Source organism: Leptopilina boulardi, unplaced genomic scaffold (assembly GCF_019393585.1).
Source record: "Leptopilina boulardi isolate dan_hultmark-lab unplaced genomic scaffold, ZJU_Lbou_2.1 LbouV2_362, whole genome shotgun sequence".
Lineage (NCBI taxonomy): Eukaryota > Metazoa > Arthropoda > Insecta > Hymenoptera > Figitidae > Leptopilina > Leptopilina boulardi.
The window spans coordinates 4,207,879-4,263,906 of NW_026137932.1; the positions used below are offsets into that span (position 1 = coordinate 4,207,879).

The 56,028-nt window shown below is 22.2% G+C and overlaps 8 protein-coding genes across 8 annotated transcripts; 5 read left to right on the top strand and 3 right to left on the bottom strand.

Moving 5' to 3' along the window:
* Nucleotides 1-447: 447 nt before the first annotated feature.
* On the top strand, nucleotides 448-29,709 carry LOC127286750 (N-acetylneuraminate lyase-like). The gene is made up of 8 exons (XM_051313327.1): nucleotides 448-606; nucleotides 4,367-4,431; nucleotides 4,766-4,842; nucleotides 25,501-25,646; nucleotides 26,157-26,325; nucleotides 27,267-27,412; nucleotides 28,168-28,339; nucleotides 29,374-29,709. Exons 1-8 carry the CDS (start codon nucleotides 601-603, stop codon nucleotides 29,538-29,540), a joined length of 948 nt encoding a protein of 315 aa, XP_051169284.1. The 5' UTR covers nucleotides 448-600; the 3' UTR covers nucleotides 29,541-29,709.
* Nucleotides 6,118-24,290, top strand: LOC127286748 (probable cytochrome P450 6a13). Its single transcript, XM_051313325.1, has 7 exons — nucleotides 6,118-6,543; nucleotides 11,423-11,628; nucleotides 11,717-12,086; nucleotides 22,110-22,456; nucleotides 22,609-22,842; nucleotides 23,406-23,657; nucleotides 23,744-24,290. The coding sequence occupies exons 2-7, from the start codon at nucleotides 11,445-11,447 to the stop codon at nucleotides 23,911-23,913; spliced, it is 1,557 nt and encodes a 518-aa protein (XP_051169282.1). The 5' UTR covers nucleotides 6,118-6,543; nucleotides 11,423-11,444; the 3' UTR covers nucleotides 23,914-24,290.
* On the bottom strand, nucleotides 15,801-17,004 carry LOC127286751 (uncharacterized). The gene is made up of 3 exons (XM_051313328.1): nucleotides 16,836-17,004; nucleotides 16,473-16,586; nucleotides 15,801-16,294 (listed from the first exon to the last, which is right to left on the bottom strand). The coding sequence occupies exons 1-3, from the start codon at nucleotides 16,887-16,889 to the stop codon at nucleotides 15,953-15,955; spliced, it is 510 nt and encodes a 169-aa protein (XP_051169285.1). The 5' UTR covers nucleotides 16,890-17,004; the 3' UTR covers nucleotides 15,801-15,952.
* Nucleotides 28,598-31,849, bottom strand: LOC127286752 (uncharacterized). The gene is made up of 4 exons (XM_051313330.1): nucleotides 31,712-31,849; nucleotides 30,939-31,066; nucleotides 29,884-30,143; nucleotides 28,598-29,525 (listed from the first exon to the last, which is right to left on the bottom strand). The coding sequence occupies exons 1-3, from the start codon at nucleotides 31,713-31,715 to the stop codon at nucleotides 29,889-29,891; spliced, it is 387 nt and encodes a 128-aa protein (XP_051169287.1). The 5' UTR covers nucleotides 31,716-31,849; the 3' UTR covers nucleotides 28,598-29,525; nucleotides 29,884-29,888.
* Nucleotides 31,850-32,069: 220 nt separating this feature from the next.
* On the top strand, nucleotides 32,070-42,526 carry LOC127286522 (ubiquitin-40S ribosomal protein S27a). Its single transcript, XM_051312966.1, has 4 exons — nucleotides 32,070-32,191; nucleotides 39,471-39,598; nucleotides 40,060-40,277; nucleotides 42,313-42,526. The coding sequence occupies exons 2-4, from the start codon at nucleotides 39,496-39,498 to the stop codon at nucleotides 42,460-42,462; spliced, it is 471 nt and encodes a 156-aa protein (XP_051168923.1). The 5' UTR covers nucleotides 32,070-32,191; nucleotides 39,471-39,495; the 3' UTR covers nucleotides 42,463-42,526.
* LOC127286521 (ribosome biogenesis protein NSA2 homolog) lies at nucleotides 32,098-36,428 on the top strand. Its single transcript, XM_051312965.1, has 2 exons — nucleotides 32,098-32,191; nucleotides 35,462-36,428. The coding sequence occupies exon 2, from the start codon at nucleotides 35,520-35,522 to the stop codon at nucleotides 36,297-36,299; it is 780 nt and encodes a 259-aa protein (XP_051168922.1). The 5' UTR covers nucleotides 32,098-32,191; nucleotides 35,462-35,519; the 3' UTR covers nucleotides 36,300-36,428.
* Nucleotides 42,527-44,997: 2,471 nt separating the features above from the next.
* LOC127286823 (uncharacterized) lies at nucleotides 44,998-48,417 on the bottom strand. Its single transcript, XM_051313426.1, has 2 exons — nucleotides 48,134-48,417; nucleotides 44,998-46,347 (listed from the first exon to the last, which is right to left on the bottom strand). Exon 2 carries the CDS (start codon nucleotides 46,228-46,230, stop codon nucleotides 45,775-45,777), a length of 456 nt encoding a protein of 151 aa, XP_051169383.1. The 5' UTR covers nucleotides 46,231-46,347; nucleotides 48,134-48,417; the 3' UTR covers nucleotides 44,998-45,774.
* A 324-nt stretch (nucleotides 48,418-48,741) lies between these two features.
* On the top strand, nucleotides 48,742-54,863 carry LOC127286534 (probable 26S proteasome non-ATPase regulatory subunit 3). Its single transcript, XM_051312978.1, has 2 exons — nucleotides 48,742-48,857; nucleotides 53,232-54,863. The coding sequence occupies exon 2, from the start codon at nucleotides 53,255-53,257 to the stop codon at nucleotides 54,752-54,754; it is 1,500 nt and encodes a 499-aa protein (XP_051168935.1). The 5' UTR covers nucleotides 48,742-48,857; nucleotides 53,232-53,254; the 3' UTR covers nucleotides 54,755-54,863.
* Nucleotides 54,864-56,028: the final 1,165 nt, after the last annotated feature.

The window sequence follows — 56,028 nt, forward strand, 5'->3', positions numbered from 1 at the left end:
TTTTTATATTGCACAAAGGTTTATGACTTAAATTTTTTATTTATTTATTTATTTATTTAAGATTTTAAGATGAGATAAAATAAAAATAAATCTATTGTTATATTTTAATAAATAATTTAATTTAATTTAAATAAATAAATTTACTATTTGAATACTGAAAATTCTTAAATTTAATTTGATTGTAACATTATTTAAATTATAAAAGATTATTTATTTCAAAAATAAGTTTTTTTTACCAAACAAAAAATTAAATTTACAATGAAACAAATTTTTTGTCAAAAAATAAATTTTTCAAATTTTGGAAATATTGTAAAAAACAACTTTTAAATATATATTCGGAAATCCTTATTTCAGACTTTAGGTATTAATGAGAATTAAAATTTGTTTGAAAAAAATTATTATTACGGCGCGCTTAGTCGTTTATCTACTTTAGTTATGATAATCGACACATATATAGTAAATTTGTGACGTAGAGCAATGGTTTTTAGAATCTCGCATCTCTCTTCTATGCTCTTTTTTCATTCTTTTCAAGAGTTATTGCATCAGTTACATTATTGATCGAGTAATTCACAAGAACAAATTAATTTCGTACTTCTCACAATGATGGTAATAATTAAAATATTATTTTTTTTACCTTAATTATAATATTTATAAATTAGAATTATAAATGACTCATTTTTCTAAATTACATTTTATATATCTTAATATAATTTAAAGGTTATATAGGATATGAGTCAGACAAAAAAAAGTTTTTATTCACTCTCACATTATAAAAAAAAAATTTTATTTTAAGGAGGTTCAACCCTCTAACATAACCTTAAACTAAAAAGCAGTTTATAACAGAATTAAAAATATATTTAAAATTTATTAGGACACCCAAATTTGACATAACCAATTGTGCAATTTTGGAAAAAAATTATTTTGAGTTAAAATTTGTTGTCAAATAATAATTAATAAACATTTTGTATTTTTTCTTAAAAGTTATAGTGAACAATTGTAATTTTTATGCAATTTTTACAAACAATAGCTCATTTTGCTCTTTGAAAGATATTTTCTACAATTCTGCTTGTTGCAAATTTTATGAAAAATATTTTGTTCAAAAGTTTATAAACAAAAAGAAAATTTTTATTTTTTATATTTTTTGAACAAACCATTATTTAACAAAAACACAAAAGTATATAGAATTATAGAGAATATCTTTTAAAGAAAAAAATGAGCCATTGTTTATAAAAATTGGATAAAAATTACAATTTTTCACTAACTTTTAAGAAGAAATACAAAATGTTTATTAATTATTATTTAACAACAAATTTTAACTGAAAATAATTTTTTTCCAACATTTGTACAATTGGATCTGTCAAATTTGGGTGTAATAAATTTTAAATATATTTTTAGTTCTGTTCTTCTGTTAAAAACTACTTTCTAGTTTGAGGTTATGTTAATGGGTTATTGAACCTCCTTACGGGCAGGTCAAAGTCGATGCGATCTTTCTATTAAAGTTCTATGTAAAAATTGCTTCGACTTTAACCTGCCCTTAATGGTGTTCCGCAATGGCAAGCAGTGATTGTCTTTCAAAGATTGGCTTCTCATAGGTGCATTTAATTTAAGAAGGATTTTTATCTCAACTTGGATAGAAACGGAAAAATCGAAAAAATACCAGTTATCCTGAAATGTTGTACTTTCATTTACGCACAAGAATTTGAAAATTCATTACGATAAACGACGTCAGGAAGTAAAATAAGAAATTTTTTTTGTAGCCGTCAGGTGCTGCCCCAGACAGTAAATTTTTGTACTACGCAAATGTTTATACTCTTCCTATTTTACTTCCTGTCGTTTTATATGTGAATAAATCTTTAATTTCTTGAAGGCATATGAAATTACATAAACTCAGGATAACTATGGTATTTTTAATAATTTAACTGAATCTTATTTATGAGAATTTTAAATGACTTGAATTTTTAAATGCTATTTCACTGAATTTGTCCGAATTTCTATTCCCTGGCGGATTCGATTTGCGTAATGTCTACTTAACTAAGCGGACTTTAGGTAGACATTAGGTAGACATGTAAAAAAACGTATAAAAAAGCTATTAATCGACTTATTATGATAAAAAAAAGTTGATAAAAGGGTAAATGAATGTTTATAGAGTAAATTCGTACAAAATTTGTAATTAATAAAGCAATAAATAATTAATAATGAATGGAAATGTGCGCGAGGTACCTGATCAGTTCAGCTGTACAATTATTTTCGTGCTATTTTCATGAAAAGAATATAAATTAACTGCAAAAACAATTGATATTTATAAAAAAGTGTAAAATTGATTTACTTTGAGTGTTTGCAATACGAATTATTAAATAATAATTAAGTTATTATCAAATGTGAATAGTGTTGTGAAAACCTGTGAAAACTAATGAGTTACTACATTACCGATCGCATATGAGAGATGGCGCCACCAGTTTTTACAATACAGTGCGAGCATGTTTTCTTCCAAGCTTTTGCTTTGAAAGAAAATAAAAAGTGAATTTTAAAATGCAGAATAAAGTTATACAAATAATTATTGATTTCATAATTGTTTCTCGACCAAAATTACGGACATGATTGCAGCTTTTTTGTTACACTCATCGAGAACTTTTTATTATCATATGCGATCGGTAATGTAGTAACTCATTAGTTTTCACAGGTTTTCACAACACTATTCACATTTGATAAAAACTTAATTATTATTTAATAATTCGTATTGCAAACAATAAAATTAAATCAATTTTACACTTATTTATAAATATCAATTGTTTTTGCAGTTAATTTATATTCTTTTCATGAAAATAGCACGAAAATAATTGTACAGCTGAACTGTTCAGGTACCTCGCGCACATTTCCATTCATTATTAATTATTTATTGCTTTATTAATTACAAATTTTGTACGAATTTACTCTATAAACATTCATTTACCCTTTTATCAACTTTTTTTTATCATAATAAGTCGATTAATAGCTTTTTTATACGTTTTTTTACATGTCTACCTAATGTCTACCTAAAGTCCGCTTAGTTAAGTAGACATTACGCAAATCGAATCCGCCAGGGTTTATACGTTATTATATATGATAGAATATTTAAAACGCAAAATTTTAATTTGATCGAAATTGAACATTGCCCAAACCGAACAAACACAATCGGCAAAAACAAATATCGGTTCTATTTTCAAAATTGACCGAAATTTGTTCGTTGTTATTTTTTCGATCAAATATGAAATAGAAAATACTTCTAGTAGGAGAAAACAAATATGCTGACTCGGACTTGGACCTGGCCTTAAGGAGGAATATATGGTGCACGTTAACATAACCTCAAAAAAAAATATGATTAAAATTCATTGTAATCAAATTTTTTCAGCTCAGACAAAAATTACAGTAGTTTTTATATAATTTTAATAAACAAGGGCTAAATAAAATTTCAAATGTTAATAGTTTTTACTTTTTAAATAACTTACTTTTAACAATATTATAAAATATAAGCGATTATAGAGTAGGTCTCACTGAATAAAATAAGCCCTTGATGTTTATTAAAATTAGCATAACTTTTTCTGGATCCCACATTTCGGATTCCATTTTCCACATTCCGTATTCCTCATTCCGGGTTCAATATACCTTATTTCGGATTCCACTTCCTACATACCGTATTCCTAATTCCGGATTCCAGATACCACATTTCGTTCTCTGTATTCCACATTCCGGATTCCACTTTCTACATTCCGGATTCCACATTCCATATTCCGCAAAATCGAAGTACAAATCGTCCAGGATCCGGAATGTGGAAAGTGAAGGCCTGAGCAGAATAGAAACGTAACCGGAATCGTAACCGCAAACGCAACCGGAATAATGAGTTGGAGAAGGACAAACAATATGTCTATCCTTCTCTAACTCATTCTCTCATTTTCATTATTCCGGATGCGTTTGCGGTTACGATTCCGGTTACGTCTCTATTCTGCTCAGGCCTTGAAATGCGAAATACAAAATGTGGAATACGGAATGTAAAATGTGGGATCTGGAATGTGGAAAGTGGAATCCGGAATATGGGATCCGAAATCTGAAATCCGTAAAAAGTAACGTAATTGACCCTCCCTGAGCTGAAAGAAATATGTTAAAAAAATAATTATGTAAAAAAATATTTTGAATCAACATCGTTTTTCTAAAAAATGCAAAATAAGATCTTCTAAAATTGATCGCTATTAATTTTAATCATAATTTTGTTTGCGTTAAATTATTAAAAAACAACTTCTCAGTTTTGGATGTTATGTTAACGTGTACCATATTCCTCCTTAAATTTTAACATAAATTTATATTATAGCATACAAATATTTTTTTTTTATAGAAAGTTGATCCATCGTTTCTCAAAGGACTAATAGTACCAGTATTTACACCATTCCAGTTAAATGAGTAATGCATAATATTATAATTAATAAGTTTTTAATTGTTTTCTTTTTGGTTATACAAAAGTATTGCGAATAGATAATGCAAATAATTTTACATAGTTAAATTAAGATTTCTTATATTAGATATCAATATGTATTATTATAAATTTATTAATTCCGTTTTAAAATATTTGTACTTTCAATTCGTAAGACATTTGGTGACTGATGATATTATTACTATCATTATATATTATTATTATTAATATTATTATTATTATTATTATTATTATTATATAATTAATATTATAATTTTTAATAAATAAATTTCTAAATTATTAATTTACTTTTTTCTTTTTTAGTACACTTTCTCTGAACCTCGAGATTATTCCAGAATATGCAAAATTTCTGGCAAAACAAAAAATCACAGGTGTACTGAGTAAGTATTTTTTAAATAATTTATTGCTCGCTATGGGGCGTATGATTATCTCATAAAAATCATTAGTTAGAATTTTTATTTTCAACAATTTTATTAGATATAATTATTTTTTAGATGAATTTATTCATTTTTCGAATTAACATTTGACGGAGTTTCTTTTTAAACAAATTTTTACTTAACAAGAATTCTTATGTATCGAATGTTTATTGTACAGAAATCGAAAAATGAAAATTCGTCTAAAAAATAATGATATCTAATAAAATTGTTGAAAATGAAAATTTTAACTAATAATTATTATCGGATAATCATGCGCCTCCTCGTTATTTATTTTAAAACCGGTATATTCAAATTTGCTAAACTATTTAGATATTGAAAAACCAGAGGTTTTTTTTTTGAAAATAATTTGCCTGAGAGTATTTTTGTTGAATAATTTTAATGTTACGTGTGAATAAATATACTATTTTATAGTAATTTTGTAAAGCTACTCAAGATAAGCTACAATTATGTAATTCATGACGCGATCTAATGTGAATTATATATAAGTATAAATAATTATTGAAGTACAGTTTTATCTATACGCTTCTCAAAATTCCAAAAAGATATGACTGCCTGATGAATAAATAAAAACTTCTTGCAAATTATTATTTTTGCGATTAATTCAAAAAAAATTTGTTTTCCCCTATTTCTTTTACTGCATTTTTCTTTTAACCCTTTAATGGCCGAGTTTTTTGTCGTTACTTTAGACTTATAATGTATATTAGATTTAATTACTAAAGTATTCAGTATGAGAAAAAAATTTTTCTTAACATGTCTCACCCCTTAAAACCACCCCCACGGTACATTACTACCCCAAAAAACTGATATTTAACTAAATTGATGAATTAAATATTTTTCAGCTCTTATCTACTTTTTATTTATTTATAAACATTGCCTGGTTGCTTAAAAATTGAAAAGGAACAATAACCCCTTGAAAACACCCTTAAAGTCAAATAATCATCCCTTGACGGTGAAAGTTTTTGTAAATGATTAAAAAAAATCTATAGATTCTAATTGCTTCTAAATTATAAACAATTATTTGAAAGTTATACAGACATAGATAATAATAATAATAAACTCACCCCCTACCCTTGAAGCCCACCCCTAATTCATAACTATTCTCAGTTTGGAACAATCAAAAAAATAATTTTCAGTGATTTTCGAAAATTTGAAAAAAAATGTTCTATGATAACTAAGTATTAATACTAAATATAAACAACCCCTGAAAAACAACCCTTAAGTCAAATAACCACCCCTTAATGATAAATGTTTTTGTGAATAAATGAAAAAAATTATATGGATTCTAAGTGCTTCTGAATTGTAAAAAAGTATTTCAATGTTTCACAGATATGGATAATAATAATAAACTCACCCCCTACCCTTGATATCCACCCCTAATTCATAAGTTATAAGATACTGAATTCAGTTTTCAACAATCAGAAAAATAATTTTCACTGATTATTATCATATTGAGTAATGCATTGAGTACATACTCAATGCACTCCCCTCCACGATGGCGTAGAGGGGAGTGCATTGGGTAAATGAAAGGGGGGGTACGACAGTAGCAAAGAAGCTCCCATGTGGAACTGCTGTTATAAGGCAATCAGCGCGTCGTTTCGTTTTCTCTGTGTAGCGTTCTCCCACTACCTCACCGATTGAGCCTGGGTCTGTAATTTTCATTTTCATACTAAACTCCTAACAACAGGCACTAAAAGCTACAAAATTAATAGGCAATAATGACACCAGCATTATTTTGCAATTTTAAAAACTGACATCATATTCGTAATTATCGACCCCGAAAACCCCTGAGTAATAAGTTTCAGATGAATCTAATTAAAGTTAATCATTTCGTCCGCCATATTGGATCCGCCATTTTCAATTTTCTAAATCTGATATCGGATTCGTAATCAGCGACCCCGAAAACCCCCCAAGTGACAAGTTTCACATGAATCTAGTGAATTTTTATATTTATCGGTCGCCATATTGGATCCGCCATTTTGAATTCTTAAAGACGGACATCGGATTCGTAATCAGCGACCCCGAAAACCCCCGAGTGATAAGTTTCACGCGAATCTAGTAAATTTTTATAATTATCGGTCGCCATTTTGGTTCCGCCATTTTGAATTTTTGAAAACGGACATCGGATTCGTAATCAGCGACCCCGAAAACCCCCGAGTGATAAGTTTCACGCGAATCTAGTAAATTTTTATAATTATCGGTCGCCATTTTGGATCCGCCATTTTGAATTTTTGAAAACGGACATCGGATTCGTAATCAGCGACCCCGAAAACCCCCAAGTAACAATTTTCAAGCGAATTTGTTAATTTTTAAAGGTTTTGGTTTTTAGGGGTAGGTTTAGTTATTTTTCTGCACCCTCGGGTTGAATTTTTAATATTAATTTTTTTTACAAAGGTTGCAATATTTTTAAACATATGTTACTATGAAAGCCTGAAAAAAAAATTTCTTCTGAAATTTATACCTGTTTTTTCATTTTTCTCATTTTTCGGGTTTTTTGAAAGGGTGTATTTCAAAGAGGGTAGTTTTTAAAAAAAATACATGTATTTACATTTGTTACTCTATCCCTCCCCTTCAAAATGAGATCTTAGTGGAGTTAATCGATTAAGTTTTAAGAAAGTTATGATTTTTTGAAGTAGGTGGGACGTATGTGTCCCACTGGCCATGAAAGGGTTAATAAGAATTTTTTTATTAAAATTAAATTTATATTGACCCTGGCGGATTCGATTTGCGTAATGTCTACTTAACTAAGTGGACTTCAGGTAGACATTAGGTAAACTTGTAAAAAAACGTATAGAAAAGCTATTAATCGACTTATTATGATAAAAAAAAGTTGATAAAAGGGTAAATGAATGTTTATAGAGTAAATTCGTACAAAATTTGTAATTAATAAAGCATTAAATAATTAATAATGAATGGAAATGTGCGCGAGGTACCTGATCAGTTCAGCTGTACAATTATTGTCGTGCTATTTTCATGAAAAGAATATAAATTAACTGCAAAAACAATTGATATTTATAAAAAAGTGTAAAATTGATTTAATTTTATTGTTTGCAATACGAATTATTAAATAATAATTAAGTTTTTATCAAATGTGAATAGTGTTGTGAAAACCTGTGAAAACTAATGAGTTACTACATTACCGATCGCATATGATAATAAAAAGTTCTCGATGAGTGTAACAAAAAAGCTCCAATTTAAACAAGTACATAATTTCCGAGATGTACATTGCTCCAAATTAATTTTTTCTTGCATAGTTTATCATTTTAAGTAGTAAAGATAACAAATATGCCATAAATAAAAATTCTGTCTGTCTGTCGTCAATATTTTGTACCGGCACAACTTTAAAACGGCTCAACCGATTGAGGTGAAACTTGGCAGTGTATTCAGTCTTAACGTAACTTAAAATCTTAGCCATATTTGATTAAAAAATATTAACTTGAACGAAAGTTATGACATTTTTTCAAAAAATTTAAAAAAATCAAAAAAATGCAAATTTTTTATTTTTTGTCAGATTGATTTGAAACTATTTGTACCTAATTTTTTCACATAAATACAATCAATTTTTTTATTAAATTAAGTAAAAAGTCTGAATTTAAAAGTCTAAATCAAATTTTTGAATTTCCAATTTTTTTAATAACATTGTAATATAAGAATTCGTTATGTTCAACTTTTTATAAATAAAACAATAATGTTTTTAGTCTGTTGGGTATTAAACGCAATCTTAGCTGCACACCAATGAAAAATATTAATTTAAACAAAAATATGACACTTTCAAAAAATTTAAAAAATTTAACATTTTTTATTTTTTGATAATTCTTTACTAAACGTTCTTTATTTAAAATTTTGTGACCAATTAAGTATGTTTTTAACAAGAAATTTTAAGAATTTTATCAGAATTTTAAAATTAATAATTGCAAATCTGAATATGAAATCAGATATTGTAAAAATAAAAAATCGAAAATTACTTTTTTACTCTTTGAAATTAACAATTATTATTATTATTATTGAATATTATTATTATTGTTTCGACAAAATTCAAATATTGTTTTTGAAGATGCTTCAATCTGTCAAAATTATAAATGAATGAACATCATGTTATTAAGAGTGAAATTGCCTTCAATTTAAAAAATTCCATAACCATAATTTTTAAATTATCGTAATTGAAAAATGTATTGAAATTGAGCATTTCTTTTAAAAATGTAAGAATAAAAATAATAAAATAATTTTTCAAATATTTATTATAAAATTTATATTTATAATAAATTATTTTAATTTAAATATACTTATAATTATTTGAATAATTAAAATAAATTAATATTTTTATTATTATAATTAAAATTTAAAAAAATTAAAATCGTTTAAAAATTAGAAGAATAAAATTAAAATAATTTAAAATTGTATTTAATTTTATAGTATTGAAAATATAAATTATTTGAATCAATACAATTTAAATTAAAATTTTAAAAAACTTAAAAAATTATTTGAAGAATAAATTTTTAATAGAAAAATTTCTTTTAAATAAAATGAAAATAATTTAATTTTATATATGAAAGCAGTGAAAAAATTAAATTGAATTGAATAAATAATAATTAAAAATTTATAAAAAGATATTTTAATACAGGAGAACACGTATAGTTGGATGTAATTATAAATTTCAAAATTTATTAAATCTAAATATTATAACCGTCGAAGACGGGTGCGACAGCTAGTAATTAATTAAAATCAATTTTTTGATTATAAGAAAAATTTCTATCGTAGGCGCAGTTATGAAAACTTGGCGTGAATTATTTTTTTATCGATACTACTGCAAGAAGTGAATTAACAAAAAATTAATGAAGTATATAAATATTAAAAAATAAAAATAATTATTAAATACTTAAAAATAATTCACGTCAAGTTTTAAAAATAACATTATATATTTATGAAAATTTTTCTATTTTCAAAATTTGAAAAAAAGACGTCTTTAAGACATCTTAAAGAAATCAAACGGCCAATAAGACATAGAACCCCTTGTAAAAAAAATTCGTGGCGCTAGCTAGCACTGCTTGATTACATAAGCGTCTCAAAAACGTCTTTTGTCACAAGTCCAAAAGACGTCCACAAAAAGACATCCTTAGGACGTCTTTTGAACAAGTATGCCTACCTGGATTTGCTTCGCGACACCAATAATATAAAAAAGAGGATTAACAGAGATTAGGAAGAGGAATAAAATATAGAAGAGGATTAATATAGAGACCAGAAAGAGACTTCAAATAAATAAAATATTTGGCAGAGTATTAATAGAGACTTAATAAGAAATATATAAAAATCGAGAAGACTATATAAAAGAAGATGAAAATCCGACTCACAAATTTTATTGAAAAAGCACGGAGGATAAACTGAAGACTAATTATGAATAAAGGAGAATTAAAAGAGAGTGCTGAGGAGTAATTAGAACTGATAGAGTACTCAATCAGCAATAAAGAGAATTGATCGAGTATTAAAATTTTGACTCGGGGTTTTTTTTACATTCTTTATCCGGCAAAAAAGGTTTGAACGAAACCGATAAAGAACTTTTCGAGATATCCAATTTTGGTCGAAAAATGCCAATATTTTGAGAAAATATATATATTCGCGGATTTTTTTTACTTGGCGTCGATTCTCTACCGCGAATCATGATTTTTTTTTACTTGGCGTTGATTTTCTACCGCGAATCATGATTATGCTAAAATGGCTAAAATTTTGTGAAGAAATCAAAAATAGTATAAGGATTCATTGTCATGTGCCAGATTACACTGAAAAAAGGGTTTGGTATTCACAACCAATCGTTTGATTGGTATTTAAACAATCAAAATTTTTTTGTTGAATCAACAAAATTTTAGTTGTCCCAATAAAACTTTAGTTAGGACAACAAAAATCTTTTTTTTCTAATTTTGGTTGTATCAAACAAATTTTGATTGAGACAATTAAAATTTTGTTGATTTAACAAAAAAATTTTGGTTTGCTTAAATATACCAACCAAACGTTTGGTTGTCAATATCAAACCCTTTTTTCAGTGGATATTAATATTATATTTATTTAAAAAAATCATCTATCAAATATTTTGCAGAGAAAATCTGCGAAGAATATTTACATATGTGAAATCACAACAATCATATTACCTTATAAACTTCTGAGAATCAATTTTCAATAATCCCGTCAGTTTATTAACGTAATTCGTTCGCTGCATAATTTTGCATCACATATGTGCGTATACGCTAATTAGAGTTCTTTTGACTGTAACCGAGAACAACTTGCGAATGTGTCCGAGCATTTAAGTTGTGCTATGACTTCATTCTTACTTCAGCACTTGCTGCCATCTCGCAGTATAGCTTATTGTTTTATAAAAACAAGCAGTGAAGTTTATAATACTTCAGTTCTCCTTGGCATTGTAACGAGAGATAAAGTTAGTGCAACAGAATTACTATAGTTGAACTATCTTGAATATTTGTTAAATAACTTTATGGTGTAAATAAATATAAATTATGTTGAATATTTAAATTTTTAGATTCAATTATATATAAATCAATATGTGGGAATTGGAATCTTTATTGCATTCAAAATTATTTTGGATTACATCTTTTGTGTTTGTTATTTATTTCTATCTTAAATTAATAATTTATAATTATTTCAAAAGAAATAATATACCACAAGATGATCCTATAATACCTTTTGGAAGTTTATTGCCTATTGTTCGTGGACAAACGAGTGTTGGTAAAAATATTTTTGAATTCGTTATTATATAATATTAGAGCGGCAAAGTATTTTCTATTTATATGATATAAAATTATATAATTTCAAGGTCACTTAATCAAGGAAAGTTATGATCGACACAAATTACAACCATTTCATGGAATGTATATGCTTCATGTACCACATTTAATAATTAATGATCCTGAATTAATACGTCTTATTTTGGTGAAAGATTTTAATTATTTTCATGATCGTGGCTTATATTTTAATAAAGAGGTAGATCCAATATCAGCTCATTTATTTTTTTTACCCGGCGAAGAATGGAAACATCTTAGATCAAAACTTTCGCCAACATTTACATCGGGTAAAATAAAACAATTGTTTCCGTTAATTGAAAAAATAGGTGACGATCTCACTAAAGAATTGACTATACGCATTAAAAAATCAAATACATTGGAAATTAAGGATATAATTGGCAGGTAAGTTTTTGTTATTTGGATTTTGGTTAATTCCCTTCTCCAAAAGTACATATAGGGTAAAAATTTTTTTTATTTAAACCCAATGTTGTCCAATTTTTATATTTATATTTACAGTTTTGTTGGAAAAAAATCTCAGCTTTCAAAAACAAAAAAACAAAAAAAAACATTTTTAAGGGTACTTTCTGATTTAGAATTTTGACAAAAAAGTACACGTTTTAAAACTTTTGTTGTAAGAAAAGTATTAAATAAATTGCAAAAATTCTTTTTGGACATTATTGCACATTACATAGAGAAAATTAAAAAAATATATTTTTGAGTGTATTTAGTTCAATTTCTTAGCTGTAGGCATTTTAAGTTATTTTAGATAACTTAGAAGCAAGTTATAAAAAAACATCTTAAAAAGGCGACCAAAACATCTTAAAATAAGATACTTCTTTTTACAGTGTTTTAGGGGCAATTTACCCCTCTTATAAAAAAACAGAGGGTAGAAAAATAAAGTTTTAAAGGTTTATTCTCTAGTTTTTTTAACTAAGGAATCAAATGGTTTTTAGTTTTTTAAAATCGATTCAGTAGATTTCGAGAAAAGCCGTGCACCAGTTTATTTATTTATTTATTGAGATTTAATCCAACCGTCCGGAGACCAACTACAGGATTATTAATACAAATATAAATTATAACATGTACGATGATAAAGATAGACACTTATTTCAAATCAAGTGTTAAAATATATACAAATAATATTTTATCGCAGTGAAATTAGTTCCTTTGAGTAAAATCATGTACCAATTTTGAAAAAGTAGACACAGAATGAAAATTCATATCAAATTCGGAATCATTACAAACACCATTAAATACATCACACATATTGTTTAAAATAGTATATTCTGTAAGGATTTACATACAGTATAAGTAGGTTGAATGTTTCTAAGATTTCGCTTCGGAACATAAAAGGGTACAAGTGATAGTAAGTAAGGACAGTCAATTAATATGTCTTACAATTTTAAAAAAGAAAGTAACAAACTTTATGAATCTTCGATCCTCAAGAGGTTGTACATTAAAATTATTACTCAATTCCTTATAATCAGTGCCAGGTAATAAAAATACACGGTATTTTTTGAAATAAAGAAATTTTAAGAATCGTTTGTGGCATTTTTGAATTAAATCAATTAAATACTACGCTAAATTATACCAAAGAACTGAACCATATTCCAATTTAGATACTAAAAAAGCATAAAATAAAGATTTTAATGCAGATTCATTATTAAACTTTTTTGACATGTTCGAATGATAAAACCCAAACATCTATTCGAAAAATATATGTTTTTGAGAAAAACGCTTTTAAACTTTTCATAACATAATACATTGAGCCAGGACTATCAAACAATTTTTGATTACAACTTTTGTTTTTTTGTATATATTTTTTAAAAAACGTTTTGGGACAGTAATTTTATTATACTAAGGAACATTTTCAAGCAAAAAAAAAAAATTTATTTTTTTGGAATTCTAAACCCGAAAGTCCCCTTAAGAGAGGATAAGGAGTTAAAACTGAAAAATAAGGGTTAATTTTGAAAAAAATAGGGTTAAAATATTTTTTTTTAATTTTTTGGTTTTGAAAACTATACATTTGAAAAACCCAACAAAAAATCCTATATTGATAATAATTAAAAATTCATAAAGTTTTGTCGAAGTTATATGGTTTTGAAAATAACATTGTTATCCAAAAATTTAAAACTTCAATACCCTCTTTTATTTTATAATTTAAAAAAATAAGTTTATATTTTGAGATTTTGTTACTTTCATATATATATATACAGTGCCGCTCAGCAGATTTTGCCCACCTTTGAGAATTTTACGCTTGGCGAAAAGTTTTATATTTCGGTTGCTAATCAAGATATAATAATGAGTGAGGACTTTTTTGAAAGCTTATATCTTCTACTTTTATGATATCTAAAACAGACATTAAAAAAAATTTTTTTTTATTGTTTAATTGCTCAAAATAAAAATCCAAAATTTCCGGTTTTTTTTTGTAATTTTAAAATCGCTGCAGTTTTTAAACCAGTCATCACATTTTAATCGTTGATAAGCCATTTGAAAGGTAATTTTATCACCTTTAAAATGATTCCTTGTAAACTTTAATACGATAATTTGTAACAAAGATATGGACAATTGTTTAAAAAAACTGCACTTTTTTTTCAACTAGTCACAACTCAAGAACGATTGATTTTTGAAAAAAATTGTTGAGAAGAAAAATGTGCCTTTTTATGTATAGAATTAGAAAAAAAATATTTAGACATAAAAAAAAAATTTTTTTTTTTTGACATATTTTGATTTTTTTGAAAATCAGCACTTTTTGTAATTAGTAATAAGTCGAGAACGGTTAGCTTTAGAAAAAAATTTTCAAGATAAAAAATGGCTATTTTTATGTGTAGAATTAGAAAAAAAATATTTCGAATTAAAAAAAAAAATCTTTTTTTTTACATATTTTGAGTTTTTTTGAAAAACAAAATTTTTTAAATTACTAATAAGTCGAGAACGGTTAGCTTTTTAAAAAAATTCTTAATATAAAAAATGTGTATTTTTATGTTTAGAATTGAGAAAAAATATTACGAATAAAAAATTTTTTATCTTGAAAATTTTTTTCTAAAGCTAACCGTTCTCGACTTATTACTAATTACAAAAAGTGCTGATTTTCAAAAAAATCAAAATATGTCAAAAAAAAAAATTTTTTTTTTATGTCTAAATATTTTTTTTCTAATTCTATACATAAAAAGGCACATTTTTCTTCTCAACAATTTTTTTCAAAAATCAATCGTTCTTGAGTTATGACTAGTTGAAAAAAAGTGCAGTTTTTTTTAAACAATTGTCCATATCTTTGTTACAAATTATCGTATTAAAGTTTACAAGGAATCATTTTAAAGGTGATAAAATTAGCTTTCAAATGGCTTATCAACGATTAAAATGTGATGACTGGTTTAAAAACTGCAGCGATTTTAAAATTACAAAAAAAAAACCGGAAATTTTGGATTTTTATTTTGAGCAATTAAACAATAAAAAAATTTTTTTTTAATGTCTGTTTTAGATATCATAAAAGTAGAAGATATAAGCTTTCAAAAAAGTCCTCACTCATTATTATATCTTGATTAGCAACCGAAATATAAAACTTTTCGCCAAGCGTAAAATTCTCAAAGGTGGGCAAAATCTGCTGAGCGGCACTGTATATAGGGACAACAATTTACCAAAGTATCAAGCTAATCCCAGAACTTTAAATAATTGCGTGTACAATGCTTCAGTCATTTGTCGCCTAGATGTCGTCAAAAAATAAAAATCACCTCCATTAACTTGCAAAAAATGCGTTTTTTTAGAAACTAGAATATAGAATTTATTTTTGTTTTATTTTACCACTATTCGAGAACACAAAAGTAAAATATTAGCTAAAAATATAAAAAATTAGAAGAACTACAATTTTTTTTACAAAATATTATTTTTTTCAGTTTTTCTGAAAATAACTTGTTGTCTTTTAGCATTTTTTTTCTATATAATAAAATATTAATAATAAAACTTTTTGAGTATGAAAACTTATTTTTAATAAAAACTATTTTAAAAAAAAATTTACGTCGATCTAATGGTGAAGTTTTTAAATGATAAGAGTGTGCTTCGTGTTCGAAAAACGAAGTGTGTGCTCCGAAGGCTTAAATTAAATTTTGAACACAAGGATAAGTTTTTTTTAATAACTTTTTTTTATTAATTACTTTTACAAGTTACATACAATGTTACATAGGAAAATACATCCTGTATGCAGCATAGGTCAACTGAACGCAGTAATATTTACATAAATTGGCGTCGTTATTACTATAATTACATCTGATTTACTCTGATGGCACTCTTTCATTCTTTTTTGCAAATAATCTCCTCAATCTCATTTGTAATTTATTTGGTCTTATTTCCATGTTATTGGATTTTATAGAGTTAGAGCAAGTCAAAAATTCTTGAAAAATCAACATGTCAGCATATTTCTTAAAAAGCATTTTTAAATTGGAATAACAAGGCGATTTAAAATGGAACCATTTTCTTAACTTTGTTTGCACTCTACATGTATGTTCAACAGACTTTTTATACCTTCCAATAAATTCTTCAAACTTTTCTTCGGGTTGAGAAAAATGACAATACTTACTTTTTATTTCAAATTTAATTTGATTTCTTTTTATAGCCTGGGAAGAAATTTATTTAAATTTTTTTTATTCTTAAAATATTTTAAAGTCGAAAAATTTATGAAAATACAGTTCTTTACAATATTTATTTACTGATAAAAATAATTATTTTTAAATAAATATATTATTTAATATTTACCATAATTTGAAGATTTTAATTGAATAATTATTATCTTACTTGTTTGAATTCATGAATAAAAGCATTTTCTATTTTTTCAATGAATTCAATTGGCAAATTAAGATCATCTCTTAAATATTCTGCTGAACCTTGTAACTTCAATGCATGATTTCCCTATTGAATATTTTTTTTAAATTTAATTTAAAAAATTTCGTAAATTAATTTCCACGAAATCTCAAGAATATTTCAAAAAATTTCTAAAAATTTGCATGAATTTTAATTTATACAAATAACTAATAATATGTTAAAGAATAAACAACATTTCACTCCAAAGAACAAAAATTATTGAATCAAGTAAGCCTTTGATTGAAAATTACTCAATAGAAGAATATTTGTTTCCAATATATTTTACAATATACTTACATGAAAATAATAGATGACAAGAAATAATAACAAAGTTTTCTGAATCAAAGTCATTTTCAACTAATAGTAGTTGACGTATTCAAAATTCTAGTTAGTTTTGGTAAAACTTACTCTGCCAAACATGAACTTCTAATTTTTCTAACGTTTTCCACACTCATTTTATTTCGAATGTTTTTATCTAAATTTCAGAAATATTGTTTAAATCGTGAGCTGAAGCAAGCTAAAGTAATCAACCTATTGATTATTTAACAATAACATTTTGCTTCAATGTCACAATGTTTAAAACATACAGAAAAATTGTAAAAACTTATATTAAAACTAACAAAATATTTTTAAATGTAGAGAATTATTTCATTATACACATTTCATTTAAAATCATTGTAAAATAATTTTAAAAAAAATTTTAGAAATGATTTTGTAAGATATTTGGAGTAGATTTTTAATATTAAAAATACTTGTATAGAATTTAATATACAGAATGTATTTCTGAAAATTTTCATTCAGAAAATGGATTAAATTTAATAAAAAAAAATTTTCTATAGGTAGGTATATAAAATATTTGAAACTTATTAACAATAAATTAATTTTAAAATTAAAATTCTATTAATAAATATTAATAAATATTCTATTAATAAATATAATAATTTTAAATTTATTTGTACTTTTTTTTTGTAAACATTAATATATATCTTATCAACTTGTATAGAAGTTTAAAAAAAATTGAGAGAGGCCTATTTGCGAATATATTTTACGAGTTGCAAGTAATAAAAATGTTTCATTTTTTCACTTTATACGCATTTTCTAATAATTTTTAACTGCTTTAAAATTTTGTCAAAATAAACTTTCAGATTTAACTATGTTGTAATTTTTTTAATAAAACAAAAATTAAATATAAGCAATATTTATTGTCTTTAATTATTTTTAATTCAATTTCCCACGTGGAAAGATTCCTAGAAAAATGTTCCTGGGATTTATAGTCGTAATTCCGACTGGAATTGAAATTCCGTCGGAATTTCCAATAAGAATTCCGGCGGAAGATCCCAAAAGCACTTTCCTAGGAATCTTTCCACGTGGATTTTTACTTTTTATTCTAATAATGAAAAAAAAATTTTTGAAATAGAACAAAAACCGTAATAAAAATAAAGAAAATAAATGAAAAGATGAAAAATAACAATTTTGTGCTTGTTTTTTCATTATAAATGTGCATAAAATTCGTTTTGTAAAGAATATAAAAAAATATATTTCCACGCAAGAGAAAAGTTATGTTTGGAATAAAATTTAAATTTATTAGGTATAAAGTTAAAAAATTTTTTATCTTTTTGTAAAAATTTTAAAGATTATTTACCAAAAAAAATATGATTATAAAAATAAAACGCATGATTGTAATAAAAATTATTAGCTACAATTTTCATTTGGAATTTCATTTGTCGTAATTATTTTTAAGCCGAATTTTTATTTTTGTTCGAATTAATATTTTGCAGAATTTTCATCAAAACGATTTTCTATTTAACAGAAATTTTATATAACCGAAAATTTACTTCTCACAATTTTTATTTGTCAAAATTTTTATTTGATCGAATTTTCATTTAACATAATAGGCATTTTAAAGAATTTTTATTGGCTGGAATTTCATTGCATAGAATTTTCATTTTATTCTTTTAGATCAATTTTCATTATTGTTCGAATTATTATTTTATATAATTTCCATATAACCGATTTTTCATTTTACTTAATCGAAAAATCATTTTACAAAATTTCTAATTGATAGAATTTTCATTTGTTCGAAATTGCAAATGCAAGAACAAACAATCGATTTTGGCGTGATTTTTAAAATCAACCAATCAAAAATTATCCATAAAATTGTGATTGGTTGATTTTAAAAATCTCGCCGAAATCTTTCTGTTGATTGATTTTTCGGTTAAGTAAAAATTCTGTATTATGAAAAATGGAAATATAGAAATGGTTATATGGAAATTAAATCAAATAATAATTCGAACAAATGAAAATTCATCTGAAAGAATAAAATAAAAATTCTATGCAATGAAATTCTACCCAATAAAATTTGTTTAAAATGACTATTATGTTAAATGAAAATTCGAGCAAATAAAAATTCTGACAAATAAAAATTCGAACAAATAAAAATTCGAACAAATAAAATTTCTGTGAAGTTAATTTTCGGTTATATAAAAATTTTGTAATATAGAAAATTTGTTTTGATGAAAATTCTGCAAAATGCTAATTCGAACAAATAAAAATTCGGCTCAAAAATAATTATGACAAATGAAGTTCCAAATCAAAATTCTAACTAATGATTTTTAGAACATAATCATGCGTTCTTTTTAATTAAAATAAAATTATAAATAAGATTAAAATACCCAAAGATAATTCAGTGAAATTTCTATTTATTTCGTGGCGCATAATTATTCCATAAAAATCATTAGTTAAAATTTTCATTTTCAGGGTGTCTAACGTTCAGAGAAAAGTCAGGGAACTTCTTTAATTTTCTGGAATTTTTTATGAATAATTTAAAGTTATTATTAGATTCAAAAATTTTTTTAATTTTTTTAAAAGCAAATGCAAATTACAAAAGTTGGCCTTCACACTTAATTATTAATCATGTGATATATCTTATATTCATTAAGTAAATAATTATTTACAACTATTTATTGAATCTAATAAATAATTTTTTAAACTTGGATAACAATTAATTAATTTTTTTCAGTGAAATATTTGGTTTTTTAATAAAAATAAAAATTATTTGATACAATTTTATTTTATCGGTTCAACTTCAAAGAAAGTAAATTATTCATTAATACGAATAATTTTTTTATTTAATGCTAATATCCAAATTTAACTTATAAAAATTTTTACGCCGTCCAATATTAAATTATCGAATTTCTATTTAGCAAAATTTTATAAAGTGAATTTTATATTATGCAAAATTTTCAATTTATATTTAACTAAAATTCGATTTAAAAGAATTTCTAGGCTCAGATTATACGACATTTTCGACTCTTTCCATCTTTTTTTTCAAAACAACGACTTTTTTCGACTTATTTCAATAAAATGCGACTTTTTCGACTTTAAAAAATTTTTTTTTTACAAAATTTTTAAACAAAATACGATTTTTTGGTATAAAATGGAAATCTTCTTCAGATCTTCTTTATTTCAATTATTCAACAAATTTTGAACTAAAATTCTTCACTAAATTAATTATTTTTAATAATTTTAATGAAATTCACCAGAAATTCAATTATTTTAAACTATTTTTCAACTAAAATTTTTATGAAATTTAATAATTGTTTACAATTTAAAAAAAAAATTAGCAAATAAAATTACTGAAAAATTTTAATTCAAAATCACTTGAAATTTAATTATTTGCAAAAATTTCAATTATTTTTAATGATTTTTATAATATTCTTCGAAAATTCAATTATCTGAAAGCATTTTGCAATTAAAGAGATTTTTAAGTACACTTTTTGTCTGTAATTTCTAATAAATTCTTCAATTATTTGATATCAAAATTTTCAATTCAAAATCTTTTAAAATTCAATTATTTTCAAAATTTTCAATTCGAAATCAACTAAATTTTATTTATTCTCAAAAATTTCAATTCCAAATTAATTATCAAAATTCTCAATCCAAAATAAATTAAAATTAAATTATTGTCAAAAAATTCAATTGAAATTCAATTATTTTCAAAATTTTCAATTTCAAATTTAATAATTTCAGTTATAAATTTCCTGAAATTCAATTATTTTTAACTATTTTTATAATATTCATCGAATATTCAACTATTTGAAACCATTTTTCAATTAAAAATTGTTTTCAAATTATTGTATTTTTGTCTGCAATTTCTAATAAATTTTTTAGTGAAATCATCAAAAAATGTTAATTAAAAATCACTTGAAATTCAATTAATTTCTAAAATCTCAAGTGTAATTCTTTGAAAATTCAATTACTTTTAAAATAATATGTTATCTAAAAATATTTGATAAATTATTTTTAGTCCTGTAAAATTTAATTATTGTCTGAAAATTAACAAAATTTTTGGAAATTCAATTATTTTTAAAAATTTCAACTTTAACTCTTCCAAAATTATTATTAAAAAAAAAAAAATTTTCTTTAAAAATCTGTAAAACTTTTTTATTAAAATAAAAAAAATCGACTTTTTCAACTTTTTTTGAAATATAAAATCGACTAAAACGACTTTTTTGTGCCTATAAATCGATTATCGAATTTCTATTTAGAAAAATTGTATAAAGTTATACAAAAAAATTATTATAAAAATTTTTACGGCGTCGAATCTTAAATTATCGAATTTCTATTTAGAAAAATTTGTATAAAGTGGATTTTATATTATGCAAAATTTTCAATTTACATTTAACTAAAATTCAATTTAAAAGAATTTCTATTTAGCAAAACTCTTAAAAAGCATTTTGTCTAATACTTTTTAAAAATTTTAAATTAATATAATTTCAATTTAACGAAATCTATGTCTATAAAAATTGACAAAAAAAAAACTAGAAAGAATTTTTCTTAAATGAGAATTCTGTTAAATAAAAATTAGTTGGAATTAAAATTTTCTTTAATAAAAACTTTGTTAAATAAGAATTTTGTTAAATAGAAATTCTGTTAATTGTGGATTTATTCAATGACAATTCTGTTAAGTAAATATTTTGATAAATCGAAATTTACTAAATTGACAATTCTGTTAAAAAAAATTTTCTTTAAGCAATTTTTTTTGACATAAATTCCGTTAAATTGAAATTATATTAATTTGAAATTCGATGTATTAGAAAATCTACTTTATATAATTTGACTAAATAAAAATTTGATAATTTAAGATTTGACGCCCGTAAAAATTCTTTTAAATTAAATGATGAAAATATTTATACGTCCCCCCAATTAGTTTATTTATTTCACTTAAATATTTTATTTTTTACGAAACATTATTTATTTGGTTCAATTACATATATGAAATTAGTGAATAATAGACAGGTAAATGATTTAATTGTATCAAAATAAATTTTATTTGATCAAAATAAAAAAATTTAATATTCTTTAATTTAAAAAAAAAAAAATTTTTTTTAGTGTAATTTAGGTCAGAGAAAAGTCAGGGAATTTTTTTCCTACCAGTTGTTAGACACCCTGATTTTAAAAAATTGTATTAGATATAATTATTTTTTCGACAAATTATTATATTTTTTCGAATTAACATTTTGTCATCTATTTTTAATTTTACCTAATTTTTTTTTTTTTTTTTCTATCTAGATTCACAACTGACGTGATTTCCTCTATTGCATTTGGTTTGGAAAGTAATAGTTTACAAAATCCAGATTCAGAATTTCGTGCTTATGGACTAAAAACTTTGATTATTCATCCATTAAAAATGATTACTTCTTTATTTGCCTCTGGTATTCTCAATATTTTAAAAGTGCCTCTTATAAATAAAGAGGTTGCACATTTTTTTAACAACGTCTTTAGTGATGTGATTGATTACAGACGTAAACATAAAACGGTAAGAAAAGATTTTCTCAATTTATTAATTCAACTTATGGATCATGGAGAAGTTGAGGATGATGAAGAAACTAAGGATTCAAAAAAGAAATCACAGCTTGGTAATTATTATTAATATTTTTATAATTATTTCGTTAAAAATTTAATAATATCATCAGAATATTTATATCTAACGATAGTAATTATTATTATTATTATTGTTATGTAATGATTGAAAAATTTGCTTCAAAGAGGATAATTTTTTTGTTTTTAGCTAAAAATACCGACACAATTGATATGTCAACAGCATGTGCACAAAGTTTTGTATTTTTTGTTGCGGGATTTGAAACATCGTCATCAACAACAACTTATTGTCTACATGAATTGGCTGTAAATCAAGAGATTCAAGAAAAATTACGCGAAGAAATTAATTATGTATTGGAAGATCGGACTAAATTGACTTATGAAGATATTCAGGAAATGAGTTATCTCGATAAAGTTGTATCAGGTATAATATTGTACCTGACGCATGAATATAAGCTCTAAACCAAATTTTTTTTTTTTTAAATCTTATTCATTAGAATATTAATTTTTTCGATTATTAATATTTTAGAAAATGCAAATAGTCGAATTATTAACAGAATTTTTATTTAGACAAAAAATAAATTTAACAGAAATTTAATTTGATCGAATCTCAATTTAATTGAATTTTTATTTAATTTTATTTATTCTTGTAGAATACTAATTTTGTAGAATTGAAATTTAAAAGAATTCTTCAATTTTTGAAGAAAGAAGATTAAAAAGAATATTCATTTTTGCTCGAATATTAATGTTTCAGAAAATTAAAATTTTCAAATATATTAATTTTCCTGAAATAATTCGGTGGAAATTTTAATTTTGCCGATATTATCAAGAAAATTGTGATTGATTAAATTTGTACTTTTCCGCTGCGAATTATTTCTGGGAAATTGATATTTGACAATTTTAATTTTCTGTAACAATAATATTTGAGTAAATAATTTATTTATTTAGATATATATATATTTTTTAATTTATACATCTTACTTTCAGAAACATTGAGAAAGTTTCCAATTCTTCCAATTTTGAATCGTGTCTGCCTGAAAGATTATCAAATTCCTGATTCTAATTTATGTATTAAAAAAGGAATGAATATAATTATTCCAATATTGGCTTTGCAACATGATCCAAATTATTTTCCAAATCCTGAAGAATTTCGACCAGAGCGATTTGATTCTGATGAAATTGCCGAAAGACAAGCATTTACATATTTGCCATTTGGAGAAGGGCCAAGAATATGTATTGGTACTGTATAATTTTTATAAATAATATAAATATAAATATAATAAAATAAAATATAAATAAGTTTAATTTTATTATTTATATTACAGGAAAGCGATTTGGTCGTCTACAAATAAAAGTTGCTTTAATTAAAATATTGTCAGTGTTCAAAATCACTGTTTGTGAAAAAACTGAAATTCCACTCAAACCAACAAAGCGTAATTTAATTATAAGACCGGAAAATGATGTATTTTTAGGATTTGAAAAATTAAGAAAATAATTTTTCATTTGTCATATAGCGATGAATTTCGTAATGATTTTGTTTTTTTTTCCTTTTATAATATATTATTTAAAAATAACGTTTTTAACAAAACGGCGGAAAAAAAATATTGTTTTGCCCGTCTATTTATTAAATAAATAAATATTTTAATCTATAAAATATTAAATCTATTACAGAAATATATAGAGAATTTAAAAAAAAAAATGAAATGTACAAAAAAATTAATAATAGTTACACTTGGGATTTTGCACTACATTGACTTATGAAAATGTTCAGACAATGTATTTACCATTTGGAGAAGGGCCAAAGATTTGTATCGATATCGTGCTATAAATAAGATAAATTAATATATAAATAATAATTTTTATTATATTATATATTTGTGTACAAAAATAATTCACTGAAAACAATTACGTTAAAATTGTCCACAAGTATATATCTAAAATTTTAAAAATTATAACATAATTTTAAGGAAAAAATTGAAAAAAAAATCATTTCCTTACGACGGAACAAGATTTTAGATTTTTTTTTTTTTGAAAATTTAAAAATCCTTAAATTTATTTTATAAAATCAGAAAATACTGTGAGAAAATTAAAAAAAAATGTAAATTATAAAAGAAAAAAATGCCAAGTAACAAAATGTTATTGTAGCGATTTTGTTTTAATTTTGATATAATATTTATTTTCTTTTTTTGTATAAAATTAATTATCAAAATAAATAAATAGAATAATTTTTTTGTTTAGTTGAAAAAATAATTTATGTAAACAATAAAAATTTATTTTTTGCATTTACAACTTTAAATTATATTTATTTTACCTTATACTAACATTTTTTTTATTATACCAACTGTATAGAAGTTTTAATTCAATATAGACAAATTTATAAGAAAAAAAAAATTATATTGAGAATTTTAATTTAATCGAATTTTAATTTAGAAGAATTCTCATTCAATTGAATTTTATGTGATTCGAATTTTTTAAATGACAAAAAATTCTAATACATCGAATTTTTATTTTTACGAATTTTTAAGACGCCAAATTTTTATTTTGTCCGATTGGTTAATTTTAAAAACTGCACCGAAATCTTTCTGTTTCAATATATTGCTTGTACCAGTCATTTGTAATTTTTAACGCAAATAAAAATTCGGCGTCTTAAAAATTCGTACAAATAAAAATGTCGGTGAATTGATATTTATTATGTCAATTTAAAAATTCGAATTACATAAAAAACAATTCAATTGAATGAGAATTTTTTTAGAATTAAAATTCTCCTAAATTAAAATTATTTTAAATAAAAAGTCGCATGTAAAGAAAATAAATGGTAAAATAAAATTTCTAATGACAAACAAAAATTTAGTAGCTAAAAAATTTGTTATATATGTAAAAAGTCGTATAAAAAGAAAATGTATGAAATTTTAATTTGAAAATTAAAAATTCATCGAAAAAATAATTATTTCATGAAAAAAAAAATAATAATTTTAATAAAATTTCTTAACATATTTATCATTTTAATGAAAAAATAAATAATTTTAATGAAATTTCTTAAATTTTTTTTTTTATGAAAAAATAAATATTTTTAAAATTACAGTTGGTGGGACAGTTGCAGAAGGTCAGGCTTTGTCTTTGAACGAAAGAAAAGCTCTCACTGAAGAATGGGTTAAAGCGTCAAAATTGGAAAAATTGCATTTAATGGTTCAAGTTGGAGGTGCACCACTTCCTGATGTTTTAGAATTGGTTCTTATAAAATTTTTATTATTATTCAATTTTTTTTCACAATTATTAATTGTTAGTTAATAATTCAATATTAATTATTAATTATTAATGATTAATTAATAATTTAATATTAATTATTAATTAATAACATTACATATTTAAAATGACTCGATTTTGAAAATATAAAAATTTTTATTTCTAATATTTAATTTTCCTTTTATTATAAGGATTAAATATAATAGTTCTTAATTTATGTGTAATTTTCAAATAATAATTAAAAAATTTACAAAATATAATTAAAAATCGAAAAATAAATAAATATCAAAAATATATTTTAGCAGGAGTTACAAAATTAAACTAACTATATAATCACAATTCATCAATAAAATTTTGATTATAATATCGTTAATTTTCAAATGGGCTATAAATTATATTTTTTATGTTTAGATGAATAAAAATTCAATTAAATATTGATTTCTATTTCAAATTCTTTGAAATTATAAATTTGTTTTCATTAAATTATATTATTAGGCAAAACATGCTGAAAGTTTAAAAGTAGATTCATTGCTTACATTACCGGAAGTTTATTTTCGTCCTACCAATGGAAAGGAATTGGCAACTTATTTACGACTTGTATCCAATGCAGCTCCAAAAACTCCTTTATTTTATTATTACACACCAAGAAGAGCTCCTGTAAATGGTATAATATTTTTTACATAAAAAATATTTTTATTTATTTACAAAAATTAATCCCAAATAATTAAAGTGCCACATTACCCCACATCTAATAAAAATGACAATAATAACCCCCCCTATTAAAAAATTTACCTCAGGTCGTATTTTAAAAAATTTTTTGTTTTTAAACGAATTTTTATTTAAAATCTAATTTTTCAGGTCACTGAATTTTTATTTAACACAATTTTTCTTTACCTAATTGTTAAATAATAGAATTATTTTTAATAAATAATATTATTTATAAATAATATTATTTTTTAAAAACATTATTTATTAAAAATAATTCTAATTTATCCGAATTTTAATTTAATATAATTCTCATTCAATAGAATTTTTTAAGTAACTTGAATTTAAAAAAAAAAATTCTTTATTTTGAAAAAAAAATTTCCATTTTACCGAATTTTCATTTTAGTTGCAAATTTTTAATTGATTAGAATTCTATCAAAATAATAATTCGTATTAAATAGAAATTCGGACAAAAATAAAAATTCCGTGATATTGAATTTTTTTTGGTCATTTTAAAAATTCGACTGAAAAAATAAACACTTGGATAAAACGAAGAAATTTTTTTTAAATGAAAATCCTGATAAAAATTCAGTTCGGTAAAAATTCGGTTTTAAAAAGAGGTAAATAAATTCTGTCAATTAAAATAATTAGAAGAAATGAAAATTCATCGAATGGGAAATAAATAAATTAATTAAAAAATTACAATTCTGAAGAAAATTGATATTTTAAATTATTTCACCTTTCTAAAATTTGTAATTATTTTAACTTTTGTCCCGTTAATAAAAAAAAAATGTTAATTATTTTAAATTGAATTTTTCAAAAATTATTTTAGATTAATTAGTTCTTTTTCATTTTAGTTTATGAATCAAAATATTCAAATTTTGGTATTATTTATTTCAGTGAACATTGTCGAATTTATGGAAAATTATGGAAATGAAATTCCAACACTCGTTGGTTTGAAATACACATTTACCGATTTAGCGGAAGCCAATCAATTACTTGAAATTAAATGTAAAAAAATTATTGTCACTTTTGTCAATGAAGAGGTAATAAAATAAACAAAAATTTTTTTTATTCCTTCCACACATATTTTTTTTTTTTTATTATAAAAAAGTGTTTACAGTAAATTATTAAATCTCCTGATAATAATTGTGTATAAAATTAATAATTTCATTTTAAAAGTACAAAATTATAATATAAAAGAATATTATATATATTGCGTAATCTTATAATTTTCTATTTTTTAAAAAATTTATTGCATTTCTATATTTTGATTCCGGCCTCTTTTCAATAATCGTGAGACTAGTTAATAGAATTAATTGAAATTAATTGAGATTAGTACAAGTCTCAATTTTCATTTTACATTCTGTATTTTCTCAAAATAATATGATTTTTACTATGGCAAAATTATTGCGACGTCAATTTAAAAGTTTTATTTTTTTCTTTTCAATTTTATCAAAAATTTTAATTAAAGATTATTTTAAAAGTACAAAAAAAAATGCATTAACTATTAATAATTATTTCAGCAAAATTTCAAAGTGATCCTGAAAATAAAAAAAAAATAACTTTAAATTTAAAAAAATATAAATTAAAAATTAGAATTGTATATATATATATAGACAAAAATAAAATAAATTCATAAATATTCATTAAATAAATAGAAATTTTTTTTTTCTAATTTTGAAAAAATACGTGTCTAATATATATATATATTTTTTATGACACTTAATAAAATGAAAAAAGAAATTTTTCTTTCACATATATAGAAAATAAATTTGATTTTATATATAATATTTTACAGTTAACATATCTGGCATGCGCTTTAGGAGCGGAATCTTTCATGTTGCCAATGTCAAGTTTATTGACAAAACTTTGTCTATCAATTCCAGAAGCATGGAAATTTAAAGATCTTGAGAAAGCGCAAAATAATCAACAGCTTCTTACAAAAGCTTTTCATATTTTTAAAAAATACGGTATTAAAAATATAACAATTTTTTTTTCGTAATACAAAAAATATAATAATATTATTGTAAAATAATAAATAATATTATTATATAATAATATATAATATTTCTATAAAATAATATATATCTATCATTTATACCATTATTATAATATATATAATTTCCATATATAGTACATAATAATTATTTTATGGTCATTGACATAGAATTAATTAGAATTTAATTATCATATGAGCATATTTTTGAAATATTTAATTTTCACATCTCTTTTAGAATTTTTTTTTTTTTTTTTTTGTACATACCAAAAATTTGATAATTTCAAAATATTTTCTTGGAATTTTTATTTTTTGAAAAAGGTGAATTTGTTTTTAAATTCATTCTTGAGAATTATAAAAAAAATTTGTATTTTTAAATTATAAAAAAAATTATCAACACTGTGCGAGGGAAAAAATTATTTTTTTCTACTGAAAAATTAAATATTCCAAAAATATGCTCAATTTATTTCAACATTAAGGCCATGTTTTTGAAGTTTTATTCTTAAAGGCAAATGAAAAATAATTATTTCAAACAAATTATTTAAAAAGAAAATATTGTTCTTAAACTCAAGGAATTGTTAAAATAGCAAAAAATTTAATTTCTTTGAAAACTTTTTTTTTTCATTAATATAATGACAAATAATAAATTGAATTAATGATTAAATAATTAAATTAACAATAATTAAAGTAAAATGTAAAGAGTGTAAAAACCGGAAATTCGTCCAAAACCGAAAGATGTGGACTACTAATAAATAAAAATAATAATATTAAATTAAATAAATTAAATTAATTTCTAATTTTTCAATAAGTTTCTTAAAGAAAATAAATAAAAAACACAACAATTTTCGACTATTTTTGTCAAATTTGAAAAAATTTCCTTGAGTTTAATATTTTTTTTTTTTTGGCTCCACTTCTTTAAGTCTTATTGAACATGACCTTAATGTGTAAATTAAAAAAAATAAAATAAAAATAAAATCTCTTATTATAAAAAGAAAAAAAAATTTACAGGTCACGGACCCCATGGCGTAAAGCTGGCGATGAATCATTTGACACCTTTTAATTTTGGTGATTCTCGAATTCCATGGAATCGTTTCTCCTCCGAGGATGAATTAAAAATGATGAAAGAATTAAAGGCTGAGGTCCTCGATAAACTTGAATCTCTGAATTTGAAATAAATGTTTTGTAATTTTATTTATTTTTTTTTTGTTGCAATTTCACACTTTTTTGAATTTAATTTTAATTTTATAAATAAATAATTTTTTTTTCAAATCAACTTTAAAATTTAAAATTATTGCCTGTAAAAATGTTATAAATATATTTAATAAAATAAATAATTAAAATTTAGTTTTACTAAGGTAAATATTTATTTATTTGTAGTTTACGGGCAAGGCAATTTTTTTTTTTTTTTTTTTTAAATAAGTACACAAAAAAAATGTACTTTTTATGTATATGTATATAAATATTATGTAAAAAATGTTGCTATTTTAAAAATAATTTTAATAATTAAAATAAACTTACAAAAATTATGAGTTGATTAATTTTTCTTGTGTTAATTTTTTTATACTATGAGAAATGGAGGATTTTTTTTCTCCTCTAAGTTGATCGGCAATTTTTATCAAATCATTTAAATCTGTCCCAATGTTTTTCCAAGTTTTTCTCGAAATGGAATTTTTATTTGATAAATTTGACATATACTTTTCATATATTACTCTTCTTTCACCATCTAATTGCAATGGTTTTTCTATTTTACTCATATGTATTGAATCAGTCTTCATATCCTGTAAAAATTATATTTATTATATATTTTTGCTTTATTAAAATCGACAAAAAATCGATAAAAAATAAATTAATAAATAAAATTTTAAATTAGTTTTCTTTTCTTTATTTTTTTTGTAAAATTGCAAAATATTTAAATTTTTCTAAAAAAAAAATATTTTCAATAATTTTTTTTTTTATTTATTTGATAAATTTGTATAAAGTTTTTTCACACCTTTAAATATTTTTCAAATTTTCAATATTGAAAATCTAAAATTTAATTAATGGCCAAAAAAAAGCTTTAACTGTTAATTTTTCAAAATTTAATTATTTAAAACATTCATTTAAATAAAATTCTTCGACAAATAAAACATTTTCAGATAATTTTTAATTAATAACTTTATTTATTTAATAAAATTCTTTGAAAATTCAATTATAAATTTTAGTATAAATTTTTTCATTAAATCAATAAATTCAATAATTTTTTAAAATGAAAAATATAATTTTTTGCCTAAAAAATATTTCCTGTAGTTTTCAATAATCAACAAATTATACAAAAAAAAAAATCTTTTTGACAAAAAATTATAGAATTTTTCATTATAAAAATTATTTCTTTAAAAATCGTTTATCATAAACGTTGCGTACTTCAGCTTCGTAAATCAAAATTATAATAGTAATTTTAAAAAATTTAATTAGTTAAAAAAATTTCAATTAAAAATTTTCTAAAATTCAATTATTGTCTAAAATTTGTAAAAAAAAAATTTTTTCAAAAATTTATAATACTAAAAAAAAATATTAAATTTAAAAAAAAATGTTACCATTGTATTAATTTCTCTTGTTAATTTCAGGCATTTTTCTAATTTATAAGAACAATAAGCAGGATATCTTTGTCTCATGTCAGAAAGTTCATCAACTAAATCCTCACATTCATTTTCGAGATTTTCATCTAAAAAAAATAGAAACATTTTTAAAAAATTATACAATAATTTAATTTTTATTTTTGGTCAATAATAAAAAAAAAATTTATTAAATATTAATATATTTAACAAAAAATATACAGAACTTCATTAATAAAAAAATTTTAATAAATTATTATTAATGATACAAACGAAATTTTTTTTGCGTAATAGAATATTTTTTTCCCCCTTATAAAAATAAAATTTCAATTTTTTTCCAATTAAAAGTTAAAAAATAAATTTTCCAAAATTACAAAATTAACAAAAAAAAAAAAAATATATAAATAATTACTTATTTTCAAAATTAAATCATTCGTCTAAATTTTCAAAATATTCCGAACCATTTCAAGTTTATGGACAAGAATGTAAAAAAATTGGAAAAAAAACAAAAGTTTTGTGTAAATAATTAATAAAAATTCCCTTTTATGAAAATATTAACATAATTTTTTTTTTTTTTTTGAGGAATTTAATCTCAAATTTATATCTAACTTTAAAATTTTTGTTATTATAAATTTAGAAAGTAAAAGAAAATTAAAAGTTTGTTTGATATAAACATAACCTCAAAAATTTTACGCACGCAAACTTAAAATAACCAAATGACAAAATTGTCCGAAAAAATATTAATAAATACTTACCCATTTTTGACAAAAATTAAAATTCTGAATTTAAGTTCACATATATATACACTTTAAAAAAATACAAATCAATTATTATTTTGTTTATACACTCGAACTGTAAAGTCAAAAAAAAAGCATCAAAGAATGAAAAACTGACATTAATGACAATTGACCGGATGTAAATTGTCAAATTCAAACATATTTAATTTTAATTCAAGTTTTTTTTAACAAAAAAATAATAAAATGAAAAAAAGAAATAACTGGCATTTAGAAAAATTAATGTCTTCAATTTTGAAAAGAATATTTAAAAATAATTGATTAAAAATTTTATAATTTTTTCTAAATAATAATTTAATTGATGCTTTAAATTTTAATTACACTTTTGATATTGGTTGTAACAAAATGGTTGACAGTGCGTAATTTCCGTTTTCTCTAACAATTTTCCCTCAGTTGGCATCACTGACTGTTCCTTTCTTCCTGCACATGGCGTGTTTCTAGGTATGTTCAATAAAATTTCCTCCATTATTTACCTTATTTTTCTTATTATTTCTCATTTTTATATATTTATTGCTCCATGAATATCATTTTAAATAAATTTTGATTTTATTTAATTGTAAATAATTTATGTTTATTGCGTGAAAATTGTGAGTGATGCATTTTTGTTTTCCGGTTAAAGACAGAATGTAAAAACGTCACGTGTCGTAAAAAAAATTGTATAAATAAATCTATAATTCACAATTTATAAATGTGATTAATTTCTTAGTTTTTCGGTTATTATTATTTTTTTTTTTTGCTCCGTTTTTTTTTTTGAAAGTGGAATAAAAAAAAACAATTGTTTTAAAGTGTTTCGAAGAAGATTGAAAATTTTGAGGTTAGGTTCGTATGCCATTTTGGTGTTGAAAACATTTCACATTTCATTGCGCCTTTTCTGAATTTTAGTTTAGTTTTTTTTTTTTAAATGTAATATTGGTGAATTTTTATTCATTAAAAAATTTTGTTTTTGCCTGTTTTTTAATTTTATACGATTTTGAAAATTTTAAAAAAGCAACGAAAATGTTTTATTTCGAAAAAAGTGATTTTTGTTTCTAATTTTCATTGATACATTAATTTACTCTTGATAAAAGTGTTAATTTAACAAAATTTTACATGAATTTGGATGTAATCATTTTTGTTTTTATTTTTTTTTTTTATAAAAATTTCTTACGTTCGTATTTTGGAAAAATTTTATTTTGATTTGATATTGAAAAAAAAAATGTGACGCATGTTTACAGTGATTTTATTGTTTTGTTTCGATTGTTAATTGTTTTTATTATTATTATTATTATTATTGTTATTGTTATTCTTTAGAAAAATAAAATTAAAAGAACGTTTTTTTAATTTTTTTTTTCAAATTTTTGAGTTATTGAATAAACTATTGAAAAGAAATAAAAAATTAATTTCTAAATTATTTTTTCGTATCAACAGTTAAAAAAAAAGAAAAGTACGAGAAAAATATTTTTAAAATAATAATTTTGGAGCACAAGATTAAAATATTCTTTGAATGTGTAATTTTTTTCAATTTTCTTTTGAGTTCTTTTTTTTTGTTATTTTCTTTTCAATAAGATTTAAATTTTCAGTTTTTATGTGAAATTTCATTTTTTTTTTCTTTACCAAATAATTAATTGGCAAAAAATTAAATTAATTAAATAATTAAATGATGAATTTTGTTTGTTTGTCTTTGTTTTTTGAAAAGTAAAAATTTGAATATTTAACTTGGAAATTTTTTTTGATAGATTTTTTATCTACTTTAAAAGTCCCAATTATTAATTAAAAAAAAAAAAAAAATGCATTTTTTTTCACTTTCCGCATGTCATGAAAATACATTGTACACGAATAAAGATTTATCTTTGATATTCGGGTAAAGAATATAAAAACGTATTTTCGATTTACAGTGATTTTTTCATTTTTTTTTTTTTTAATTTTCAATTTTTTCAAAATATTTTATTCGCTTTCAGGTATTTTAATAATAGTTTTTAAAATATTTTAATATTAATTTACTTATTTCTTTTAGGAAATGTAATTTAACGATAGTTTATAATTTAAAAAAAAAAAAAATAGTATTTTTTTTGTTTTCAGGGATAATTTGAAAAGTATTTTGTTATATTTTTCAAATTTTAATTAAAAGATAAATAAAAAAAATTTAATTTAATGAAAATTTATTTATTAAGAGACGAAGCTGAAGTACGCAACGTTTATGATAAACGATTTTTTAAAATAAAAATTCTATAATTTTTTGCTTAAAAAATATTTTTTTTTTTAATAATTTGTTGATATTAATGAAAACTTCAAGAAATATTTTTTAGGCAAAAAATTAAAGAATTTTTCATTTTTAAAAAAAAATTTTCTTTAAAAATCGTTTATTATAAACGTTGCGTACTTCAGCTTCGTATTTAGAAGAAATAAACGGACAAAATTTAATTATTTGTAATTTTTATTTAATTAATAAATTTATGTCGATTAATTTCATTAAAATCAATTTATTAAATAAATTTTTTTTTTATTAAATAACTAACTGAAAATGCATGAAGAGATTTTTATACAAAAGGAAAAATTATGGAATTTGCAAAAGAAAAAATTTAAAAACACGTTTGTCGAATTTTGACAATTTTTTATTTTTTTTTTTGCGACAAAAATAAATAAAAACAGGTTTAATTAATTTTAATTTTTACCCATTTGAAACATTTTTATTATTGAATTGAATTTTAATGATTTTTTATTTCAAAGAAAAAAAAAAGTTAATGGAAAATTTTAAAATGAAAACAAATTATTTTTAAGAACTAATTATTTATAATTATGTTATTTATGAAAAAATTGTTAATAATTTTATAAGTGTACGGGAGGATAAAAATTTATATTTAAATTAAAAAAAAATTTTTAGTGTCGCTAACCAACGGATTTAAACAGTCGTGTTTGATTGTTTATTTATAAACAGTTTAAAACAGCGTAAAAAAATGACAAAATTTTCTTTTGTGATTTACAAAAGAGAAAAGTGTACAAAAATAAACTGAAAATCGAAGAAACTTGAGATGCGAATTGTTAAAAAAATAAAAATAAAATCAGGTAAGTTTTTATCGTGTACAATGTTTTATTTTCACATTTTAACGTATTTTATTACATGCAAAATTAAAGAATATTTTTTTTTAAGTATTTTTTTAATATGTTTCACATATATATATATTTAATTTTTTCTTTTTAATTTAAGGACGTTCTCCTATTATTTTTGGAAAAATTCAAATTTTTCTGAAATTTTTGAAGAAATCCTGTTTTTATAATAATTAATAATTTTAGAAAAAAAAATTCTGTTTTACAATTTCAAAAAAATAAATTATGTTCAGCTAAAATTTATTTTTTAAATTGTAAAACAGAATTTTTTTTTTCTAAAATTATTAATTACATAAAAATTTTCAAACTTATTTTTGTGTTTTTTGTTTCAAATTATAAGTAATCATTGTTTTTATCCAATTTTTACAAATTTTCCATTTTGATTCTCTAAAATTTTGTTTGTTGAATTATTTTTATTTTATTTGATAAATTATAAATAATTATATATAAATTTGAATTCGTAATGAAATTCAAAATTTATTCAACAAATACAATTTTTGTTTTTTTATATTTTTTTTAAACAAAATATTTTAAAAAAAAAATTTATTTCAAAAAAATTTTTGTTTTTCTTTACGAAAAAAAATTATTCTTCTACTAAAAAATTGTTTTTTTTTTTTTTTTTTTCAGAATCACGAGATATTAATTACACTTGAGACAAAAGTAAAAAAAGAAATAAAACAGAAATATGCCGCAAAACGAATACGTAGAACGTCACCGTAAACTTTACGGACGTCGTCTCGATTATGAGGAGCGTAAACGTAAACGTGAGGCACGTGCCCCTCATAAACTTGCTGAAAAAGCGCGTACATTACGCGGTATTAAGGCAAAAATTTTCAACAAAGAAAGACGCAATGAAAAAATTCAAATGAAACGCAAAATTAAAGCACACGAGGAGAAAAAGGGCAAAAAAGAAAATGAATTACCAAATAAGGGAGCAATTCCACACTATTTACTTGATCGTAACATTACAAATAATACAAAAGTCCTTTCAAATATGATAAAACAAAAACGTAAAGAAAAAGCTGGCAAATGGGATGTGCCAATACCAAAAACACGAACACAATCGGACGCTGAGGTATTTCGTGTATTGCGAAGTGGAAAAACAAAGAGAAAATCATGGAAACGAATGGTGACAAAGGTGACATATGTGGGCGAAAGTTTTACACGTAAACCACCAAAATTCGAACGTTTCATAAGACCAATGGCGTTACGTTTTAAAAAAGCACACGTAACACATCCCGAATTAAAGGCAACATTTCAATTGCCAATAATTGGCGTCAAGAGAAATCCAAATTCATCATTATTCACGACACTTGGAGTTATTACAAAGGGCACTGTCATCGAAGTGAATATTTCCGAATTGGGTCTTGTCACGCAAACGGGAAAAATTGTTTGGGGCAAATATGCCCAAGTCACTAATAATCCGGAAAATGATGGTTGCATCAATGCTGTTCTTCTCACATGATGAAAAAAAAATTATTTTTTTATTTTAATATCTCGTCGAAATCAATAAAATTTGAAAAAAAAAAATAATCCGATTGTTTCTGTTATTTTTGTGCTTTTTTTATTAAAATTATTTTTTTTTTTAACTGTTCACTGCTTTTGTTATTTTATTTACATAAATTTACCTCAATTGATTCAATTATCAATCAATTTGATTCTATCAATTGGAAATTCTGTTAAATGATTTCAAGTATAAATTCTGTAGTATGAAAAATCGATTATAAATGGAAATTCTATTAAATAATAATTCGAACAAATGAAAATTTATCAAAAATAAAAATTCTGTGAAATGAATTTTTGGTTTTGTAAAAATTTTGTAATATAGAAAATTGGTTTAATGAAAATTTTGAAAAATAATAATTGGAACAAATAAAATTTGGCTCAATGAAAATTAAATCTAATGAAATTCTATCGAATGAAAATTTTAACAATTTATTTTTCAAATTTCTTCGTCCTGAAAATACGATTTTCTTCGAATTAGAATTTCAATTATTTAACAAATTTTTAACTAAAATTTTTCTCTAAATTAATTATTTTTAATCATTTTAATGAAATTCGATTACACAATTCACAAATTCGATTAACTTTTATTTATTTTTCAATTAAAATTTTTTTATGAAATTCAACAATTATTTACAATTTAAAAAAATAATTAAATAAAATTACCAAAAATTTCAATTTATAACATTTTAAAATTTTACATCTAACACTTTTTGTTTAATAATTTTAATTATAACTCTTATGAAACTCAATTATTTTTAATGATTTTTATAATATTCTTCGAAAATTCAATTATCTGAAAACATTTTTCAATTAAAAATGATTTTCAAATTATTGTGTTTTTGTCTGCAATTTCTAATAAATTTTTTAGTGAAATCATTAAAAATATTTCAATTAAAAATCACTTGAATTCAATTATTTTCAAAATTTTCAATTTAAAACCTTTTGAAATTTAATTATTTCTAAAAATGTCAACTGTAACTCTTTCAAAATTTATAATGATTTTAAATGATTTTTATAATATTATTCAAAAATACAATTATTTGAAAGCATTTTTCAATTAAAAATTTTTCAAATTCAATTTTTGTCTGTAATTTCTAATAAATTCTTCATCAAAAGAAATCTCACAAAAATTAAAAATCACTTGAAGTTCAATTAATTTCAAAAATCTAAATTGTAAATCTTTGAAAATTTAATTACTTTTAAAAAAATGTTATCTAAAATTATATAATAATAAAATGCTTGGTCTGTCCTTCTGTCCTAACTTGAAGTTGGCCTTTTCTGATTTCATGTGTTTTTTTGGATAGTAAAAATAATTTATCAAACAATTTTTGGAAAACAATTTTTAAATTTAATTGAAACTTTAAGTATTTTGTAATTAAAATTTTAGATGATTTCACTAAAAATTTATTAGAAAATGCAGACAAAATACAATAATTTGAAAATCCTTTTTAATTGAAAAATGGTTTCAGATAGTTGAATTTTCAAAGAATATTATTAAAATAGTTAAAAATAATTGAATTTCCTTAGAATTATAATTGAAATTATTAAATTTCAAAAAAAAATTTTCGATGGAAAATTTGAGAAATAATTAAATTTTAGATGCTTTTAAATTCTAATTATTGAAAATTCAATTAATTTTGAATTCAAATTTTTGAGAATAATGAAATTTTATTTGATTTTAAATTTGGAAAATAATTGAATTTCAGTTCATTTTGAATTGAAAATTTTGGGAAATAATTGAATTTTAATTGCAATTTTGGATAATAATTTAATTGAAGTTCATTTTTGATTGAAAATTTGGATAATTAATTTTGAATAGAAATTTTAGAAAATAATTGAATTTTATTTCATTTTAAATTGAAAACATGGTAAATAATTAAATTTTAAATTGCAAATTTTGGATAATTATTGGATTTTTAATTGATTTTGAATTAAAATTTCGGGTAATAATTGAATTTTAGTTTATTTTGAATTGAAATTTAAAAAAAAAATTCAATTTTATTGTGATATTTTTTTTTTAATTATAAACAATTGTTAAATTTCATAAAAATTTTAATTGAAAAATAATTTTGATATAATTGAATTTGTGATGTATTTTATTAAAATTATTAAAAATAATTAATTTAGTGAAGAATCATTTTAGTTCAAAATTTGTTAAATAATTGAATTGAAGAAGATCTGAAGAAGATCTACATTTTATACTAAAAAAAGGTATTTTATTTACATTTTTTTTCAAATGTAAAAAAATATCGCATTTTATTAAAAAAAGTCGGAAAAAGTCGTATAATCCGAGGCCTGTAAACATATAATTTTCATTATTATCATTTAATATGTAATAATATTCTAATAAATTTAATTATTATTGATAATTTTAATCTTTAATTTCTTTATAACAAACAATTAAATACTTAATTTAGCGCGCTTTTTATTTTGCTAGTTATTTGATAAATTATTTTTAGTTCTGTAAAATTTAATTGTTGTCTGAAAATTAACTAAATTTTTTGAAATTTAATTATTTCTAAAAATTTCAACTTTAACTTTTCGAAAGTTCAATTAATTTTAATAATTTTAATATTTCTCTTTATAAAAATTCAATTATTTTAAAAAAAATTTTCAAATAAAAACTCTGAAATTGAATTGTTGTAAGAATTTTTTTTTTAGTTTGTCCTACTTAATTAAAATTTTTTAAATTTACGTCTACGATTCTGAAATATAAGAAATAAATTTTCTTGATAATATTCCTATAGAATTATTCTTATTAAGAAATTAATAAATATTATTATTAAATTTATTGTTTAAGTATTTAAAAAAAAACTACTTAAAAATAAAATTTTGAATAATGTTACGTAACAAGAAATCTGCAATTTATATACAAAAAATATCCGATTTAAACAAAAAATAAAGAATAAAATATTTTATTTTAATTTAAATTTCATAATTTTAATTCTTAATTCATATTTTGTAATTCTGTCTATAAAATCTTAATCAGAAACTCCAAAAATACCTTTATAATTTTTGAATCCGACATTCTGAATTTTACTGATGAAAAAAAAGTCCTAACTTCCGTTAAAAATTTATTTTTTAATTCATTAAAATAATTGTAATGAAAAAATTTTTTTTCTGATTTCAGTGAGTGTATTGGATAATACATCGCCATGCAGATTTTTGTAAAAACTCTTACCGGAAAGACCATCACACTTGAGGTCGAATCTTCGGATACGATCGAAAATGTGAAGGCAAAAATCCAAGATAAAGAGGGTAAGATTAAATAAAAAGTGTAATTAATTCAATTTTTTTTAAAGATTCTTTTACAGTTTTACTTATTTTAATCAAAATTTTGTTTTTTTGGAATTTTTGAAAACATTTTTTTTTTTCTTAATGATAATATTTATTGTACTAAAGGGCATGTCCCGTTAACTCAATAAATGAAATAATTTTTTTTTACGTCAATAAAATAAAAATTTTTACATTTTTAAAAATTACTGATAAATTATTTTTTAAGTTTTATAATTTTCTGTTTTTTTTTTCATTTCTATTTTTTATATTTTTTAATAAGTAAAATAAAATAATTTTTTTGTGCAAGTTGAAGAAAAAGAAAATTCAAGGAACTGTGAATAAGAAAAATTTAAAATATTAAAAAATTTGATTAAAACAGGATTGTTTTTTTTTTTAAAAAAAAGGAGGAAAAATTTCTTTAATTTCTATCTTTATTCGTTTAGGTATTCCCCCTGATCAGCAGAGATTGATTTTCGCTGGTAAACAATTGGAAGATGGACGAACATTGTCCGATTATAACATTCAAAAAGAGTCCACCCTTCACCTTGTGCTTCGTCTCCGTGGAGGAGCGAAGAAACGCAAGAAGAAGAATTACTCGACCCCAAAAAAAATCAAGCACAAGAAGAAGAAGGTCAAGCTTGCAGTTCTTAAATTCTACAAGGTATTTATCTTATTTTATTCTTTCTTTTTTTTTAACTTAAATTTTTTTTAGTATTTTCTTTCTTTTCTTTTTCTTTCTGCAAAATTAAGATTCTTTTAAATTATAATTCTGCAAAATTAATATTTATTTATTTATTTATTTATTTAATGAACCAACGGGCTTATAGCCCTATAGAGATACAGTGATAGTGTATAGTACATAGAGTATATTATTATAGTTTTAATATTGATGTGCGCAAACTCGAAACAAATGCATTCTCATTGGAATCGAAGAAGTTCAAATCGTTGAAAAAGTCATTCGCTTCACTACTTAAACGACTAAAAACAGAAAATTTACCGTAGTTAGTTCTATGAAAGGGAATTTTAAACATATTTTGAGATCTCAGTCTAAAAGATGGTACAAAAAAGTTAAATTTTGATATAATGTCCATACAGTTATTCTACAAGACAAAGTTTCGATCAAATTGAGATTCGATTAAATTAATTTTCGTCTAAATAAAAATTCTGTTAAATTGATTTTCGATCATTTGGATTTTCTAAAACATTAATATTCAAACAATTAAATATTCTAAAGAATAAGATTTTATCAAATTATAATTCTAAAAAATTTGGTTTAAAGCTTATTCATGCGTCCTGAATAAAATTGAAGAAAAAAAAAACTTGAAAATTGTGTGTTAGGGTCAACCGGGGTAAATCCGAACGCTTTTAGTAAGTTTCAACAATAACATAAGTTTTTTCTTTAAAAAAAAAAAATACTTCCGGTATTCTGGTGCATGAAGTTGTTACTTTACTTCCATAGAACAATTTTATAGGGTAGCAAAATTTTTTGATAAATTACAATCGCAGGAAACTTAGCGTTCGTATTTACCTCGATACTTTTCAACTTTCCTAAAATACCGGGGTACATACGAACGCCACTGTATTTCAGAAAAATCTTAGGGAAAATAAATTTAAAGTATTCCAATTGTTAAACTTATATAAAAACTCAAAAAAAATACGATAATAAACCTATTATGTAATAATGCATCATATATAAATACAAAAATCAAACAGGTTAAAAATTAAAATGCATTACACAATTAAAACATTCAATAACTTTATCAAATCATAACGGATTTTTGCAAAACTTGGTACAGAAAGTATTTTGGAGTGATTGAATGTAAATACAAAAATAAAAGTCAAATTTTTTAAATTCAAAATGGCGGACTTTCCTAAAACTTATTTTTAAAAATGATCAAAAATTCGTAACCCTGAAACCCCCCGAGTAACAATTTTCGAGCGAATCCAATGAATTTTTTAATTCTCGTCCGCCATTTTGAATTTTGAAAAACTGACTTCAAATTGGTAATTAGCGACCCCAAAAACCGTAGAATACCAAATTTTATTAAGATCCTGAAAAACTTTTTTCAACAAACCATTTGGCAAAAAAATTGAAACACTCCTTCGAGAGAACAGAGATTAAGTTTCTGCTTATTAATTACTAACGAGGATACGTATAGAAAGAAAAACTTTTTTCTATGTACTTTTATAATGTTAAAATAATAGTGTAATGAAATAAAAACAATTTTGTGTGGCTCTGATGTAAAAACAAATTATTGAAAATACCGTTCGGATTTACCCCGGTTTTCCAATTTTCCTGGGTAAATACGAACGGTCTGATATTATTAATAAAATTTTACAGAAGGCAAAAATGAAAAATAGTTTCTGTTCTAGTATTCATAACAAACAGTTATAAATAATAAAATAAATTTTTAGCTTCTTTTTCTTCAAATACGAGACAAAATACTAAAAGTGTGTCATCTTTGATTTTCAATCTTTTTTGCAATACTCGTTATCTTTGTTTATGCTGTTGCTAATTAAGAAACGAAAAATGGGATAATACTTAGAATCTCTTGAAGAGGATCTGAGGTAAAAATTCTCATATCGAACTTATTTTTAAAAATTTTAATTAAGCTGAAATAATTAGCGTTCGGATTTACCCCCCGTTCGGATTTACCCCGGCTGACCCTAAATAAAATGTGTGTGTTTGTTTTTAGGTGGACGAAAATGGAAAAATTCATCGTTTAAGGCGGGAATGCCCTTCGGAACAGTGCGGAGCTGGTGTATTCATGGCAGCCATGGAAGATCGCCACTACTGCGGAAAGTGCGGATACACTCTCGTCTTTAATAAACCCGAAGACAAATAAATTTATATATTATATTTGTATTTTGCAATCTTATTTGTATTGCAATAAATTCTAGGAGATACAATTATTATTCTTTTCATTTTACATATCACACTTATCTTTCATTTATAGTTTTGAAAAAAAGGAAAACTTCCATTTTTCTTGCGGCAAAAAAGAAATAATTTTTTTTCTAACAAACTATAAAAATAGGTTTCAAATTTTCTTAGCAGTGTTGCTATGATAGGAATTTTTGCTATTTAGCAAAGTAAAGTTAGCAAATTTATATGAAATTGGAAATTAAATCCACAATCTTGTTTTGATGTCACTTTGTTGAAAAAATTAGGTACAAACTTGTAAGAAAGAAAGTAAATGTACCTTAATGTAACAGACGAGCAAATTGACATAAAATTTGTGACAAATTGCTCATGCTGCTTTGCTTAATTAGCAGTGAGCAACAAAACAGTTGAAAGATTTTATGCTACATAACTATTTGAATTGCTAAATCATATACACAGTGCAGGCCTTGGATTATACGACTTTATTTGAGTTATTTTAATAAAATACGACTTTTTCGACTATTTTTTTTTTTTACAAAATTTTTAAACAAAATATTTTTTTTTTAGTATACAATGCAGATCTTCTTCAGATCTTATTTATTTCAAATTATTTAACAAATTTTTAACTAAAATTCTTCACTAATTTAATTATTTTCAAATTAATTTATTTTATTTATTTATTAATTTTAAATTCTTCACAAATTCAATTATCATAAATTATTGTTCAATTAAAATTTTTATAAAATTTAATCATTATTTATAATTTTAAAAAAATTATCAAATTAAAATTACCAACAATTTTTAATTTAATTCACTTGAAATTTAATTATTTGCAAAAAATTTCAATTATTTTTAATAATTTTTATAATATTCTTCGAAAATCCAATTATCTGAAAGCATTTTTCAATTAAAAACATTTGGAATTCAATTTTTTTTTTCTCTTATTACAATTATTGTCTGAAATTTAACACAATCTTTTGAAATTCAATTGTTTTCAAAATTTTCAATTTAAAAGCTTCTAAAATTTTCCATATAAATTTTTTTGAAATTTAATAATTTCAATATTATAACTCTTCTGAAATTCAATTATTTTTAATGATTTTTATAATATTTTTCGAAAATTCAACTATATCTGAAACCATTTTTCGCTTAAAAAGTTTTCAAATTATTGTATTTTTGTCTGCAATTTCTAAAAATTTTTTTAGTAATACAGAAATTATCAAACATTTTAAATTAAAAATCACTTAAATTTCAATTAATTTCAAAAATCAAAATTGTAAATCTTTGAAAATTATTTTTAGTTCTGTAAAATTTAATTATTGTCTGAAAATTAATTAAATTTTTTGAAATTTAATTTATTCTAAAAATTTCAAACTTTAACTTTTCCAAAATTATTATTATTTAAAAAATTTTTTTATTTAAAAATCTGTAAAACTTGATTAAGTATTGTCTGAAATTTTTTTTGACCATCAAAACTAAAAAGTATGATAAAATTTTAAATTCAGAAAAAATTGCTTAAATCAGACTTGAAAAAATTATAAAAATGGAACTTTAAGAATTTTTTTTTAGAAATTTGTCCAACTTAAATAAAATTTTGAAAATTCGTCTTACAATTAGTTCGATTCTGAAATATTTGAAAGAAATTTTCTTGATAATATTTTTATAGAATCTCATTGCAGAATTAATAAAACAAATTTAATATCTATAATAACATTAGTTATTTAAAGTAAAATATTTAATAACCAATTAAATTTTGTCAAAATAAAAAAATCTTTTTTTTTTGACTTTTTGGAATATAAACCGACTCTAAAACGACTTTTTTTTGTCTTAAAGTCGATTCGAGGCCTGCAATTTATCAATAATAAAATTTATATAAATTAAAATTCGGATAATTTGAAATTTAAAACAATTAAAACTAAATTTGTATAGTTAAATTGAAATTTAGATGTGAATAAAAATTTTAAAAGATTCAAATTGGAATGAAATTGAATTTTGAATAAAGATTTAATTCATGGTTGCTTATAATTAGAAGGAATTTCAATTAATTACAAATTTTACTTAAATTCTTCAATTAATTTAAATTTTAGATTTATTAAAATTTGTTCTAAATAATTTTTAAATCAATTCAAAATTTTTTTATCTTAAATTTTTTGAAAAATATTACATTAGCAAATTAATCGAATTATGGTGAAAGTTAAAAAAAATTAACAAAATAGACAAATTGGGAGATAAAATCTGAAATATAGATAAAAACGAATTATGAAATGACTAGGAATTTTCAATTGACAATAAAAATTTTAAAAAAATAAATAAAAAATAAATTCCTAAATAAATAGAGAGGGAAATATGTGAAAACAATTTTTCAATATTTTTGAAATCTCAAATATAATTTCATTTACAGTAAAGATTCGCTAATTAACATTTTACAATAGATTCTATTATAAAAGTTACATTCAAATATAATAAATATAAGTATTTTTTAATAATTCGAGTCGAGAAATACATTTTAATTAGAATTTTTATTAGATTTGAATAAATATATATATACGATGAATACTTTTCTGTATAACAAAAGTAATTTTTTTTTCCCCTAAATTTAAATATATTTACAATTATTATAAATCGAAGTTAATAGTCTAAATAAAAAATTCGAGATTTTTTTTTTTGCTTTTTTTATCACATGAGAAAGAGATTTAAATAAATAATCAAAAACTTTTAGTTAGCTAATATTTATGATAAAATATAAGTATTTAATTTTTCGAAAATTTAATAAAGAATTGGAACGATTTTTTTTGGGGAATTAATAAAATAATTTTTTTTTAACAAAATCTATCAATTTTTCTAATACATTATTATAAAATAGAAGGTACAAGAGACACTTATATTTTCTATTTGGAAAAAGAAAATAATTTTTTTTTTTCTTTTTATAGTTACGTACACGCGGAAATATTTGATTTTTTGTCACAATAATTAACAGTAGGGGAGGGTGGGAATAATTTGATAAATAAAATTTTCAAATTCAAAAATTCTTAATTAATTGGTCACGTCCCACTCTTCCTTATATAATTAACTATCAATGATATTCACTTTTTTTATACAGCATGATTTTTATTTTCCGGATAAAAAAATTTTTCGTTTTTTAAACAAAAATAATGGAATTAAAAAAAATTTTTTTTATGAGATCCGGAACATAAAAATTACTCTACATATTTAAATTATTATTATTTTTTTCTAGTATTTATGTATAATTATTTTTTTTTATTTTTTTTTAAATTAATCAGTTTTTTGTAAAATTATGATGAATTCCCATGAAATTATGATGAATTTGACTAAGATTACGAGATAAATTAGCGAATAATGTTTTATTTAAATTATGTTGTGTCAATTGCTCGGGAATTGTATTATAAATGTGATTGGAAATATTTTCATATTTATTGAAATTGAATTGACTTGATGTTTGTTTAAGTGCATAATGTCCACGATCTCTTGGATCCCAAATAAATGCATAATAAAGTGACAAAATAATTGCAGCTAAACTAACTGAAATTAAATATGCAATTACTGTTAAGACACGAATTAATTTTTTATTATGTTTTGGCTCATAAATACTCTCTTTGCTCTCGTGTTGTGCAAGTTTAATTTCATTTGGACATTTACTGTCACGATGTGTTCCCAATGCTCGCGATACACTTGCCATCACATTTTGTGCACTCATTTTTCGTGAAAATTGCATGATTCTGTGTTTTTTTTTCTTCTTTCTTTTCTGAATCGAATGATTGTGGAATTTTTTTTTTTTTTTTCTTGACTCAAAGAAGAATTAGCCAAGTCTACGTTTTCTATGAAGAATCATCTATAAATTAAAAAATTGTTTTTTTTTTTCATTTTCATTAAATGAATAAATTTATTAGTTAAAAATTTTCATTTGAAAGAATTTTCAAGAAAATTTTAATTTATCAATTTTTAAATTTTCGCGGTAAAATTTTTTTTTGTCCGTTAATTTATTCGGTCAATTGGCAATTTCGGTCAAATGAAAAATCGATGTTTTAAAAATTAATACAATTTTTAAAGCATTTATTTTTCTTATAACGAATAACAATTTGTGCAAATAAAAATATTCACGACAAAAAAAAAAAAATTTCAATACGATTAAATTAGAATTTTTGTAAATGTAAAAATTTTAATTATAAAAATTTTGTTACCTAAAAATTAGGATAAATTTAAATAACACAAATTCTAAAAAAGGAAAATTCCGCTAAATAAATTCTTTTGAATAGAAATTCTAATTAAAAAAAAATTTTTTATGTAATAATATATAAAATTTCAAAAATAGAATTTTTATTTAATAAAAAATTTCACAAGATACAATTTTTTTTCAGCCGAATTGCAATTTTTTCGAATTAGCAATTTAACAGAATTATATAAGTTTTTTTTAAACAAGTTTTTATTAAATTGAATTTTTATTAGAAAATATTTTATAAAAATATTTTTACAAAATTCCACTTTACTCTCAACTTTAAAAAAAAAAATTCTAAAATGTAACTGAATTTTAATTTCATAGAATTTTTATATTCAATAATAGAATTTTAAAAGAGTCGAATTTTTTTTTGAATATCAAAAATTTCAATTCACCAAATTCATTAATTTATCCCAACTTTTTATTTATACTTTATTATTTCATTGAATTATTAAAATTTCTTATTTTCATTTATACAGAAATTGGCAAATGACCGAGCAAACAACGAAAAAATGTATTTCGCGGCAAAATTTAAAATTAACTAAAAAAAAAAATTCTAATTAATGAAATCTTTTTAAATAAAAAATACGAATAAATTCTATAAATAAAAAATTTAATAATAAATTCTATAAATTTAATTAATATTTAAATTTAATAATAAATTCTATAAATTTAATTAATATTTAAATTTAATAATAAATACTAATAATTTTTTTTTTTAATTCTTTTAAGAAGAATATTTTTTAAATTAAAATTATTAATAAGAAAAAATAAAATAAGAAATTTTTAAAGTTATTTTAAATTCCAAAATATAATTTTAATTAATAACAATTGCAATTAAATAACAATTAAAATAAAAAAAAAACATTGAAGTTGGCAAATAATTGAATTTTTAAAAACAATATTAAATTTAAAAAAAAATAACTGATTTTCGAAAATATTTTTTTTTTTTAAACGAAACAAATAATTTTAATTTTTAAAATTAATTAAAATTTATTATTAATAACTAATAATTTTAATAATCATTAATAAGTGAGAAATTTTTAAATGAAATTTTTCCATTTTGTAAAGAAAATGATAGAAAAAAAAATTTTTTGTTTATTTAAAATATACACGAAATTTAAAAATATATTTAAATAAAATTTTTCATAAAAATGATAAAATATATCGCGCTAATTAAATAATATTTTTGTTTGATGTAAAAATGTAATATAAAAAGCTTTCGGTGTTAATTAAAAAATAATCGATTTTCTCGTATTAGAAATTTCACAATACTGGAATTTCAATATTTTTTTTCTTTAAAAATTAAAAATTCCAACATTAAAAAAAAAATAATTATAAATTTTTAAAATATTTATTTAAATTAGTAGAATTTAAAAAATATTTATATATATTTACGTACCATTATTATTATTTTATTTACATTAAAAATTTGTCCTAGTTCTTTTGATAATTTTCATCAAATATCAAAATCAGCTTCAAAACATTGAACATTTAATTTAAAATAATAAAAAAAAAAAATTGTATGTATCGATCTTCGAGTCTCTCGTGTGTAATGGAATTTGAAAAATCTCGATAAAATCTTTTTCTGTTTGACCAGAATAAACTTCAAGTGTTTCACATCACAAAATTGTGGAAACTGATGAAAAAAAAAATTCTAGCCCTACCCAAAACAACACAGTTGTGCAAAACTGAGCCTGCGTCAAATTATTAAAGCTCATCTCATCTCTCTCTCTCTCTCTCTCTTCCTATTTCAAAACGCAAGCTCATATGATTTGCTTCTCTGCTTTTCTCTCATTTTTCTATTTTTTCTCTCATTAAATACTCAACCGTATTTTAATTATTAAAACAAATATAATTTTTTGTTTTCCAAATTTTTATTTATAATAATTGACTTAATTTTACATGTTGTTTTTTATAAAAGAGAAAAAAGTCGAAAACTCCATTCTATCAATTTAAATATACCGCCAAGCGGAAAAGTATTAACAACTTTGGCGCTAGTGTTCCAATGAAAACGTCAAATAGTGGCGCATGCGTATTTTCATTCAATGAGATGATAATGCAAGTGGAAAAAAGTTTTACACAAGTTTTATAATTTCATTTTATAAATAAAATATAAATAATTTGTAAGTATACTGAAATTAAAATTAATTTCTCATTTATATTAAAAGCAAAAAAAAAGTGACTTCTCTTTAAAAGTGTGTGTTTGTGTAAAGTTTTTAACCAAAAAAATTTTAATACAATTTTTTTTGTGGTTTATAATTTGGTAGAATGACTTTTCTGTTTTCATTTCTTTTGTTATAATTGTCAGGGGAGAAAAATTTTTAATTACAAAAAAATTAGTTTAATAAGTGTGAATTTTTTTGTTTTTATAAAAATCAGTGTTCTTTGTGTTTATCAGGTATTTTTTTTACTGATTTTAATAGAAATTTTCGCCGATAAATTTTGTAGGTTATATTTCCATTTTGCTCCGAAAAAAAAGAAATTGTCATTGACATATTTTTTTTTTGTTTTTATTAGTAATATTATTTTATAAAAAAAAGGATGAAAATATTAAATGGAAATTAATTTTCAACTAAAATTCTTTTCTTAATTAAATATTTACAATAATTTGAATGAATTTGTTTACAAATTCAATTATCTTAAACTATTTGTCAATTACAAATAAAATAAAATTCAATAATTATTTCAAATTAAAAAAAAAAAATAATAAAAAATAAAATTATCAAAAATTTTACATTCAAAATCACTTGAAATTCAATTATTTTCAAAAATTTCAATTTAAAACCTTCTAAAATTTTTTCATCTAAAACTTTTTGAAATTTAATAATTTTAACTCTTACTTTTCCAAAATTCAATTATTTCGAAAAAAATTTTACAATATCTTTTGAAATTCAATTATTTCTAAAAAAAATTTCTTGTAACTCTTCCAAAATTCAATTATTTTTAATGATTTTTTTTAATATTCTTAAAAAAATTGAATTAGGTCTGAAACCATTTTTCAATTAAATTTTTATAATATTCTTAGAAAATTCAATTCCCTGAGAACATTTTTCAATTAAAAACATTTAAAGTTCAGGCCTCGGATTAAACGATTTTTTCGACTATTTCCAACTTTTTTTTCAAAAATACGACTTTTTCGACCTTTTTTTACATTTTTTTACAAAATTTTTAATAAAAAAAACTTTTTTAATATAAAATGCAGATTTTCTTTATTTTAATTATTTCACAAATTTTTAACTAAAATTCTTCACTAAATTAATTATTTTTAATAATTTTAATGAAATTCATCACAAATTCAATTATTTTAAAAAACTATTTTTCAATTAAAATTTTTATGAAATTTAATAGATTTTTTATAATTATTTTTGCGAAAATTTCAATTATTTTAAATGATTTTTATAATATTCTTCGAAAATTTAATTAACTGAAAGCATTTTGCAATTAAAAAGATATTTAAGTTCAATTTTTATCAGTAATTTCTATCAAATTCTTCAATTATTTTCAAAATTTCAATTGACATACAATTATTTTCAAAAAATTTTAAAATTCAATTATTTTCCAAATTTTCAATTTAAAATCAATTAAAATTCAATTATTTAAAAAAAGTTTCAATTCAAAATCAACTAAAATTCAATTATTCTCAAAAATTTCAATTAAAAATTTATTATTTATTTATTTATTTCTATTTCAACGGGCCAAAAGCCCTTTCGTTTATTATTATCAAAATTTTCAATCCAAAATCAACTAAAATTAAATTATTATCAAAAATTTTAATTGAAATTCAATTTATTTTAAAAAATTTCAATCCAAAATCAACTAAAACTCAATTATTTTCAAAATTGTTAATTTAAAAGCTTCTAAAATTTAATTATTTTTAAAATTTTCCATCTAAAAGTTTTTGAAATTTAATAATTTCAATTATAGCTCTCCTGAAATTAAATTATTTTTAACTATTTTTACAGTATTCTTCGAAAATTCAACTATTTGAAACCATTTTTCAATTAAAAATGGTTTTCAAATTATTTTGTTTTTGTCCGAAATTTCTAATAAATTTTTTAGTGAAATCATTAAAAAAATTTCAAATCAATTCAATTAATTTCAAAAATCTCTATTCCAAATCTTTGAAAATTCAATTACTTTTAAAAAATGTTATCTAAACACGGAGAGAAATCTGCTGCGATTTGCGCATGAGCAAGTCCATAGGAATATAGCATGGACACTTCCAAGCAAAAACTATAAGATTCCATCTGAATATCAGGTGAGACTCATACAATAATACCTCGCTCACTTAGGATTTTTGCTTGAAAGCGTCTGTTACTATATTCCTAAGGGCATGCTCATGCGTAAATCGCACCAGATTTCTCTCCGTGAAGTTATTTGATAAATTTATTTTTAGTTGTGTAAAATTTAATATTATTGTCTGAAAATTAACAAAATCTTTTGAAATTCAATTATTTCTAAAAATTTCAACTTTAACTCTTCCAAAATTATTATTATTTAAAAAAATTTTTATTTAAAAATCTATAAAACTTTTTTGTTAAAATAAAAAAAAGTCGACTTTTTTTAGAATATAAATCGACTGAAACGACTTTTTTGTGCCTTTTAATGTAGTATTACACTTTATATGGTCAAAAAAATCGAATTTTTTTTTGCATTTTCCTGTTCCAAATCATCTTGGAAATATAATCTCAAAATATTAAATCAAAATTCGAAGAAATAAAAAAAGTTACAGAATAAAATGCAGCGCAGTGTATATTCACGCACACAGCGTCTGTTTTGCGTTTTTTATTTAAAGAAACAAGTATAATTTGTTTTACTTAAAAATTTACAAAATTTTCTTATGCACCATTCAAAAGAGCGGTTCTTGGCACATAAGAAATGGCTATTGCAAACTTTTTTTTTTATAGAGTTTAATTGCGAAAATACAGCGTCAAACTTTGTTAAAAATTTGTAGATTTGGGAGTTAAAACTTTAAACGCGTTTTTCTCGAAACGATGTTTTTTAAACTGGCGAACAATATAACTCGGGTTCTATTTATCTAACAAAAAAAAGAAAGAAATATCATTTTCTTCGTAATTAAAGCCTGTAGGCATTATGCCTTTAACCGATTATCTATTCTTTTTTGGTTTTTAGCTACAATCCAAAAACTGCCCAAAAAAACCCCTTTTTATTGCAAAATTTTTTGAATTCGTTGCCATTTTGTCATTTTTAAATATTTTTTATCGGGCATGAAACAATGCTCAACCACGTGTCTCAGCTTTAAAATGCTTTTTTTTTGTTTTTAAATCCGATGCCCCTGAGAGGCTGCAGAGCTTGTCCGCCGATTGACCAAATTTTTTTTTGACCTTGACTTCAGTGCCTTCTGGTGACCAGAAAGATCTAATAAAAAAATTTTTTTTTTTTTATTTTTCTTCAAGAACTATTCGTCCTTAATATTGCACAGAAGGTTTCTTTTCTTTAAATAAAGTAATACTACCTTAATTCAATCCGAGGCCTGAAAGCATTTTTTTCTAATACTTTTTAAAATTTTTTAATTAATATAATTTCAATTTAACGAAATTTATGTCTATAAAAATTGATAAAAAAAAGAACTTAGTAGAATTTTTCTTAAATGAGAATTCCGTTAAATAAGAATTAGTTCGAATTAAAATTTTCTTTAATAAAAACTTTGTTAAATAGAAATTTTGTTAATTGTGGATTTATTCAAAATGATAATCCTGTTAAGTAAATATTTTAATAAATCAAAATTTACAAAAATAACAATTCTGTTAAAAAAAATTTTTCTTTTATGCAATTTTTCTTGACATAAATTCCGTTAAATTGAAATTGTATTAATTAGAAATTCGATGTACTAGAAAATCTGCTTTATATAATTTTACTAAATAAAAATTTGATAATTTAAAATTTGACGCCGTAAAAATTCTTTTAAATGAAATGTTGAGAATATTTATACGTCCCCCCAATTAGTTTATTTATTTCACTGAAATATTTTATTTTGTTACGAAACATTATTTATTTGGTTCCAATAGATATGAAATTAGTGGATAATACACAGGTAAATGATTTAATTGTATCAAAATAAATTTTATTTGATGAAAATAAAATTTTTTTAGTGTAATTTAGATCAGTGAAAAGTCAGGGAATTTTTTTTCCTAGCAGTTATTAGACACCCTGATAATAAAAATTTAAAGAATCTATTATGAAGAATGTAATTGATAATTAAAGCGGAATCTAAAATGAATTATTGCGAGCAAAAATAGGACTAACTTCTAAATCATTTTTTCGTCTAATGAAAACTGTTTTTACCCTGACTAAACTTTTATTTCTTTTTTTATTCGTAGCGTATATTTTTTTTAATTTTTCCAAATGAAAACAATTTTTTCACTTTCTTTTGCTAACGAAATTTTTTTTAACCCGTTTTTACTATCAGCCATTCATTTTTTAGTGATCGATTTACAATCTATTCTTTTTTGTAATAATTTTTTTTTTCTTTGCAGAAGGTTTCATTTTTTTTTCAAAAATGGGAGTATCGGGAAAAACAGTTGAAGCCATGGACGTCGAATTGACAGTAGACGCAGTTAATGGAGAATCAGGTGATACAACCGAGAAGAAGGACAATGATTTATTAATAATTCAAGATTTACGTGAACACATTCGTCAAATTGAACGTGCCGTACAAAATAAAGAGCCACGTTTTATTCTTCGTGCATTGCGTGCATTACCAAATACTCGTCATAAATTAAATCCAGTTGTTCTTCGTGGTATTGTCGGTGGTTTTTTTACACGATCAGCAACTGAACGTGATGCGCTTCTTGCTTGGATTGAAGAGCCAATGGACACTGAGGGTACACAGGCTGCAATTCAAAGATTTCGTAGTTCCGCTTTGCCACTTCTTCCTGAAATTGATGCCTATATTCATCTTTTGATTCTCGTTAAATTAATTGACACAAGAAAATATAATGAGGCAGTTCAATGTTCTGAAACATTGGTGCAAAAAATTGTTGCACAAAATCGTCGTTCAATGGATTTAATAGCGGCAAAATGTTATTTTTATCATTCGCGCGCTTATGAATTAACAAATCAACTTGATAAAATACGTAGTTTTCTTCATTTACGTTTACGTACGGCAACATTGCGTAATGATTTTGAAGGACAAGCGGTATTAATTAATTGTCTATTGAGAAATTATCTTCATTATAATCTTTATGATCAGGCCGATAAACTTGTTCTTAAATCAACATTTCCTGAATCGGCGAGCAATAATGAATGGGCACGTTTTCTTTATTATTTGGGTCGTATTAAATCGGCGAGACTTGAATATTCAGCGGCACATAAATATTTAGTTCAAGCAATGCGTAAAGCACCACAAACAACGGCAGTTGGCTTTCGTCAAACTGTACAAAAACTTGCTGTTACAGTTGAACTTTTATTGGGTGATATTCCAGAGAGGCAAATATTTCGTCAAGCAGCATTGCGTCGTGCATTAGCTCCTTATTTTCAATTAACACAAGCCGTACGTTTGGGTAATCTTCAACGTTTTGGTGAAGTACTTGAAAATTTTGGACCACAATTTCGTGCCGATCATACATTTACATTGATTTTACGATTGAGACATAATGTCATTAAAACAGCGATACGTTCAATTGGACTTTCATATTCAAGAATTTCACCAGCTGATATTGCACAAAAATTGGGTCTTGATTCGGGTGTTGACGCTGAATTTATTGTCGCCAAAGCAATTAGAGATGGTGTTATTGAGGCGACACTTGATCCTGAGAATGGATATATGCGCAGCAAGGAAACAACTGATATTTATTGTACGCGCGAGCCATTACTTGCATTTCATCAGAGAATTACATTTTGTCTTGATTTACATAATCAAAGTGTAAAAGCAATGAGATATCCACCAAAATCTTATGGTAAAGATCTTGAATCGGCGGAGGAACGTCGTGAACGAGAACAACAGGATCTTGAACTTGCTAAGGAAATGGCAGAAGAGGATGACGATGGTTTTCCTTAAAATGTGGATTTTTTTTTTAAATTTTCATTACTTTAACATTGTACTCTTTTTTTTTTTTCTTTAATAATTTGCAATAATTATAATGATAATAATAACATGTTTCAAATTTCCTGATTTGAGTTGTTCACCACTGGGCAAAAAACCATATTTGTTCTAAAAACGTTTTAAGGACGTTTCATGTCCGCCAAATAATGTTCTGGAACATTTTAAGATTAAGCCTCAAGTCATTTAAGAAGAAGAAGAAGAAGAAATAATGTTCCAGAACATTATTTGGCAGACATGAAACGTTTTAAAAACATTCTTAAAACATTTTTAGAACGAATATAGTTTTTTCCCCACTGGGTCACTTCCGTTTTTCTTAATTTTTTCCTAATCATATTGTATCATATAATCCTTTTTTCTAAAAATATTTTCCTAATTTTGCTTCCTCGTGGAGAAAGCTTTGTAGTCGTTTTGTTTATAAAATTTTTAAAGATTATTGAAACAAATTTTTCTTTATATAGAAATATGTTATATGAGATTCTAATCAATTTTCCAGGTGGATATTTTTTTTTGTAAATACGATTACTTAAACAGATTTTAATGGATTTGGGTAAAATTTTCTAGAAGCTTATTTATCACATTAATATCTTAAAATGAAAAAATAGGAATTTAAAAAATACCAAAAAAATATTATCGTCTTTTTTCCAAAAATTTTTCAATAGCAAAATTTAAGCTGATATAATTAGTAAAATCTTAAAAAACTTCAAAGTTAGAACAGAAGGACAGACCAAGCATTTTATTATTATATAATAATTATATCTAAGAAAAATGAAAAATTATTATGTATCCACATTCGCAGAAGGTGAAAAAAATTTTATTTTTAAAATAATTATTTTTCATTTGAATAAAAAATAATTATTAAATAAACTTTTAATTATTATAATAATAATAAAATTATTTACTTACCAATTTGATTTATTTTTATTTCATTTAATTTATCAACTTTTTTGCAACATAAAAACAAAAAAAAAATTTTTAAATTAATGATCAGGTTAATATTTATTATATAGATAAATTTATAATTAAATATTTTTATTTTTCTAGAATTCTTTTTGCAATTGTATGTACAATATTTTTTAGTAACTAAAAAAAATTATTTTCTTTTTTTTTTATATAAAAAGCAAATTACAAAATAATTTTAATTACAGTAAATTATTATTTTTAAAATTCTTTGTACCATTAAATTTTAAGTTGCATTATAGGTATATTTTTTATAAAATAATTACATTCAA

Excerpts from the sequence above, each read along its gene's own strand:
- LOC127286521 (XM_051312965.1), top strand. The coding sequence starts at position 35,520 with ATGCCGCAAAACGAATACGTAGAACGTCACCGTAAACTTTACGGACGT.
- LOC127286522 (XM_051312966.1), top strand. The coding sequence starts at position 39,496 with ATGCAGATTTTTGTAAAAACTCTTACCGGAAAGACCATCACACTTGAG. Across the intron at positions 39,599-40,059 it reads AAAAATCCAAGATAAAGAGG|GTATTCCCCCTGATCAGCAG; the intron begins GTAAGATTAAAT and ends TTATTCGTTTAG. Across the intron at positions 40,278-42,312 it reads CAGTTCTTAAATTCTACAAG|GTGGACGAAAATGGAAAAAT; the intron begins GTATTTATCTTA and ends GTTTGTTTTTAG.
- LOC127286748 (XM_051313325.1), top strand. The coding sequence starts at position 11,445 with ATGTGGGAATTGGAATCTTTATTGCATTCAAAATTATTTTGGATTACA. Across the intron at positions 12,087-22,109 it reads ATTAAGGATATAATTGGCAG|ATTCACAACTGACGTGATTT; the intron begins GTAAGTTTTTGT and ends TTTTCTATCTAG. Across the intron at positions 22,843-23,405 it reads TCTCGATAAAGTTGTATCAG|AAACATTGAGAAAGTTTCCA; the intron begins GTATAATATTGT and ends TCTTACTTTCAG.
- LOC127286751 (XM_051313328.1), bottom strand. The coding sequence starts at position 16,889 with ATGACTTTGATTCAGAAAACTTTGTTATTATTTCTTGTCATCTATTAT. Across the intron at positions 16,587-16,835 it reads TTGTCATCTATTATTTTCAT|GGAAATCATGCATTGAAGTT; the intron begins GTAAGTATATTG and ends AATATTCAATAG. Across the intron at positions 16,295-16,472 it reads TTATTCATGAATTCAAACAA|GCTATAAAAAGAAATCAAAT; the intron begins GTAAGATAATAA and ends ATTTCTTCCCAG.
- LOC127286750 (XM_051313327.1), top strand. Across the intron at positions 25,647-26,156 it reads TTCCTGATGTTTTAGAATTG|GCAAAACATGCTGAAAGTTT; the intron begins GTTCTTATAAAA and ends TTATATTATTAG. Across the intron at positions 26,326-27,266 it reads AAGAAGAGCTCCTGTAAATG|TGAACATTGTCGAATTTATG; the intron begins GTATAATATTTT and ends TATTTATTTCAG.
- LOC127286752 (XM_051313330.1), bottom strand. Across the intron at positions 30,144-30,938 it reads CAAGAGAAATTAATACAATG|GATATGAAGACTGATTCAAT; the intron begins GTAACATTTTTT and ends TAATTTTTACAG.
- LOC127286534 (XM_051312978.1), top strand. The coding sequence starts at position 53,255 with ATGGGAGTATCGGGAAAAACAGTTGAAGCCATGGACGTCGAATTGACA.
- LOC127286823 (XM_051313426.1), bottom strand. The coding sequence starts at position 46,230 with ATGCAATTTTCACGAAAAATGAGTGCACAAAATGTGATGGCAAGTGTA.